Source organism: Eptesicus fuscus, chromosome 10 (assembly GCF_027574615.1).
Source record: "Eptesicus fuscus isolate TK198812 chromosome 10, DD_ASM_mEF_20220401, whole genome shotgun sequence".
NCBI classification, from domain to species: Eukaryota; Metazoa; Chordata; class Mammalia; order Chiroptera; family Vespertilionidae; genus Eptesicus; species Eptesicus fuscus.
In genome coordinates this window covers 42,876,750-42,948,838 of record NC_072482.1, presented here as the reverse complement: position 1 = coordinate 42,948,838, position 72,089 = coordinate 42,876,750, and the positions used below count along the sequence as shown (strand labels likewise).

Here is a 72,089-nt window from a genome sequence, read left to right as displayed (position 1 = left end):
GTCACGAAGACAAGGAATGAAATAAAGAGGAAAGAAGTGATATTTCTGGAATATTAGTCATAAAAAATTTCAGTGTCACTAACAGATAACTACTATTCTTTCCAGTGGCTCCTGTATACATAACAATTATTCCACATTCTTTTTAATGACACTTATTCAATTATAGAGTACTTATGTCCATACTGGGGATAAACTGTACACTGTTTGGAGGTTAACTATTTCAGGACCTGGTACATAATTTTGATTAAGAATTCACTAGTTGGCCCCCAGGGAACCCCACCACCTACAGAAAACTGCTTTATTTTCCAAGTTCATATTTGCAACCAAATTCTTTTTATGCAAGTTTTATTTCTAGATTTGAAATCTTATATTTTAAAATAGGTTTTGTATATATTCTTTGAGGTATGTGCGAAAAATAGAAGAGTGACATTTTCATGCTGAAATTCAGTAAAGGTTTACCATCTATCCCTTGATATTGGTTCTTAAGCAGAATCCTGCCCCTCTCTCATGTTCTGTAATGTTAGTTTATCAGTCTTAAAAGTCACTTGAAAAATCAGAAAAATTTTCTAATGTCATTTACATATAACTAATAATGTTTTTTCTAAACACAGGGCTTCTGTGACTCAAGAATTGGGCTTTTTCTTGAAGAAAAAAAATACATACTTTCAGCTTTCCACCAGTTTGTAAGCAAATTTTTTGGACTGTCCATTAGGTGAAGATATCATAAGACATTGAGCATAGAAAGAAAAAGGATATGCTTGGCCCCCATGGGACAAAGGTAAAGAAGTAATATATTTACACAACATAAACCAAAAATATCTACTAAGCAATAACTAACAAAAATAAATCCTCTCATAAAAAGTAATAAATCAGCAAATGCCAAATCCTCTCAGAAGACGGCAGCCTAAAGAAGCATTTGTTTTTGTTTAGATCATGATTCTCTAGGAATGAATGATTTAACTGAAATTTATATGCCTTCCATGTACTATTAAAAATAGTTTTGAAAAGCTAAAGAGTAATCTAATAATCTGCTTTAATATTTAGGATTCATAAGAATGAGTAAACAAAGTAATAAGAAAGTACAAGAATTAATTCTAGCCCTGGCCAGGTGGTTTAGTGGTTGGAGTGTCATCCTGTACACCAAAAAGGTTGCAGGTTTGATTCCTAGTCAGGGCACATACCTAAGATCTGGGTTTCATCCTTGGTTGGGTTGTGTATAGGAGGCAACAGATCGATGTTTCTCTTTCACATCGATGTTTCTCTCTCTTCCTCTCTTCCTCTCTCTCTCTCTCTCTCTCTCTCTCTCTCTCTCTCTCTCTCTCTCCTCTTTCTCTTTCTATAAAGTCAATGAAAACATATCCTCAGGGCGAGGATTAAAAAATTAATTAATTAATTAATCTATATATATAAAAGCCTAAGCAACTGAATGACCAAACCACCAGTAGAGTGGTTGCTATGACACGCACTGACCACCAGGGGGCATACAGTCAATGCAGGAGCTGCCCCCTCATGGTCAGTGCACTCCCACAGGAGGAGTGCCACTCAGCTGATCAACGGATGCCAGATGCAAGGCTCACAGCTGGCAAGTGCAGCTACAGTGGCGTGAGCCTCTCCCAATGATCCTGAGCCTGTGGCAGGCACAGGGCCGGGATGAGTGGGAGTGGCAGGCAGCGTTGAATTGCCGGTTTCGGCCCGATCCCCACAGGCTGCCTGGCCTGTGGGGATCAGGCCAAAACTGGCAGCCTGGAATCCCCCGAGGGGTCCCAGATTGCAAGAGGGAGCAGGCCAAGCTGAGGGACCCCACTGGTGCATGAATCCGTGCACCGAGCCCCTAGTTAATTCTATAAATACCTAGATTTAAAAAGGAAAAAAAACACATTAATAAGAACCATTCCTTTTCTGGGTATTTACCTTTAAAATGTTTTTTTTAAGCCCTTTTTATTTAGCAAAAGTGGAAGAAAAACTCCTGGAAAACTTCAGTTTCTGTATGTTTATTGCTCCTGAGTGAGAAGAGAAGAGCTAGTCCCTGATCCCACTACTCTTGAATAATCCTTCAGAGAAAATAGTTTTTAAATAAATGATATACAAAGGAAGACCAAGGGAAGTATGTACCAATCACAGAAAAACAGATCCTTTTATTTTAGTAGGGAAATATTTTAGTAGGAAACTTTAAGCAGTGATTCTTCAGCACAGCATTAATCTCATTAGCCAACATTGATAAGCATTACAATTATAGATTTCAACCAACATGGAAAATATAGATTGCACTTAGGTAAAAAATATATATATATTTCACCAAATTAATGAGAGAAACCTAAGCCTAAGTCATATAGTAGTCAGGATATGCCTAAAAGAGGAAGTGGTGATCAAATAAAGTTAGGAAGCAGATGTACTCTTGGTCTAAAATCCCTTTCAAAATCTAATAGCACCAAATTGACAGAAAATCAGTTTGTTTGGATTCCAGTGGTCTTGATTCTGCAAGTAATAATTTGCACTCTAAATTTGAAATGATTGGAAGTAACTTGAGAAAGATGTTACATTCCTGGACCCAGAGTCCACATGAACTATCTACCGCTCCCCAGCTATGACCTTGGGCAAGATCCTTTAACTCCCTGTGTCTTGTCTCTGACACTATATGTACTGGAAGATTCTCCATCCCACCTGCCACTTCTCACGGCTGATCTTTCTGCTCTCAAGGATCTGACAGGCTAACGGCCTAACGTTGCCGGCTGACTGTGATAGGGTGAGTTTGGAAGATGGGTGGCCACACAAGAGTGCTCTGGAGGGAAAACCATGCTAGATGAGGTTTGTGAACGTCTTTAGAAGAGACAGCTCACCCGTTTCCAGAGTCATAAATTGTCACACAAAGCCAATGATCTCATTTTAGTGATATTTGTTATTGAAAGAAATATGGATAACAACTTGTCTTAAAATCATTTCATGATGTTGTGGTAAATAATATCAAACCAGCCCAGAGCACTGGCATTTTACACTGCCTTTGAATATTAACAAACAAACAAACAAAAAAGACCTCTTGATCCTCTTTAAACAAAAAGAGGTGGAAATGCAAAATCATCCTACCTATTTGAAAATAAGAAATATATCATCATTTTTGTCATAAAACTCAGCGCCGTGTTTGCAAGGTTATTTTTATTTTTCATGTACCCAATAGTGCTCAACATTTTAATTGCCACTTCCTCAATAAAATTATTGGAAATCTTCCATCTTGCCATTAGCACTTGCAAAATAACTGTTAACAATATGTTATCCAGACACAGAAACTTTATAATTAATGTTGGAAGAGTCTTCAAAGTCTAGTGACTAAAATATATCCTATAAAAATTACTGGACTTCATTCAATGCTGTTCTGCTGTTTTAAAGTTCAATAAATGTGTTGAGGGGGAGATATTTGGCAACCTACGTTGGGCAGTCTGGCAGCAAGACCTGAGATGCTGAAGGGTTTGATTTCTGCTGTGTGGTAAGTGTACCAAAGGCCTCCAGAGTTTCGGTGCAACCCCCGAAAGGCTGAAGGAGGTCTGACCAAATGCAACTCCCAGTGGGAATCTGCCTAACAGTCATCCGGGGCTATATTCCCACCTTGTCAGTTGATGAGGCGCTGGGACAGGTTCCATTTAAGCAATAAAACACAACAGGCCATGTATATATCTGGGTGATTATAGCATAACTCAGATTGTGTTATAAGTCATGAGGCTGAAGGCCAAGTGTCTTAACTCCAGGAGAAGTGCAATATTGGCCCTGAATCACACTGCCTGAAGTGTCTTATTGCTGTCAAGAAATGGAATTTCTACAGTACATTAAGAAAAGGAAAACACTTAGCACAGTGGATTTAAAATAGCCATGGCTATGACATCACTGACAGCTAATCAAAACTCTAATTGCAACCAGAGTTCTGAGGCTATTGTATAAAAGGTCTTAACAGACACAGCCATGGATACAAGGAAGAACAATGCTTGTGCCATGAGAAGAACTTCAGTAGCACAAGACCCTTTTGAAGCTAGAAGAGGGTGGGCTGGCAGATTCCAGACAATCTCATTAGCAGTGGTTCGGTGACTTTGCAGTTAACGCACCTTGAGCAAGTAAGCCAAGAAAAAGCAGTGCAGACACTCCTTGAATATTCTTTCTCCTTCAGTTATAATCTTATTTTCATACAGTTAATTATTTCTTTAAATGATTAAGAGATGAGACAGCATAAATGGGGAAAAAATTACCCAGTTCAGATGCCCTGGGAGAGATGAAAGATTATAATGAACTGAGACGAGTTTGGGATCATATGTTGCTCATGATCTGTGAAAGGAATTTCCAGTGATATTAAGTTGAAGTTGTCCAAAAGGATTGAAGTCAGTATGTGGTCATAAGAACCCAGTTCAGATTTTACATCTGAATCTGCCTAACACCACAAAACGGAACGTGCATTTCAAGGCCCAGTTAACGGCCTCAATAAATTTAGCTCTGCCGAAGCACACACTGAAAGGTATGTTCAGAAGGTGCCACAGGAAGGCATATTACATCCTTAATGGAAGTAAAAAGAGGGCTTGTTTGTCTCAGGAGGCAGAGGATTTAGGCTAATGATTTTCTGGGTCACCATGGATAAGTATTTAATTTTTGTGGGCTTTTGTTACCCCACCCGACACCCTCCAGCAAGCTCTTCTGGGCTCTGGTTATTGGCATTGCTTACTCAGACTCAAAATGAAGTTACTCTTCCATTTCCTGAAAGTTCACTGACAAAGCCATAAAAAGGTACAATCTAATTAAGAAATGCTGCCCAGCCAGCATGGCTCAGTTGTTGAGCATCAACCTATGAACCAGGAGGTCACGGTTTGATTCCCCGACAGGGCACATGCCTGGGTTTTAGGCTCGATCCCAGGTGTGAGATGTGCAGGAGGCAGCAGGTCAATGATTCTCTTTCATCATTGATGTTTCTATCTCTCTCTCCCTCTCCCTTCCTCTATGAAATCAATAAAAAAAAATTTTAAAAAGAAATATTGCCTTTCGTATATTGGACATACAGGTATATTGGGAAATAAAAATCACCTAAGAACTTTACCATCAGTTTCAGTAAAGATAAACTTAGAGATAAGCAGTTACTACTGCACTTCTACTAGTGGTACTGGAACAACAAATTATTTATATTTTTGTGAGAAAAAAAACAAAGGGTGTTTGTCCCATCAGAGTCCACTTAAGTTCTGGAACAAAAGCTCCACAAAAGCATAGCTCTCTCTTTTTTTCTCAATTTATTAAAAATCTGTATGTTATATCTATCAGCCATGATTATATTAATTTACAGATATTAACAAGATATTTATAATAGCTTTATATACATACATTTCTAATAATATTTATTTATATCAGGGTGGATTCCTTTGGAACAATAAAAATGTTAAATTAGTAACCAACTGACTAAAGTTAGATATAAGTAAAATTATAATTCCTTAAAAATATTATACTCTTATTCTTATGAATTAAAGCAAACAATTATTTTATAATGTCAAAATTGCATATATCAGGATTTTAAAATTTAGCTTTTTTTTTTAACCAATCTATTAAAGATGGTTAAAAGTCCTGCTGGTTTTAGTGGTATCTAAAGTTTAATATATATTTTAGTTTAAGTTGAAATAAACCATGCTCCCAAATTCTGTTTTAACTAATAATCCTATAGTACACCTTTCCTAAATTAGATTCTTCAGAATTATAATAACATTTCTCTTTGATAAGACAAAGAACTAGAGTAAAAAATATAGTCAAATAATGACTTAGGATCTAAAATATCGCTAAAGCCTCAAAGCTAGTCACTGAATAGTTTAATAAGAAATTTCCCATTAACACCACCATTAAGAGAGTATTGTGTCCTGTAAAAATGACGTATTATGCAGAGATACAAGCACTAGACTCTAATGACTAGCTAGTAACACATTCATCAGAGCCACTATAAAATTATATTCTCTTTTGTTGTACGTCACTGCAATGAATAAGTACAAAGCCACTTTGAAATTACATATTTCATACTTCCTGTAACATAGTTTCACCTTTGAAATGACCTACCTAGAACATACCATGGACTAACATAATGAGGCCAATTCCCAATTATTTGAACTAATGAATGGCCTGAATAAGTTAGGTCAACAAATAAACCCAGCTCTCTTATTTTAAACCAGAGATTTTCAACCTTTTAATCTCATGGAACACATAAACTAATTAATAAAATTCTTCAACACACACACACACACACACACACACACACACACACACACACACCAGATCTGATAAAAAAGACTGTCTAACCTATGAGGGAAGGTGGGAGGTGAAGGGGCAAGAGATCAACCAAAGGACTTGTATGCATGCATATGAGCATAACCACTGGACACAGATCGGGGGAGGGGGAGGGAATGTCCTGGGGGTTGAGGGCATCCAGGGATAGGTCAATGGGGGGAAAAGGAGACTTATGTAATACATTAAACAATAAATAACTTAAAGTTTTTTTAAAAAAATAGATATAATTTTGATTGGTTTACAAAAAACAATAATAGTAGTAATTACATATGCTTTTTGCTCCAAAGTTACTTTTTTAAAAATCAGGTGCCTGTACTTATATATAAAGGTTTCTGGTACCAATAATTAACCAATCAGTCACAACCTTATTATGTAATGACCATTACGATGCAACTCTATTATATGAACTATTATTTATGGTTCAAGACAGGGCATTCACACCCAATGGCTATAGTTGTGTTGGCTGTTGGCATTTTTTTTATTTGACAATCTAAGGGAAAAGAGGTCAGTGCCTGTGACTAGATAGTCAAGTATTGCATGTTTTAAAAATTATTGTGGCACACCAGTTGAAAATCGCTGTTTTAGACGTTGCTTATAACATACTGTTAGAAGTGTTGCTGGAATGTTGAAGATATTTGGCTAAAGGATTCAAAATATACATATTCTGTTCTGATAATCACCCCTCTTCAGAAGTTCCTCAGAGGGAACACACACACACACACACACACACACACACACGTAAAAGGAAAGCAAAATGCAAAGTAGCTGGGTTTTTTGTTTGTTTCTTTCTTATTGGCTTAGCCCTGCCCAATCATCTCCAGTTCAAAATGAAGGTAAAAGTAGGTTGGTCTGTGTATGCAGTTATCCCCAACCTCTAACCCATATTAGACTCTTACCATCTCCCGGCCAGTTATATGGTACAGAAGTCAAAGCAATGACCAATAAGCACAGGCATGATCTGAGGGGAGCAGCCAGTCAGCAGCTGGCCTTTTCATTGCACCTGCAGCATGACGGGGGATCACAGAAGAGAGGCCATTTGTGCGTATGCATGGACACAGTAACCTTGATCATCAGACCACCAAACAATCGTCCCAGGCTCTCAACAATCAGGTTGGCAATTCTTCCTTATTGGGGAAGAGTGAGGAAGGGGCTGAGCAGAGAGGAGTTGGAAACATGAGTCTACACTCCATGAAGCAGGGTGAGAGGATGAGAGAAATCACTTGCTCCACACAAAGAGCCCATCTTCTGTGTAATCACCAAAATGATGTAACTTAACTCTTTCTCCTATGGAAGAGCTAATCAAACTTTTAAAAAAGAAGAAAGGGGAAAACTGGCTAAAAAGATAGGGTTCAAGTACCAAAGAAGAGAAGAGAAGAAGGGCCTAAAAGAGGCACAAAGAGATGAACCAACAGTCCCCACCCTGCCAAAATTCACATCTACCTAGAACCTGTGAATGGGACCTTAGCCTAAAGTAGAGTCTTTGCAAATATAATCAAGTTAAGATGAGGGCATATTATACTAGGGTAGGCTCTATGTCCAATATAATTGGTATTCTTATAAAAAGGAAATTTGGACACAGACACAGAGAGAAAATAGCCATGTGAAGACAAAGGCACAGATGACTGACTGTTAATGGTGACACAAGCAAAGGAAAGACAAGGATTGCCAGCAACCACCAGAGACTAGGAAGAGGCAAGGAAGGACCCTCCCCTAGAACCTTCAGGGAGATCACGGGCCTGCTGACACCTTGGGTTTGGACTGCTGGCCTCCAAAACTGTAAGAATCAATGTCTTTTGCTTGAAGCCACCCAGGTTGTGGTAATTTGTTATGGCAGCCTTAGGAAACTAATATAGACACCAAAGCCACATCATTAAAACTTGTATGTTTGTTATGTTGTTCTTGCTTTACATGACAATTTATTTCATTCACATACCAAAAAAATTAGCCTCTACACAGGAAAATAATATATACCCACTTCCAGAAAAACATTCACTTGAAGTTTTCCTCCACTTGTTGGAATTGATAAGCACAAACCCTCCCCACTTTCTCTCCACTCCTCTTGTAATTAATCATCATGCATTTGAAAATTTTTAAATCATGGAGTAGAACATTTCTCTGTGCTGAGGCCTACATGCAGATAAAAATCTACAACACAGCCTCATTAGGACTATTATCTCTAAAATGACCAAATAAACTAACTGATCCAAGCCACAGGAGGCTGTGAGAATGATTACACAGATAATGTGGACAAATTGCCGCACTTATTTTAGGCAGTGATTTCTTTTCACCGTAATAAATTATATATTCAGAAATTGTGTGATATTTAGAATGTATCTCTAAGTTGTAGTATGCCATTTTTATGTGTTTGAAAAGTTTTTTCCTGTACCTCATGCTACTGATTAAGAATTTCTTCTCTAAATTACTTTAATTTGCATCAAGGGATACATAAATGGAAATAGCACTAACCTTTTGCCTTATAAATGCACTCAGAAATCATGATGATCAGAACTATCCTGCTGTGAGTTGTATCACAGAAATATCAGCAAAGGTGGATTTATCATGTAATGGGCCTAATGGGACCCAACTTTTGATTTCACTTACATGCTGCCAAGTATAGGACTTGAGTGGAAGTTTTGGTCCAAAGCCCAGCTCTCAGTGTTCTTATCTCAGTCCCAGTGTCTGCATCCTGAATAAATATGATAACAGTGACGATAATGACAGCTAACATTCGTTAAACACTTACTCTATTTTAGGCACTATGCTAAGAATTTTACCTACATTACCTCATTTAACCATCACAAAAAATTATATGATACAGCTGCTATTATCATTCCTGTTTTACAAATGAGGAAACCCATTTAGAGATGAAAAACAATTATACTAGTCAAGATACAGCCCAGCAGGGAAGAGATGGCACCCTCAAAAGGGATAAATAGAGTTTAATGAAGGCCCTATTTACAAAGTTGTGGGCAAGGCTAAGGGGAACCTAATGATAAGGGGCTAATCCATCAGGAAGTCCTACTATCCCAGGCTGGAACACTGCAAGACCAGCCAACAGTTTTTGCTAGGAGAACACAGCCACTGCCAAATTGTGACTGGTAGGCAGGTGTCTAGAAGAATAAATACCCTGATCTCTCTCTCTGATCTCCTGAAGCATCTCCTATTGGCAGACCCAACTGGAAATCAGAGGGCAAGGGAAGTTGGTGGTGTAGTCCCTAGAACCCACCACCAGGATACTGAATAGGGTGGAGAAGAGTGGAGGACAGATATGGAGGGAAGTCCATGCAGCAAAGTAACTTATCCAGGACATACAACTACTCATTGTTGAGTGAAGGCTTAATGCAAATTTGGGCAGAGCTCACACATTCAACCACTATACTGTCTACTGAGAGAAAAGACAGTTCTGATAGAGAAACCCATGGGCATTGCAAGGGAGAAATTTCCTCTCCCCTGTCCTGAAATCTGTATACAGCCTCCCTGCTCCAGCTGAATTCCTAGTCTTTGCAGAAAGCTGCTCTGAGGCAGACAGAGTGGTTTCTGCATAAAGGAGGGTGCACACAGCCTTCCCCCACTAGAATGTAAGCTCTATTAGCATAGAGATTTTGATCAGCTTGTTCACCCCACCCTGTATTTCCATAAATTCCCTTACTGGGTTCCAAGAACTGTCTTTGGGACCAAGAGATCCTGAGCTGCCCATCTTAAAAAAGAAACCTCCTAGCAACAGAATACAATCAACGAAATATCCTGACCACCCTGCTTATCTTTCTTGCTTCCACTCCCTTGTTTCTTTCACTGTTGTAAGTGTGAAATGGTTCTAGTCTTTGATTAACTGTTGAAAATTTGTTACAATGGTAATCTAATGAGTGCAATGTGTCGTATGCTATGCTAAGAGTTCTATGTTGATTATCTTACTTGATTCTTTTCATCATATTCCTCTGAGATCAATGCTATTATTTTAATTTTACTGGTATGTAAACTGAGATGCAGACCCAGGTATAGCTGATCCCAAACACCAAACTTACACTGCATACTTTACCACATATCGCCTTCCTAATTCTGATTCTATCACTGTTCAAAAGTAACAACTCAGTTGGTGAGGCCCAGACCTGGATGGTACTGGGCTCCCATGCCCACCTTTGATGGCTCATCACTACCACTGAGGTCTGCTGCAGCTCATGACCTGGTCCCAGCTCTGGGGTAAGTCAGGACACCATTAGTCCTATGACCCTGCCAACCCTCAGTACCTTCTCTATTATGTCTCCCACTTAAGCTACTTCAAACCCAAACAGCAGCCTTGAGGAGGGAGCCTCCCTTCCAAGCTGTTTCTTCTGTAGGATGCTTCCTCAGGTTCACTTTAGAGTCCTTTTTACATCCTTATAGTTATTCCCCTTTGTACTTTAATAATTCTCTATATTAAAAATCCACTGTCCAATTACACTGCAGTGTAGGCAGAAGATTATGTTCTACAGCTGGGGTAGGAAACTTCCAGCCCACAGTCCATATAAGGCCCTGCCAAGACATTAGGGGTGAGTTCATTAAATGCTTGACCAAATATAGCAGGCTAATTTTTAAGTTGATAATTTTGTATGGCCTGCAAATGATGTTATAAATATCCAAATGGCCCTTGGCATAAAAAAGTTCCCCACCCCTGTTCTACAGTAAAGCCTGGATAACATATTCACTCAGGCCATTAAAAATGCAATGGTAGAAGGGGCATGAGCATCAGTAAGAATTGATGGTCTCTCTGTAGTCTGGGGCTGACTGTAAGGGAGAAAATCACAGAAATGAGGTCATTAATATTCTTGGGAAGTGATGGGGCCCCAAAGTACTAAAGGCTAGGTGGGGTATTCAACCACCAGAAGCCCAGATGCAATTACCACTAATAACATGCAAGACTGGTTGGGTAGCTAAGGGGTCTTGAACTCTCTTCACAGGGAGTTATAGAGAGGGTTAATATAACATGGCACCTGTAGGGGTCAAATAGACCAAAAAATGTGCTGCTTAATTTCTACAATCAGAAAAATGTTACCATCCCTTGTTAAGTTTTCAGATCTAGAATCCCTTGACTTGATAGGGTCCCTAGAAGGAAGAACACTGCAACACTATGATAAATACATATTGTAATGATTTCCCCAGTTATTCTCCCATGGGATCTATGGCCACATACTTGGGTGACTGGGTACACTGGAGAAAGGGGAATATCCAGAAATATCAAGGATACTGGATTCAGAGTCTGAATTGACATTGAATCCCAGAGACCTGAAGGATCACCATGGTCCCCTTGTTAGAGTCAGGGCTTACAGATGCCAGATAATAAATGCAGTTTATTTAGTTATTGCTAAAATATGACTGACAAGTTCCATGGCCCCGCCAAAGGTCATTCCCTCAATTCCCTACCTTATAATTGGAATTAGCATGTTAGGCAGTTCAAATAACCCCCACACTGGATCCTCAGTTTATGGAGTAAGAGCTATTATAGTGGGAAAACCAAATGGATCTTTAGACTGCAGTATTTCATGAGTGATTTCTTCTAGAACACATTGGACTGTTTCATGAGTCTGTATGTAGGCAGATATCCAATTTATTCTTTTGTGCTGCAACAGTCCTGCTCCAGACCACCCAGGAAAAACCAGTCTTTATGGTCACTGCTCTGCAACCAGATTGAAATGTGGGCCTTCAGTATATTCTGAGTAGAATTCTATCATTTCCACGGAAGATCAGGACAGTTATCAACAGAAGAATTATTGGCCAACTTGTAGGACCTAGGGTGCTCCTTTAGAGCTTGGGGTGCTATTGAAGCCTAACATCTGGCTCACTTGTCATGGAGTGCCTAGTCTGTCAAAGGTCACTTCAGGTGATGCAGCTCTTTACTCCAAGCTTCACACATTGTTTTGCCCACAGAACTATGTCTGCCAAGTGCCAGAGAGGAGAGGCTCTAACACAGCAGTATAGTCAGTTGTAGCCCAACCTGATCAAAAACTATCTTAGGTTAGATCTTGTATTACTTCTCAAGCCACACAATTCTAATTTCACCCTCTGGAAGAAACAACTCTTGCAATCAAAGCTACAATCAGGATCTGAGTGTACCACTTATAGAAAGCCAAGCACTATGGAACAATAAATATAAGTGATTGAACCTTTAAACATCTGTACACAACAAACAATATGTCAGTTACTCTTTTGTACCTGTTTCCACTGTCTCATTTATTTCTCCCATGTTAAAAATGCAAAAATATGAGACACCAATTGTAGAGAGCACCTGGGAAGGCACATGAGCATTTCTTTAATTATTGTCAGCTGAATCCAGTGGCATTGGCAGAGCCACATCCTGGAAACACACCTTGCCAGAGGAAGGTGTGTTGTCAGCCTGACCTTCAGCTCAGGCGCCAGGGGGTGGGTTTCATTATCTAAATCCAGCCAAGCACCAGGAACAAGCATGATTATCCAGGCCTACCTAGAAGTGACGATTACAAAGAACCCACAAGAATGCACATAATCTCCTTTGTCTTGGGCTTTAGTAAAACTTTCTGGGTTTTTGCTGTATAAAATAAATGCGCTGTATTGGCTCTGGGTCACTGTTCTCCATCAGAGGACAGCTGTCCCACCTGGCCCCAGCTTTTTCCTTCTATCTGTGTCTGTCTCTTTCTTTCATTTCCGCAATCCCTAGCAGCCGCTACTCAGGAACCGGACCGCTCTCTAGCCGCGTGGTTCCCATAGTCTTTATTACTCAATGTTGTTGGCATGGACACACTCATGAAGAATATTGCAAAGTATTTTAGTTCTAGAGGACTCAAGGATAATTTATACCAACACACATAAAAAGCTCCCACTAATATATACTTTTAATGTTGCCTATGTATATATCACTTCTTTAAATTTAATAAAAGGAATAGCATTTATTTCCCCAAGTGAGATGATACTACTCATTACCTATGCATAATTTTAAGAAATCTTTACAACCAATAAATCTAGATGTATGTTTAACCAGTGCAGAAAGGAATCAACTGCACATTAGGACCAAACAATATCACCATCACATAGTTGGATCCTTCATCATTGTTCAGAGGTGTGAAGAAAGTGAGAATACTATAAGCTTTTGAATACTAACCTGGATTCTCATCCAGGCTTCACTTCTTAATAGTAATGTGACTTTGGGCAAATTACTTTCATTTTATTAAGCCTCAGTTTCATTGCCAGTAAAATGAGACAATCTGTTTAACTGAGTTTCAGCTTCTTTCTTCATATCATGCAGCATCTCATTTTAAGATGTGATCTTTGCCCTTGAATATATGGATCTAAAAGAAAAAATACAGAAAGCCAGACAATTAAATATAATCTAGGCACCTTCCAGTTGCTCATAGAAGTCTTTGCCCAGGTTTCCAGGAAAATATCACAGGTATAAGAATTAGACACAGCAAAAGTCAATCCAGCGTCTGGTGCAGAAGAGACACTGGATTTGTATGGACTAACAAAATCATGACCACTTAAGTTCACTTGGATCAAAGCCAGTCACCCTCCTGGTCCCAGATGAGTGTTCATATTAGGCAGGCTCCTCCTTTTATGTGCTTTTTTATATGCAAATAAAGACCATCAAGCCAATTCCATATGTTTCTGTCACAATATTCTGCCCTCCAGACATCTCAGCATAGTTGATCCCAAATTGAATCTTTAGTGCTTATTAACTACTTGACCTCAGCTTCTCATCTATAACATTAGGTTTATGATACATATCTCACCAAATATAACATAGTCATTCAAACACATCCCACAAATAATTATCAAACTCGTACTTGTCTCCTCAGCACTATGGTTGCAGTGATAAATAAGAAATAGTAATTATTCTTAAGGAGTGCTCAGTGAACATTCAGAGCAGAGTATCTGCCACAATATACTGCTCTATAAAGAGTAGTTGATGGGATTAGAATTATGACAATCAGAAAGATGTTCATCTATATGTAATCACAAGGGAAACAATTCCTTGCCATCTTGAAAACCTATTGTCTACAAGATTCTGTGTCTATGATCCCCATAGTCTTTATTACTCAATGTTGTTGGCATGGACACACTCATGAAGAATATTGCAAAGTATTTTAGTTCTAGAGGACTCAAGGATAATTTATACCAACACACATAAAAAGCTCCCACTAATATATACTTTTAATGTTGCCTATGTATATATCACTTCTTTAAATTTAATAAAAGGAATAGCATTTATTTCCCCAAGTGAGATGATACTACTCATTACCTATGCATAGTTTTAAGTTTATCAACCTAAGCTGCATTTTATAGTATTTCTTTTGGCTGAGTTTCTGTTTTTCTCATTTCACCATAGAGTAAGTTATCAGATCTAATTTTGAAATATGAAAGCTATTATCCAAAATGCACCAATATTTCCAGGTGGATTTTATGGAAGTGTAGAACTATTTCTCAGAAGCATAAAACAGTTGTTGAAAAATGCTTTTAAGTGCCAACAAGTTAGAAGTCTTATGAGTTGAGCAGGGTCAAGCTCAGGGGAGTAGAACCTGAGGTCCATTTCCCCTACTCCCATAGTCATAATGGGCCTCATATTCAGACCTTTGACAGTATACAGTAAAAAGGGAATATAATACATTTTATTTTGAGGGTTAAAAGTTTTATTTTATTCCATGTAAACATTTAAAATATACCACATTATTTTAAGTTTATTTGGTATTTCTTCATTGTTTAATATGCTGAAAGCCTCAAACTTAGCCCGGGCTCTCAAAGAAAACCGGGAGGAGAAGAAACAACTTCAGGCAGCCTTTATTGTCTAGTACATGTGATCTGAGCAAACATCAGTGATCAAACAACTTCTCTAGTGAGCAGACCTTTGGGAAACTCACATGACTGAAAGTCATAAGACTGATTTATGGCAAAATCCCAATTTAATGTTTTATTATTAGAAGTGCAGCCTCTAGCTTATGCACAGGTTATTAGTGCATTCAAACAAAGGACAGGGGAATGTTAGAAAAGCCCACTTAGTGAATCTCATCATTAGCAGAATACATTTTGCTGATTTTATATCTTTCATTTATTTAACCAGCATTTATTGAGCATCTAAAATGTTCTGGGTTATATGCCAGTGCTGTTCAGAAAAAAAGAAAAGAAAAGAAAACAATTGCTTCAAGTTATGGAGCATAGTATAATTTATACTATGTCAAATATTTTGCAAAAACGGTCTCATTTAATTATTACAAAATAGGAAAGATTATAAGGCTCATTTTAACAAATAAGAAAATTGAGACCCACAGAAATAAAATAACTTACACAATTACACAGTAGTAATAGAAGTAAATATCAACTCCTGATCTATTTTTTTCTGCAAAACTCTAGTTCTTTCTATTACATCATGCTGTTTTTAATTTAATACATCAGTCAGCAAAATCCAGTGTTCAAAATCTAGCCTACAGCCTGCTTTTTAAATAAAGTTTTATTGGAATACAGCCCTGCTCATTCATTTATGTATTGTCTGTGACTGCATTCTCACTATGACAGCAGAGTTGAGCAGTTGCAACAGATACCATAAGAATATGGCCTACAAAGCCAAAAAATATTTACCACCTGGCCTTTTCATAGAATATGTTCACTGAACCCTGATTTAAGACGTGACCTTTGCTCTTGGAAATTTCAATCTAAAAATGGAAGAGAGACAAGAAAACAAATAATTAAAAATATAATTTAAAAGCCTTCCTGTTACACATGGCTATCTTAGCCTGGGTCTCAGGAAAACAAAACCTGAGGCAGTTTATGTGCTCATATTTTATTATGTCCAATCCCAGGGAAGCAAGAGTGAGAAGAAAAGTGAAATAAGGCAGGGAAAAAGAGGAAGAAAATGCAAAGTACTAGTGCATTACCAAGATTGACCAGTTTCTGAAGAAAATATAGCTGGTTAGCAGTCATGTGGGATGTCTGCAGAGAGGCTGTTTGAACAACTGCTTCTCAGAACAGCCCTCCCCACTCAGGGGAAGCTGAGGCTATCCGAGTTATTAGAGGATGAAGTAAAGCAGCAGCAGCCAGGCCTTTGTAACTGCAGAACTGGTGTGAGCCAAGCCATCACTGTGGCTGCTCAGACTGGGAAGCAAGGCAACACCTGAGATCCAGGGGATAGAAAATGTTGAGCAAATAGGAACTGAGGTATAAACTGATCTAGTATAGTCTACCTCTTGCACCCCTTAGATCTGTTCTTACCCTTTTACAAAAGCTAAATCTCATACTAGAGCAATATGTCCTCATTTCCTGCCTGAGAGAATAGTTACAAGTTTCATGCTTGAAAATAATGGCCAGTTGAAATCTCTTGAAAGGATTTCAATAGGATTATCAAGTATATAATCACTGATGCTACAATAGTAGCTCTTGGAGCCATAGTTAATAGTTATCTTCCTCCTCTACCTCATTCTAGACTTCCCATCACCCTTGGTTCATATTGTACTGACTTAGAATTAGGCAGATATCATTCCTAAGGGATCTGTGCCCTAAACTGTATTGTCATGGTTCAAGAAATTGCACACTTACACTTATCACTGGCCAAAAAAGTACCAATACATAATCAGGTGACTTTCTTGGGTATCAGACATTATTATTCTATATGCTCAATTTTGTAATTCCAGCCCAGGCTCCTCATGGTAATTGTGGTTCATTATTCCAAGCTTTGTTGGTTCACTGTTATGCCTGATATAAAATAGCCAATTGGTAATCACAACTTCCAGTTCAGTAAATTTTTGTCACCTGGAGGAAGTACCCCACCATCTATGACCAAGGAACTATAACTCAACAAAGCCTAAGGTTGCAAGAAGGGGAACTAGAAATTCCATAAATGAATGACTGGGAGTGATGGCAAATAGGATCAATCTTATTTCCAACTTATGTTAGTTTGGATCATCCAAGAAATATTCCCATCCAAAATGGGATTACTTATATGTTATTTATTGGGGGAAATGTCTGTGATGGATAGAGGAAAAAGGAACAGGAACAGACAGTGAAATAGCACAATGCAGGTCTGATATCTATGTAAGGAAATAGGGAAGGCATAATGCTATCCTTGTTACATAATGAAAATTGCTTCTAATTCTTCCTACTGTGGGAGATCAAAGGAAAGAATTCCCCAAGTTAATAGCTGCATACTACATGTCAGAGTCATATTGATGCCATAGCAGGTAAGAGTGAAGCTACTCATGCCTCCTCCTCCACCAACACACCTGCACCTTAAATTTACAGACCACATTCATCAACTGTGATCCATCTGCTTTGTGCAGAAGTCTGATTAGTAAACTGAATGGAGATATGCTAGAGACCACATTGCATTTTTTAAAAATTGTTTGATAGTGGTGCTGATTTCTCCAATACCTCTTAGGATATTGTATTATTTCTGATATGCATATCCATGCCAAAGAGAATGGGGTGGAGGAGGTAGTTATGGGGTTTTCAATTCGTCCTTCTCTATGAGAATTCTATGGGCTGCTAAGTATATATCTGAAGTATAACTACAGGATGAATCTGTGAACCCAGAGGATTCATGATGAAAACAAAAACCTGGGCTAAAAGTCTTATGTTATCTGACTTTCATAAATCCCCACTCTAACCAGAGGACTAGCATGGTATTGCAGATCTCCTAGTATCAGTATCAGCTCAGCATTGATATCTTACAGTGCTCAAAAAGTCCGAGTATTCCATGGAGCACAATTACCTTGAACAGAGGGCCATTAAGGAAAAGATCTGTATTTATTTATGTACTTGAAGTAGCATTTCAGATTCATTTTCAAGAAGACTGGCCTCTTTTTCAATAGACTCTAGCTTTGTGAACTATCCTATATCTAGAAACAGGGTTAGGTACCATGATTTTTCTATTGTTGAAATTGATAGCTGCCTTCTGCTTGCTGGGTGCCCATTGTTTTTATTATACAAATCAAGCAACCCCCAAGTCTACTTCCCCTCTATCTTAGCCTTAAGAAATCTATAACCTATTAGCCATCACCAGTCAAGACACTAGTCGCTACTCTTGTCTTGCTGTCCATTACAATAAGTATGCCCCCTTACTTCTGATGACTAATACTGACATCAACCTCTGTTATTATGAAATCCTACAATCCCCACTGATATTGAGGATCCAAGTTCCACAGCATAATCTCTCATTGTCCACTATGGCCTTCAGAGGACAGCCACAGCCTTACTGCTGTAGAGAAGGGATTATTTTGTGTTGCTTCTCAGGAAACAGTCAAGAGTCCCAAATAATAAATCCATTCTAAGATTTTCACCATGTTAAGCCTTCTGACCTTTTCTTCAATCCTCTGCCAAGAAAGCTCCAATATCAATACCTCATTTACTACAGGCCATTGCCATGCCCAAGCTTTAAGGAACCACCTCACTGAATTATGAAGACCAGCTACAGACATACTTGCCAGAACACTGAATCCTGAGTCATGTGAGAACCCCACCATGACAGTGAATTCTCTCTTACCCATCTACATGCTTCACCTTTCCCTAGTTAGTCCCCTCAATATCCTAGTGTATTCCTGTGTTCTTTTGGTATGTATGTATGTTGGTTCTACAATTCTTTTGGTAACCGCCTCTTCCTGAAGCAGTCTTGTACTTCCCTACTCAGGCTGTGCTGCAATCTGACCCAAGTTACTGTCTGAAGGCAATGTAATATGGTGGGGAATATATCTGATGATAAGCATTATATTTTGAGGTACCTCCTTTAGGTGAGGTCATTGCACACTCTCCATGTAAGGGGAGGCTCCTGGTCTCTAGCAAGGAGTAAAAACTTGCTTCTGAAGGTCAGGGGATTTGGAGAAACTGGGGGTTAATGGTTCTTAGGTTCATTCACACAAATGTTCTTATCCCAGTTCTCAGGATTCCAACTCTCCCCATCAGAGCTCTGATTTAGAGATATGAGAACTATCTAGGCTGCACATTCAGTTTTCTTTGCAGACTTGCCACCATTACATTCAGATCAAAGGCCTGAATTTTAGCCTAGTCAGTCCTACAGCTGCAGGAGATGAAAGTTTCTCTAAAGCTGCCATAAGGTCCCCTGGCTCTCACAGCATGACATAGGTTAAAAGTTGTCTTTAGCCTATAATTTTTTTTTTGCAAGGCTTCTGATGATGTCAAAAGCAGCCACCCAACATCACAATCCTTATAATTACTATTGTTCCCATAATGTTAAAGTACAGGAGACACAATGTTCTAATGCTATGTTATCCACCTGCACTTCAGCCCAATTAACAGGAGGTGAAAGCTTTAATGATTGTAATACCACAGCATACCAGGAGTTGTGACCACAACACTTCTCATACCAGTTGCTTTATCCTGTGTTTTCTACAGCTTTTTTACTCAAAACTGGTCCTTGGGCCAGCAGCATTGGCATCACTGGGGAGCAGAATCTGCATTTAATTTAATACCTCAGGTAATTCTTATGAATACCTGTGAGGAGTTTTGCTGCTCTGGAAGAAAACAGATCCTGAAGCTGAGCTGCTACTTTGTTGGAGAGTACAATCCCAATGAAACAACAAAAAAGGGCAAAGGAAACAGGCAGAGAACAAATGAAAGCAAACACAAGAAGGTGTACTGCCAATTCATTACAACTTCAGAACCTCCAGAGGCACTAATCTCTCTTTGTTTACAATCAAAGAAGGCATAATTGTAACCCTTCCAATGGAATTAGCTGTTACATGGCAACCAAACCAAGCTCTGAGACCAGTTTCTGTCCCCAAAACAAAGTTAGAAGACATAGTAAATCTTTGCCTAATCCAATTTGTAAGCCCTAGTTTGACCTGCTGGTTTACCTAACTTTTCAACCTTAAAAAGCCTAGGTTTTGGACTTAGCATTCTGAGTCCTGTCCTCTTTTTTCTGAATTCTTGTGAATCCTTTCCTCCTCTGCCTGGCTATCTCACCTGCTGCCCTATCTGACCAAATATAACTGCTGGTCCTTGATGAATGACTGATTCTGATTGTTTTATCCTTACCAGGAATCCCTCCAACTGTCATTGACCCCCTCAATTACAAAGGGGTTGACTCTACCTTCCTCAAAAAATAGTTTTTAAAATACAAAAGAAGTAATGAGGACAGATGACAAAATTCTAACAAGCAAAGCAATAGTTAGAATTTACTATCACAAAAAAAAAATTATCTTTCTATTATTAATTTCTAGTTTAATTCTGTTTGGTCTGAGAACATACTTTGTCTAATTTCAACTTTGTTAAATTTGTTGAAGGTTTGATCTATGGTCCAGAACATAGAAAATCTTGGTGAATATTCTTAGTGTAATTGACTATATGTATTTTGCTCATGTTGATGGAGTGTTTTATAAAAGTCAATTAGGTCAAGCTAGTCTTCAGTGTTGTTCAGATCTTCTATATTTTTACTAATTTTCTATCAACTTGTTATATTAATTACTGGAAAAGAACTGTCAAATATTCTACTATAATTGTAAATTTATTGATTTCTACTTTCAGTTATATCAGTTTTTGTTTTATAGATTTTAAAACTATTATATACCTAAACATCTATCATGATTATATACTCTTAATGAATTGACCCTTTTAAAATTATTCTCTTTATCACTGGTAATATTACTTGTTATCAAAGCTACTTTGATATTAATATAGCTATTTCGGCTTCCTTTCTATTAGAGCTTGTGTGGTGTATTATTTTTCATTCTTTCACTTTGCACCAACCTATGTTTTTTATTTAAAGTAAGTTTTTTGTAAACTGCATAGAATTAGTCTTGCTTTTTTCCAGTCTGAGAATCCCTATCTTTTAATTGGTATGATTACATGGCTTATATTTAGTATAACCTTTGATATGGTTGGATTAAAATTTAACATCTTAGTACCTATTTTTTATTTGTTCTTTTTGGTTTTTATTTCTTTTTTTCTCTATTCCTTTATATTGAGCATTTTAATGATTCCCTTTTCTTTCAACTATTAACATATTAACTGCACCCCTTTGATGGTTTTATATGCTTTAATAGTTTCCATAGGGTTTTAAATTCAGATGTTTAGCTAAACAGAGTCCACTCTCAACTAGTGTTAAGTTTTACATGTGCTCCCATACCTTGTGTTATTTTTGTCAGACATTTCACTTTTATGTATTTACTTTTATACATTTTGCACAGTACATTGCCACTGCTCTAGCTTTAGACCACCATTTATCTCTTACAGGAAAATTAATTATATTTTTTATCATTTATTTAATTTCTAACACTCTTCTTAATTTACATCCAAATTTCTGTCCAGTGTCACATTCCTTCTGCCTGAACAGCATTCCTTGGGACTTATCACAGCACAGATATTCTGACAATAAATAGAAAAGTCATTATTTCCCTTTTTTATATGAAAGATTTATTTGTTTGTATAGAATTCTGATAGGGTGTTTCTTTTCCCCATTCAACATTTTTAAAATGTGTCTATTTTTGCCTTCTAGTTTGCATTGTGTCTGATAAGAAATCTGCTGTTATTCTTAAATTTGTTCCTCTGTAGGTTGTCTTTTGTTTCTCTAGCTTCCTGAAAGATTTCCTCATTGTCCTTTGTTTCCAGTAGTTTGAATATATTAAATTTATATTTGAATATTTTGTGTATTTGTGTATTTGCTTTTATCCTGCTTCATTTTCTTTGAGCTTCTTGGATCTGTCAATTAGAATCTTTGATTAAATTTAGAAAATTCTTGGCCATCATTTCTTAAATATTTCTTCTGCCCCATATATTCTCTTCTCTTCTGGGATTCCAATTACACATATGTTAGACTTTCAATTTTGCCCTATAGGTCTTGAATGCTCTGTTCTGTTTCTCCCTCCCCTTCTCTTTCTCTTCCTCTTCCCTTTGGGTTATTAAATTACAGAATACTATCAAATCAAAAAGTAAAAACATGGTTTTTATATGGATTGCCAAATATCTTACCAAAAATATAATAATGAACAATGTCAACAACAAAATATTAGTGAACTGGCTTTGCTGAAACTTCATCAATATTGATTATCATTCATTTTAATACATTTATTTAACAGATATAAACAGTTACATCATTATTAAATTTTTGTTTTATTACTATTGAGCCAAATTCTAAATCTCTTTTATTCACTAATGGCATTTCCTTTTATATAAATGGTCTTTTGCACATCTATTCATTGAAGTGGGTCTTAATGTTTGTCTTAACAATGTTATATACTCTATATAATTTAAATAGTAACCTTTTGTCATACTTGTTAAAAATTATGTTCATTTGGTTAAATATTATTATTCTTTACTTTCTATTTTAGAAAATATTTTTAAGGAAGTCTTTCATTTTATAGGATCAAATTTATTGACATTTATTTTTAAATGTATTCTATTGCTTTCAGTTTAGTAAGTTACTTTTCTAGAAATTTGATATTCAATGTTATTTGCTGCTTATTTTTCCTGTATGCGCTTGAATTATTTAGTCATTAATTCACCATATATTTGATACTGTGCAGCAGACACCATTGAGCACCATTTTGGGGAGATACCACAGGAAAAAAGATAAGCATGGTCCCTTCCCGCAGGGGCAGATAACTGATCATTGTAAATGCCTGCAGAACATTAAATTGTAATGTCCTATAGGCATTATCTCATCATGCCCTGTTTTAATAAAATCATCTTTCTCCCTAACATTGACTTTACTTTTGAGTCTGATATCAGTTAAAAGTATCATTACTCACAATGAAACTATCCGACTCCTCCCTGTTATTTATCCTGCTTATACAACCAATCCTGCCAAGTCTTCCTGTTTATTTAAAAACATATCTTACAAGCATGCCCCTCCCTCTTGGATCCTGTTCTTATCTATTCTGGAGCTGATTGCAGTGCATACTAGTCTGCAGTAGATTCCTACCTTTTTTTTTTTCTATTCTTTTCCCCATTCAAGATATCTTTCTCAGTGTTGTCTGTCTTATTTCCCTAAGATTGGAGATCTTGTTATATCTTTGTTCTGCTTAGAAATACACAAATAAACAAACAACATACTTGAATGGTTCCCAATTGCCCACAAAGACTAAACTTTTAAAGAAAACATTTAAGGTCCTTCTAAAATGTGGATTCAATTTCCCTTTCCAACCATGTGTCCCAGCCTCCCTGAGCTACTTCCCCAGTATGCCGTGAACTCTCACTCCACTGTGGCCCTCCGGAGCTATGTCCCTGTGTGAAGTGATTTGTTAGGGGGATGGGGCAGTATCCTACATCAGGACCTAGCTCCGATGGCATTTTCCCTGTGAAGCCTTTCCCACCTCTCCTAACAACCCTGCTCCAAAACCAGACAAAATGATAGCTCCCTCTTTCACTCTCCTAGGATACTTTGTTGATGTCACCAACAATGGGTTTAAAACAACTTGAGAGTAAGGGTTATATTGATTCATCTGTGTACACCTGGCATCTAGCTCACTGCTTGGCACATTAGTAAGTGCTTAATAAATAGAGGTGAAATTGATTTAATCCATTTTAATATGCTTGGCTTCTATGTTGCAGCTATCTGGAGGCAGAAAAAAATTTTAAAGAAAGATTGTTCTAACTTCTATACACAGGCACACTGGAGTCGCAAGACCTGAAGCTGACAAAGAAAACAATCTTACAAGCGCAGTCCTCATAAGCAGGTAATTGTGGATGACAGCACATATAATCATAGCTCTTCATTGTGAAGCTTGTTCATCATAAAATATTAAATCATAATTTAAATTATCTGCTCAAGGATTAGAAAAATAAGCTATGTTTTGTTAAATATATATTTTAAAATATCAGGATTTTAAAATTGTACTTATATTGCTTAGGATTGGGTTTAACAAATAAATGAAATACCAAAATAGTCTTGGCTTTGAATATGGAATCTTGTTTTTCCCCCACATACCCATTCTGACATGGCATCCTGCGGTGGCACATGGAGTCCACAGTGAAAAGGACCGAGGCTCCATCTGTCCTGTTGCTGTGATTTCAGGGCCTCCATTTCCAAGGCAGCAAAGCACATCAGTGTAGGAGCCCTAGCAATCATGAGCACATTCTAAGCCTTTCCCTTTCAGGCATCCCAGAAGGTGTTGTATCACTCCGCCTTACATTTTATTGTCTAGAACTTAATGATCACACTTAGTTGCAAGAAGGATGGGAAATGTAGTTTCTATTCTAGGCATCATGAGTCCAATTAAAGATTGTGGGTCCTAATAACTAAGAAGAAGAAATGAAAGTTGCAAGACAACCAGAGACTTTTTTTTTAAATATATTTTATTGATTTTTTACAGAGAGGAAGGGAGAAGGATAGAGAGTTAGAAACATTGATGAGAGAGAAACATCGATCAGCTGCCTCCTGCACACTCCCTACTGGGGATGTGCCTGCAACCAAGGTACATGCCCTTGACCGGAATCGAACCCGGACCCCTCAGTCCACAGGCCGATGCTCTATCCACTGAGCCAAACCAGTTAGGGCCAGAGACTTTTTTTATAATTCTTTATTGTTGAAAGTATTATATATGTTCCCTTTTCTCCCCCAATGACCCCTTTCAGCCTGCCCCTGCCCTCCAACCAGAGACTTCTTAACCAATATTTTAAGCTTCTATTTTCTGAAGCAATGTGCAGTTTCATAATCTCATCTATACTAATGAAAGGGTAATATGCAAATTGGTCAGGACACCCTCACAGTAATGACCAAACAACAGGCTGCATAGGCGATAAGGTCGGCAGGGGGGTTAGTGAGGGACAACCAAATGACTGAACAGCAGGCTGCGTGGGGTGACCAGGCCAGCAGGGGCGGGGGGAGTTGGGGGTGACCAGGCTGGCAAGGGGGGCAGTAAGGGGCAACCAGGCCAGCAAGGGGGGGGGGGCAGTTGGGGGCAACCAGTTTGGCAAACGGGGCAGTAAGGGGCAACCAGGCCAGTGGGGGGGGGGCAGTTGGGGGTGACCAGGCTGGCAGGGGGGGCAGTTAGGGGTGATCAGGCCAGCAGTGGGGGGAGGGGCAGTTAGTGGTGACCAGGCTGGCAGAGGGGGCAGTTGGGGGCGACCAGATTGGCAAAGGGTGCAGTAAGAGGCAACCAGGCTGGTGCGGGGGGGGGGGGGGGAGTTGGGGGCAACCAGGCCGGCAGGGGGGAGCAGTCAAGGGCAATCAGGTCAGCGGGCAAAGGCAGTTAGGGGTCATCAGGCTGGCAGGGGGGGAAGTTAGGGGTGATCAGGCAGGCAGGCAGGTTAGCAATGAAGAGCCAGGGTCCAGAATTGTGAGAGGGATGTCCGAGGGATCCTGGATTGGAGAGGGTGCAGGCTAGGCTGAGGGGAACACCGCCCCACCCCCCACCCCCCCGGTGCACGAATTTTGTGCACTGGGCCTCTAGTTCTCTAATAATGGCCCATAAAGGAAGCATTGCCATATTTGAAAGATTTGTGCCTCTACCACATCAGCATTCAACTGTCGAAGTAGAAAACAACTTTGAGAACATCCTCCAGTGACAGTCCGTAAACTGCTTATTATTAATCCATAAAGAGGTAAGATAAAAAATGGAGAATAAATACTTGAAACTTACAGTAATTTGACATTTCTGTGACATTAAACCTATGATTAGTAAATTCATCTTATTACTGTGTGTAGTCCAGCTCACTTGTCATCTCATTCACTTGTAGGTCACATACGGCACAAGCTAAGAATATGTCATAGTCCTTTACAGAGAGTTCAAGAAGCATGGGTCTACATCAATTTAAGGGAAGCACTGGGACCAGAACTTGGGTTCCTGACTTCTGATCCAGCATCAACTGCCTTGGTCCTTCACTGCCTAAGATGCTGGCATTGATGCTACCAACCCACATCTCTGACCACCTGAGGGGGCTCCAGAACCATTCCTAACCAGAGCTCTAAACCCACTGTGGGTACTTCTGAAATCTGATTGGCCACTCTGGGCCTAGACTCCAATGTTCACGGGATGGGTCCTGTACACCTGGGTTCCATGGGCCATTTCACCTCCCGCATTTGCCTCTCTTATTCTCAACATCATTCTGGATCCTGCTCCAAACTGCATAAACTATAACCCTAACTCTCACTCAGCTTTGAAAATTTCCATTGTCTAGCCTGGCTGGTGTGGCTCAGTGGTTGAACACAGACCTAGCAACCAAGAGGTCGCCAGTTTGATTCCTGGTCAGGGCACATGCCCGGATTGCAGGCTTGATCTCTTGTAGGGGGCATGCAGGAGGCAGCCAATCCATTATTCTCTCTCATCAGTGATGTTTCTATCTCTCTCTTCCTCTCGCTGTAAAAATGTCCATTGCCTAAATGGCACCACTGCAATGCTCTCCTTCCTCAAAACACACACACACACACACACACACACACACACACACACACACACACACACACAGATGGGGAAAGCAGTTTAGACCCAACCCATTCCCATTTGAATCAATAGTCATCCTTTACTGGTCAGACCAAGTTGTTGAATGATCAATTCAGAGTTATTGTTGAATTTTGTGATTGTTCACACCAGTAGTTTTCATAGTGATTTGATAGGGAAGCTCAATTATCAAATTCCCATGTGATTCCCATTTCAGATGCTGAAGCAATTACCCAGGACTCAACATTTAAGATGTGAATGGCTGAGCTTTCCTTTAAATACATTTTTACTGCCTTTTCTATTTCTTCAGGTGTATACCCAATCCCTGTCTGTCCTTCTACTGGTGAAAAGGCTCTTTACAAATTCTCTTTCACCTGGTGAAAGACATATGCCTCATGGTTTGCTGCAATTGGTAATTTAGCAAATTGATTTTCAGAGAACTAACCTGAAGTACCACCTCCTACTGTAGTTAAATTATGTTTCCATTTACATAGTAAATGATCTTAGCAGCTAGAAGCAAACTCTTTTTTTTTGGGGGGGGGAGGATGGCGGAGGGAACAGTCACTACCAAAATTACCAGTTTTATATATACTTAAGGTACCAAATAACATACAAAAAAGCAATCACCTCCATACCACCTCTACCAAAGTGTGGTTTCCTGTTGGATTCTTTACTTGTGCTGCAACAAAGAGTCACAGCAGTGTGTGCCTGGATGCCCAGGTGGGAGGCAGATAATGCAGAAAGCAGAGAGGAGAGAGTATAAAATAAGGCCTCTCTTCACCTTTACCTTGATGAAGCATGTACCCATTTTAAAACACTTTCAAATATACTGTCTCATCAAACCACATAATCAGCTAATGTATTTGCCAAGGTCCATACTACTCTACTTTTCTGTTGAGGAAATGAAGGCTCATAAAAGGTAAAGAACTTCCTCCAAGGTCACACAGACAGTAAGTGTACCAGAAGCAAATTGTCAACTCTTACTCCTTCATTTGGCCCTGACTTCTCCTTAGATTTTTAAAAATATTTCTGCCTAAAGAAATATCGGCCAAATATTTTTACCTAAGTGTCCTTTAGATATTATCACTGATTTGACTCTAACCATGCTTTCCCTGCCCTATTAATATAGTTAATTTGTTTTTGAATTTTCACACAGTTCATTCAGTTATAAATTCTTTTCTGTTGTTGTTAATCCTCACTCAAGGATATTTTTCCATTGATTTTTAGAGAGAGTGAAAGGAAGAGTGAGAGAGCGAGAGAAACATCAATATGACAGAGACAATAGATTGGTTGCCTCCTGCATGGGCCCTGAGATCTTCAACCCAGGTACGTGACCTTGACCCTCCTGTGCACGGGCCAATGACATACCCACCGGCCAGGACTCAGCTTTAAATTCTTTAAGGTGAAGGCCAGGTCTTCCCTGTGGACAGTATAGTTTATAGCATATGTCTCCTGGCATTCAATGTAACCCCATTGAGTTCCTCTCTTTGGCTAGAGCCTTCCTTGGGTTCTTTGAATATGGCCAAGGAACATTAACCAATTGTGCAGTTTCTAGGATTCTGGCAAGACTTCTAAGACCTTCTCACACACAAGTTCAGGAATGAGAATAATATGTCACGCTATTTTAAACAATAAATGTAACTGTTCTAAGAACAGACAACACAAAGGTTTTTCTAGTCTCTTTGAAGACTAGAAATACAGATCAATGAGCAGTGTCCATCATCTTTCCTAGCAACTTAAGATTTTGAGTGCTTTACTCTTAACTATACTTCTCATCTGGAAAATTTGAGTGTACTGGTGTTGAAACAACTATCCTAAATGGTATTACAATATACTGTTCAGTGAGAAGGTAAAATGCAAAAGCGTGTTGGGAAAAGAACTTAACAAGAAGGCTGCAACCACTTTAGAAGTGTAAAACTCCTTCCACAGGGATATTGGGACACTAAAACTTCCATCAAAGCACATGAAAATGACATCAGTGGTCTGTTATTCCCTCATAAATGAGCCAGACCTGGGCAAAGATATTCAAGCAACATCAGCCTCTGTCAAACACATAACAAAGTTTGACATCTGTTAAATCATTAAAGATACAAATAAAATGTTAACAAAGACAGAGAAGGAAAGGAGAGTGCTGATAGCAGGTATTAAGACTAAAAGTAAAAGGCCAGATAAGACATGATTAATTCCTGGATTTTATATCACTATAGCTTGTTGGCTAAAGCTTCCCAAGTTCCAAGTCACTGAAAATGACTTGTAATGGAAATCTGTGATACATGCATTTAGGGTTTTAACACTGGATGGCTGTTTCCACAATAAGTGGATATCCTTTGGCTCTTCACATCCTCATCTTTCTCCAGACACCATGTTTCCATCCCAGGAACTGTAATTCTCCCTGACCTCCAAGAGAACTTTGTTTTTGACCCAACTCCATAAGAGCAAAAACCAAATATCAAAATATCAGCCTACAATACTCATCTTAGTTTGCAAACCTGATTAAACAATAGATTCTATTTTCTCTGTCCTTTGATTCTGGGGCATACTAGCTTTGGAAATTCCCTTATACAGAAGAGAGGTGTTTCCCTTCAAAATTTGTGACAGAGGAAAAGCTAGGTAACCATCAAATAGTTTTATTTTTATTTCCTGGGGAAAACAAGAAAAGAAATACTATATTTCCAATTCCTCTGCAGGTATGTGGAGCATTGGGATTGATTTCTGGTCAATAATAGAATATGAACAGAAGTCTCAGGTGTCACTTCCAGGCTGAGGTCATTTAGAATGAGTGTGTTCTCCCCAGACACTCTCTCTTCCCTTTCTATAGCAAACTTGGAGGCAAGGCCTCCAACATGCAAGACCCAAGCATGTGTGCAGTTAAACAGGAAGTTAAAGTGACATGGAGATCATATCAGTAATCAAGGCAACAAGCAAGTCTAGCAACTTGGTGGCATCCAGCAATCGCAGCAGAAGCTCCAGAAGTACCAGTCTGCCAGGGATGAAGTGCAGGAATCCTGTGCCAGCTGGTCCAGCCTGAGGCCTGGATGGGCCACAACATAAAGGGCTGCTTGGAGGAGCTCCAGGTTAAGTGAACGGAGAGGACTGAGCTAGAGGCAGAGCTGTAGGCCCAATGACCCAACTTACTAGTATAGCGGAAATAAGGAAATGCCTTTTTATGAGAATTTACTGTATCCTTCTCCCACCAGGACTATACTAGAAGACAGCCTATTGTTTCTGCCTGCGGCCTTATTCAGAAATCCATTAAAGCCAGGAGAGGAATTCAGATGCATAAACCTTAACAGAGTATAACTGTCTTCTCATTTCTTTCCATCTCCCTTTTCCTGAGAGAGATTCAGGGAGCTGTCAAACATGGCCAAGCAAACCATGCCATAAGAACCAGCAGGCCTCTCTGAACCTCCTACCCAGGACCAGGGGAGCTCCATTGCTGGCTGCACAGAACACTGTTCAATACCCACCATTGACCTTCATTAGGTGGGGAAAATTCCACTAGAAAAAGCCATCATAAAGCCTGCTTTCCTCCTGCCACATTTGATGCATTTGGTACGGAAAGAAGCTGGGTATTTGCTCAGGGTCATTTGGCCTATACCCCACACACAACAAGCACAAGTATAACTGTGTGCATCCTGGCTGACATGGAGACAAGACAGCAGGACTTGACACAGCAGGCCTATGTGCACCAGTCCCACAAAATGGCAGAGTGTTAGCCTGCCCTCTTTTTATACCAAATTAGTGGATGCTATAAATAACAGGTCAAATTTGATTCACTCAAAAATGCTGGAGTAGAGTGGTGCAAAACACACTATGTCTTTCTGTAACACCAATGTAGACACCATTCCTGCATTCGTGGGGCTTGTGATCTAACAGAGAAGATAAGAAATCATTTCTAGCCTGGCTGGCATGGCTCAGTAGCTGAGCATCAATCTATGAACCAGGAAGTCTCCATTCCATCCTAGTTAATCCCCAGTGCAAGGCATGCAGGAGGCAGCCAATCAATGATTCTCATCATTGATGTTTCTAGCTCTCCCTCTCCCTTCCTCTCTGAAATCAATACAAATATATTTTTAAAAAATAGTTTCTAATCATTTTAATGTAAAGTAGGATGTGTCACAGGCCTAAAAGAGGGAGAAATAAAATGCCATGAGGGCTAACTCAGAGGAGGATGAGATTACACTCAGCTGGAAAGTGGATTGAGGGTCATAAAATATTGGTGCTCTGTGGCAGGCACCATTGGGATCATCTCATCTAAATACTTTAGGTAGAATCTAAAGATGTTAGGTGGTTGCACAAGATTATGGAGTCAGAAATAGAACCAACAAAGCCCTGAGTTTCTTCTGACTCCAAGTCTTTGCCTATCCTGCTGTGCCATGCTGCTTCTTGGCAGCTTAGTCATGGGAAGCCTCAACCTGAGACAAATCATCTGCTGTTCTAAATTCTGCCAATTAATGCATAAACATCATGAAGTTTATGACCTTGGGAAGCTTACAATCTAGTAGAACAGGTCAAACATGTACATATACATCTCCATATTTCTCTAAGATATAACTAACCTTGGGAAATATAGAGACTTAGCTACACTAGATTGATATTTAATCCATTATCAACCCACAACATTTAGTAGGAGGAGAAGGGTGAGAGTTTAGTGGGAAATGAATAAGTGAAACGTGGAAGAAGAAAGAGGGACAAAAGAAGACTTCTAGGAGGCCAACTGCCTTAGGCGGTGAAACCAGGACAAGAACTTGTCGCTATAAAACCTAGAACCACTACTGGGCTCTTTGCAAGTACTTAGTTTAAAAGCTCTACACAATAAGTGGCTGGGCAAGGAAAGTGTCACCTTGTATTTAGCTCCTGCCTCAAATCCTCAGTATTTATGAGAATATTGATTTTCTGTAGTGACCTACAAAACTGCAGTGTTCCTGACACTCTCAAAATAATAGACAGAGATATATCTACTGCCTCTTAGAACTCATTCATGCCTTGATTCATCTCAATATCAAGGTGTCACCTTCGCTGGTGACTAGGGATGGGGCTGCTGTACAGAACACCCATGGAGACCTGCAGTCTTGGGCACTGACCTACTGGTTCACAACAAGGCCCATCTTACCAATATCCTCTTCTGTCTCCAGAAATTTTGCTACTTTGGGCAAGTAGGGAAGATAAGTGAGCTTAGAGATCTTGTTCATCTAATTGTACTGATAGGTCTTCAAGTCCAAACTTTGACATTCTCATTTGCTCTGAGGCCCAAAAGTACAAGTGCCCTTGAATGCTGCACGGCTGTGGAAAAGAAGGAAGAAATCTAACATTTGTGTTATGTTAATAACAATAAAAACAACAATAATAGCCTAAGGCTTAGAAAAAGTTTCTTAGCTTCAGGCTCTGGAATATCCTCTCTTTAAGCCTATGGGATAGATTGTCTCCATTTTATAAAGAAAACTAAGTGTCAGAGACAGAGATTAAGTGCCTTGCCAAGGGCTATAGCATAATCCTACCTAATAATAGAGTGATATGCAAATTGACCGTACCTTCGCTACACCCACAAGCCACGCCCACCAACCATGCCCACCAACCATGCCCACCAGGAAACCCTTGCAGGGACGTTGGGGTGTGGCGGAGCCCAAGGCCGGGAAAGCCTGGGGCGGAGGCTTTCCCGGCCTTGGGCACCAGCGGGGAGCCTGCACGGATCACAGGCAACCATGGGGGTCGGCTCCTAGCAGGGAGGCTGGGTGCAGCTGAGCCAAGGCCGCCGCCTGAGGCCAAGCCCTGACCCTGAAAGAAGGCAGAAGGCTGTGGCCACAGCCAAGGCCTGGGTCCCCGGTGCTGGCAGAAAACTGGTGCAGGCAGCCAGGTGAATGAAGGTCTATTGCACGAATCTTCGTGCAAACGGGCTGCTAGTGATAAGTATAAAAGCCAGCAGTAAATTCAGGTCTCTGATTCCAAAATTCTTTCTGAACACTAAACTGCCTCTATGAGAGAAGCAGCTCTAGTCTAACTATAACAAAGTAAAAATATCCCAAGAAGAATATGTGAGTGTATTGAGACTTGGCAGAGAGGGGGGCAATTGGTCTCGCAAATACAGCAGCATGTAAAACACACCATTGCTGCTGCTGCTGCTGCTGCTATCATCATTATCACTACTAACATCATTATCATCATCGTCATCACCTTAGGGAATGTATTGTTTACTGCATGAAACTGATATGATCTCTCTCTGTACTAGATGAGGATCATATTTCACCTTTTACTCTTGCTGCTAGGAAGCTCAGAGACAAATTTAAAGTTTCTCTTCAACAACTGTCTAATACTCCACGTGCATTTCAGAGTTCATTTTTTTTCTTCCCATATCGACTCTGGATTGTGATTTCTTTTTTTACCCCATCCTTACCTTTTACTCACCATTTCATACGTATTTATTGTATGTATTCTCATGAGACTGCACAAAACTTTGGTGGAATAAAGTAAGGTATACATGATATTCATTTTAAAATAACTTACCTGGGTAGAGCTTTCATCTGTAGCATCACACGGATTCTTTAGCCCTTTGAATTCTGTTGCTAAAAAAAAAATCTGAAGAAAAATCAAGACACCATCTGGCTGCCTTTAGAAAGGCAGAGGTAATTCAGGTCTTTGATCTATTGCACATGAACTGGGAGAGGGAGAGAGGACCAAATCTCCCTGACACAGACAATCATTTGCTTTATTAAACAAGTGTCTTGTATTACACACAAGGAGTAGTGCATTATGTGGATGCACCAGAAAAAAAAATATGATGAAAAGTAGATACTGAGCATACTGAATACTTTAGGTTTTGAAATATTAACATCACAGCTGTTTCTAATAATTTTTTTCTAACTCAACCTTATTTCCACAACATGTACTAATGTAACTGTAACTGCCCCAAAATGTTTTTCATTTTTTAAAATAAAGTTTTCTTAGAAATAACTTTGCGACTGAGAGCCTAACCATCTTAGATCATGACCCCATATACAGGTTATTTTGCATTCATTTTTTTTTTTTTGTCTACTATGATTCAAGATGGGAACAGATTGAAACAGATGACCTACTGATAAACTTGTGAAAGGTACCTTTCTAATCAACAACAAACCAAAACAAAGAGAACCTCACTGATGAGCAAAGTCAAGAAAGTTATTAGGCAAAGTGTCCTGGGATTTTAAATGGAGCAATGGGGGAGAAACTTATTCAGAGACCATTATTTGGGGTGATGATTATGGTAATTGGGAAAACTGAAGTATTTTTTTGTTTGAGGGTTAGTTTACTTCGGGGTTAAGGGGCACTTGATTGCAAAGAAAACACATATTACTATTCCTTTCAGGTTTCTCCTTCTAATTACCTTTTATTTCTAATTGTCGCTCTCCATCCATGTGGATGCCTCCTCTTCCAGAGGGTTTTATAATAAGTTTTATAAAGTGTTGGGAGACTTCTTCCTTTATAGACTCTCTCTGCAGAGGCTTGGCAGAGAGGCCGATGTCTTCCCTGGGGCTGGTACTGCATGACTCAGGGTTGCCTCCATGGTGTCCACAGATCTCCACAATCTACCAGGCTTTCCTTTCAGCCTGGGTTCCTATGATACTCAGCTCCTGCTCTGGCCCCGGGTTCTGGAGTCTCCCTTAGTTGCTGCCCCCGCGGCCAGGTGGAGGGATCGGCACCAAACCCAATAGAGGGTGCGGAGCCAGCCCAGCCTAGGGGAGTACCGGCGAGGCCGCCCCGCCTTAAGCCGCGCTGGGGCCGGCCGCTCACGGTCCCCAAGGGTGCCCCGTGTCTCCACCCAGGGCCTGGCCTTTCTGAGCGTCCGCGGCTTGGCGGGCTGAGCGGAACCTAAACGCCCACGAGTTCCCTTCATTAGGGAGGTTTTCGCAGGCCAAGGCCTGAATTACCCCCCAACTTCCGCCCCCAAACCTGACCGGTCAGTGGTCTCTATCAGCCCCCTACGTCCCCTACCGGAATGTAACTGCCACCACCCCCGGCGGGCGAGCTGGGCGGGCAAGGATTATCATCCCCGTTGCAATGCGGAGGTGGTTAGGGCCAGGACGTGGGCAGGATCACGAAACAAACCCGTAGGAAACTGCGTCTTGAGCGAGCTCCGTTCGCCTCCGCAGTCCCCGAATCCTAAACCGAGCGGGAGGAGCGCCAGCGCAGGCTGGGGCCAGAGGCCCGGGCGCATTCGTACTTACGCCCTCGCCCTCGGGGAAGGAAACGGGGGACGACGGCCCGGCAGCTGAGGGTGCAGCCGAGCTCCTGGGACCCGGCCGCCAGACCTCAGCAGCGTTCGGCCAGTTCCCCGTGCTGCCCGCAGAAAAGCGGGGCCTGCGCCCCCGGGAACGATAGCTCCCCGCCTGGGCTTTAGGTGTTACTCACTTTAACCTATTTATTTTTTTTTAAAGGAAACTTTTAATGAAAATACAGATAAGACGATAACAGCCTTATCTCCCCGCAACTCCATTCCCTCCCCGCTCTCAGGTGGCCACCGAGATCGACCTCCCGAGGAGCATCTGCACATCGGCGCACGCGCACGCGCACGCACACTGCACACACGTCGCGCTCGCGGTGTCTAAGGTCACGGTCGCCTCCCGGGATGCGGCCCAGGCCGTCGTGTGCGCGGCGGTGCAGTATTTATGAGTCTGGGTTGTTTCTGGTGGTTTTTATCACCGAGGAGCCAAGCGCCGAGCGGTGCGAGTGGCGCGCAGTGGCCGGGCTGCGCGTCCTTCTCGGCCGGCCAGCGGAGGCGCAGGCGCGGCGCGGGCGCCCACTCTAATCAGTAACGCCCAGCGGGGTCCGCACGGCAGGGGGCTGAGAGGCCTTTTCTGGACAGACGCCCTGGGAGGTGATGTATTTCGTCTTCGCACTTACTGTGCACTTAGCACCAAAAGGGCCGTTCTTTGCACTTACCAACAAAAACTCCAGGCTCAGCGGCCCCTAAACCCCGTGGCTGCTGAGCTTGAGTCGGGCCGCACCTGGTCGCGGGCCACCACCGCTGCGGCTGGGGACCGGTCCAGAGGTCCGCCACCCCCCGCCCCGCCCCGCCCTGCGTGACCCACAGGTCCAGTAGGCGCCGCGCGGGCCAATCGCTCCGGGGAAGCGGGTTCCGATAGGGGGCGGGTGACAGGGGAAGCGGCTGTGCCGGCGGGCTCCGGGCTCCGGGCTCTGGGCGGCAACAGCGCCGCCGCAGAAAGCTTCCCAGGGCGCCTTTCTTGATTTCCCGTAAAAAGGGTTTAATTCTTAATAGCTGAGACGAATCTCCCTTTCAAGTGACTTGAGCAATCAACCCCCGCTGCACAATCCTCCCTCCGCCCCCCCCCCCCAAGTTTGCCCCCCTTTGATTTCATTCACACATCCCACTGGAGAATGCTTGACTATGGATTAGGGGGTCGCTTAGGCGTGGCCATGCCTTTCTCCCCAAGCATGACCCTTCCTTGGATGACTCTGAACCTGGGGCTTAGTCCGATCCCCGGTCCGATCCCCTCGGCCAACCCCCTACCACTCGGGTCTGGCGAGCCCAGCCGCTGCTGCAAGTCCCCGGCTGCCTCCGGCGCGCGACTCTGAGCGCGCGGCTTCCTGAAGCCGCGGCAACGCTGATTTATGCTCCAGCCGCTCTCGAGAACCCCAACGCTTTGGCTAGGTTAATTTTTGTCAATTGTTCCTCGTCACACTAAGATAGTTTGCAGCTTGAGGCGGGTTTTATTTATCACCCTGAACATTTGAAATACAGTCAGACATAAAAATAACTGACTCTGGGACTCTGGCGCAATATTGGAGCCGTCGGGGAATAATTTGGCTAACTGACTTGGACGTTTCACCTTCTAAACAGAAATGCAACTCTCAGTCAAATTGTAAATCAGATTGTCTTCGAGAATGAAAAAAAAAAAAAGAAAGAAAGAAAAGGCACCAAACCCAACGGAAACAAAATGAAAGAAAACGCAGATATTGACCAAAACAAATTGAGCTTCAGAAACCCAGCCTGGATTTTAATTTCAGGCGTGGAACAACATAGAGAATGAAAATTCCTAAACCTAAATGTTTTACCAGTCGGATCCGCCCCAGGGATTCTAGGGTGCCCTTGGAAACTGGACTGATTTATTTATTTCTTTTTACTGTTATTGCTGTTTTTGTTATTAAATAATAATGAATAATAAATGCTATTTTAGGGCTCCCCCTTGAAAAGCTCTAGTTATAAATGTTAATGAGAGGGGGAGCAGAAAGGTCAGGGTGGGAGCTCTGGACGCGATCTAAAACAAGGAAAAGAAGGAAATCAGAAATTTCCCTGGCACTTGCCTTGTTCCCAGATTTCTGTGAATAGATAATAATAAAAGAACAGGATAGTCTTATCTGCGCCTCGGGGATTCCTCTCCACCATCTATCCAGAGGCCCCCAATAATGAAAGCTCAGTTTCTTACAGACCCACATAGACCCAATGGTCAAAAGCTTGGCCAGGACTCGCCCTCAGTCAGGCAGGAACTGGAGAAAAGAAAACCCACACAGGGGACCACTCAGCAACTGATCACAAGTGGAACTCAAAGCACAACTAAATAAAACATGTCTGGGAAGGGTGCATCTGTTATTAGTTCGCATACCCCCTCCTCCCAAAGTAAATTACATCCCAGTACAACAAAGCTGAGATAAGCCTTGTGCACTTTTCTGCGCTACCACAAGTGGAAATCTGAGGTTGGTTTTCTTGATATGAACCTACAGCGACCTTACCTGTAGGCACCTGTCCCACTCAGGGCATTGAAACAAGTACATATTTGTTTAAACTCCTTTTTGACCAGGACCATGCACATAACTTGCTTCTAACATTTCTCCAAATAAACTGGAACAAGAGAGCTGTGACTCTTAAAATCCACAAATTAAAATTAAATTTAAAGACACCACAGGGGGCTTCAGGTAGAAAATTGGAGGGATTACTTTTAAATAACTTGGAGGTTTAAGGGAAGATACTCTGGTATTTGATACTACTTGGTGTCCATTGATAATAATGAATATGTAATATTAAATTATGATTGCATTCAAAACATGGTTTCAGGGTACTAAATGAAATAAAATTAAATCTAATATTTTGATGGGGGAAAGAGTAAAAAAAAAGCAGTGGGAAATTTTTGTTACGAACAAATTGAACTGGTGAGGTTTTGACATCTGCCTAGTCCAAATCTTCCTTTGGTGGTTTTTATATGGGCCCCAAGCTGGCTTTGCTCAAGTTGACATCTCTGCTTCTTCTCGGGAACTCAATAAATGCAGCACTTTCTGCTGACGGGCAACTTCTGTGTTGTGAGTAATCCTTTGCCAATAGATGGTCTGTTGTCCTTTCCAGTATAACCAGCTGGGAAATTAAAAATATTTGCTTCTCCACATATTTATTTTTATCTGTTGTTGTTTTTTTTCTTCACTTCTGACACATAGAGATGAGTGCTTTCTCTTAGAATCCCAAACCACAAATATCTCCCAAAAAAACGTATATTTCAAAAATTAAATCTACAGATGTAATACATACTGTGAACCCTATAAAATGCGTTTACAATGCTGACTTAAAGAAAGAAATTTATAACTTTCATATGTACCTTCCTTGTGCAATAGGCAACTGCCATATGTTTCCGACTTCCATAATTCAGTTTTTCTTGGACATCTGTAGCAGGTAGTGAGTGCTTCTTAAAGTACATTTTATGTAATTTGAGAAGGAACCCGCACCAAAGACTAAAGGTTAACATAAAAAGCACAGGTCTTTCTAGAAATGCTAGTTATTCTAAATTTACATCACCAATTATGCATAGATTGAGATAGCTTCCCCGCCCCCCACTTTCTTCAGGCGACTGAATTTGGAAATGCAGTAATTCAAAAATGCAGTATTGTTATGCTGAAGATTCTTTACAAGCAACATATCCAAAATGTCTAAATGTTTTGGTAGAGTAGTTATTATTATTATCATTCTTTGGTCTTTTGCTTGAAGATTCTCATTTGGCTCTTCTTGAAAATTAGGTTGGAAGTATATTCCAGTAAGATTATTTTGAGACAAAGTTTAGGATTTTCATATAGAAAAAGAGGAAAAACCCCTAAGCCTTTCAACTTTTCACTTATCTTGTTTATGACACTTTTCTTAAAGGATGGGAAAGTTTTCACAATAAGAAGTGAAAAGAAAACCAAACCAAAAGTCATGTAGAAAAGTTATAGTTTGTTGTCAATAATTTTGCCCATGTGTTTACATTCAGGGTTGATTCCCAATGCTAATATATTTTTCAATAGCTCACTTCTTTTTGTGCAGTTACAGTTCTAGCTTTAAATTAATCTGTTAAAAGTCCTTTCATTCTGCTGAAACTAAAATGCCTCATCTGTCAGTACAAAAATATGAATAAATTCCAGCCACATTCTTCATTGTTTATACTTTCAGCAGATTATATAAATGTGCACAGAATTTCCACTGTTTAAGAACTGTTGGTATCTACAGATGTGAAATAGGAGAACAGGGCCCAATTTACAGCCAATTAGAGGGTGTAATGATTTTCATAAAAAGCTAAACACCATACCTAGTGATTCTTAAGCAGAGTCTAAATAGGGGCACTTAGTTGCATTTTCAATGCATTTTATTAAACCACTAGACTCAAGATAATATTTGAATATAGGGGAAAACAGCATTAGATATTGAAGTCAAAGAATATGAAGCTGCATATTTTAATATCAATGTAAACATCATATTATATAGCACAAACTATTCAGCTGCTCATTAACTAGTTTGAGAATATTATTTAATTTCCCCATTAATTGTCAGTGTGATTTATGTCCAAATCGATTTATGCAACATTGGTATCAGCAATGTCCACCTACTCATCTTTGGGTATTCATTTACATCTGCTGTTAATTTCATTACCTCCTTCAAGGCATCATTTAGTTGGATCAGGTATTAGTGATAGCCACAAGTGTGGACTTCTTGGACATTTTTTATTACTAACCTCTACGCATAGGGTTGTGGGAGGAATGTAGGTAAGTGAATGAGGAATTGAAGGCTGCGGATTTTCACGCACAGGGTGAAAAATAACTGTGATATTGTCTGGACTCTGGAGGCAGCGCAGATACTGCTGGAAATTGGACATGAGCGGGGAAAATCATTCGCTCAGCCTAGTGGGGTTTCTTTTGGACAGATCACAGGTTCCTTCCTTACTTCCTCACCGCCCCCAGACTTGGCCAGTTAGAGGCTCCTTCCCTCTCTCCCTTCCTTTCTCTTCCTCCAGTTGGAGAATTTAAAGGTTGGAGGGAGAAAAGAAGGAAGGCAGGCTCACCTTCAAAGTGCACTCTCCTTTAGCTCTCCCCAAACCTCGCACCTCCCCAAAGCCCCAGTGTGAAATGAAGCATTGATTGAAAAACCAACACTAGAAGAGAATCTCTCTCGGCCGGAACCGAGTTTGGGCGCTAGGGCGCTCTGAAGGGCTCTTGCGTGGGCCACCAGAAGAGTGGCAGGACTCGGTTGCAGCGGATAGGAATCTGGAAGAGACTGGTTGTTGGAAGTGGATAATAAGTGGATAATCAACAGTCACCAACACCTGGGAGGTGCTCTCTGTGTGTGCAAATGCTCAACAGAAGCCAGCAGCATCCAGGAACTGCGGTTCGGGATCGCTTTCTCCACCGGGCCTGGGCTTGCAGCTGCAGCCCGCAACCCGGCAGGGAGGAGGCCCGCGAGAGCGCAGGCGTCCAGCCCCGGCCTCCCGATTTACTCCCGCAGCTTTTGTAAATTTATCCAGGTTATAATTTATTATTTTTATTGACCCAGATCAGAGGGAGCGGTGAGAAGAAGAGTATGTGCGAACCGAAGGAAGACAACGGGCAAGGGAAGGGGAAGGAAGGGAGGAGAGGGGAACCTAAGCTGGCATGGGTAGCGCTGCCCGGAGACTCAGCGCGGCGTGGGCTATCCACGGCCCCTCAATAGGATAGAGCTCCTTCCCAGATTAAATTCCAAATAACGCTGCCACACAAGTACCCCTCTCAGTGCTTGGACAGGGTCCTTGCTCACCTCCACTCTTCCATCTATTCTGTATTTCTCCCGGGGTTAACCTTTTAGCTAATAGGAAACGGCTTTTTGTGCGCGGGAAGGAAGTCCCAATCTTGCCTGTTTGGAAATTCCGGGACAACTTGATGCGCCTCAAGTTCGGGGGGCCAAAAACAGTCTCTCGTGTATGCCAGGTCTTGAATCTGGGAAATCAGACCTAAAGGTTAAAAACGTTCAAGGCGATTGTCAGGTATATAAGAAAAAAAAAAACTATCTGGAGAATGAAATCCTGACGCCGATGATTTTTAAATTTAGAAATAAACAATTGCTTATAAAGAAAATACAAGTAGCCTATGTAAGATAATATTAAGCAGGAAGCTCGCTCTCTCTTTCTCAGTCTCTAGGGCTAGGCTGAGAAAGCACAGGGGGAGGTGACAGAGAATGCACTTAAAAAAAATCTTTCGAAACTGCCCAATTTTAAACTGCACCAAGAAAGATAAGGAAGAGGAACCGGGTATGCTTAAAAAAAAAAAAAAACAAACACACAAAAAACTCCCCCCGCCCTCCCCCGCCGCCCCAGTTAGTTATCTGGCTGGACATGGATTCCGCTAGGTACCATTCTCCCAGATTGGACAGGCGAGGCTTTTCTGCCAGTCCCTTTCCCCCAAGTAGCTGAGACGGACACACTCTGCTAATGGTCTTTCCTGGGTGACTTTTATTTGAAATGGAGCTGGGCTCGTCTTGCCAGAGGCCTGACAGTTTAATTTAGTTTTAATCATTTCCTTAAAGTAGCTCATATTGAGAAAAGACTTTTTTCTCTCCAAGTGACGGGAGGCACACGCTCGCTGGTACTGACGCCCCCACCCAAGATTACACGCGCGCAGGTGCACACGCGCGCGCCCACACACGTGGACACATAGATGGACACGTGCGAGCGCACGCACGCGCCGGGCTTTTCTCCTGCCAGTTCGCGCCCCGTCTCTGCCTCCTTTGCTCTCTTTACTCGCCATGGCTCGGCCCTTGCGCGGGTGCCACGCTTTTGGGAAAACGCCTTGTTAGGTATACCTCCGCCCGCTTGCCCTCCCAGACCTTCCTTCCCTCCCGCTCCCGGGAGAGGTTTGACGCCCCCTCTGCGGGAGCGAAGAGAGGGTTGCGGTGAGGTCTGAGACCCGCCGCTTCACGGAATGGGGGGCAGCTGGTCCTGCTGGGTCCCGGACCCTGAGCTTAATTCAATGCCAACCCGAACGCGGCGAGCGACGGGGCGTCTACGTCCCTCGGTTTCGCCAAGTTCAGCCGGGACGGGACCTAGACTAAGGGAAACCACGCCTTCGCCCTGCCCCCGCGCCCAGTGCACACCTGGATTATTTGTAAGGAACACATTCTGTGTGACATCTGTGAGGGTGGGTGTCTGTGAGGCGTGGCTTTCCAGCTGGTCGTCTATGTGGACACAGTTTCCCGGGCGTTCGCGCGTTCCGGGGTCTGCGCCCCTTGCCGCCTCGGATTAAGGCGAAAGAAGTGGCCGAGGCGTAGAGCAGGTCTTGGGCCTGTGTGTTCCTGAGAGCCTCCTGCGGGCTCCTGCAGTCCCTTCTTTATCCTCTGAGCCGCGGGGAATACAAATGGACAAGAACCTATCCACCAAGCTGGCTTCGCCCCTGGAAACCGCGTTGGTCCCTGGCGGACTCGGGTTTCCTCTTTCCCCTACCGTGGGGCCCAGTAGGCCTGAGGGCCCCGGCGACTCCACCCCTGGACCTCAGCGCCTCCAACTCTCCGAGGCCCCGAAGGAAGTTCGGGAGAGCCCCGGGTCCCCGAGAGCTTGGGCCTAGAGCGGGGCCCTGCGTCCTCGCTGGCTGCTGCTGCGGGCCGCAGCCTCCTCGGCCACGTACAGCTCCTGGAGAGTCCTCTTGGCAGAGTCGGCTGCAGTCTTCCTCCCCGGCTTCCTAACCCGCTCCCATCCCGGGCCCGAGCCCTCCCGGCGTCTTCCCTCGGCCAGGCGTCAGAAAGCCAGGCTAACTTTTAATTCCCGCCTGGGGCGCCGCCGGGCTTTGAGACAGTCGGTTGTCCTTTGCAAGGATTTTTTTTTTTTTTTTTTAACTGATGCAAAACAACTCCTCCCAGTTGAATCCTCTTCTCAGACCTTTAACGGGGCCTCTGCCTGAAGATGGTTACAGAGTCGTTGCTGACCCCAGGCCATCGGGCCCCACCAGGCGTTGAGTAGGTGATGCTCCTGGGCACCGCCTGCTCAGGTTCCCGCTCTCCCGGTTGCCTCCCCCGGTTGCGTTCCCTGAGCTTCCAAAGAAAGATCAAAGTGGCAAAAAGACTCCCTGAGTCACTCTACTGAAAGCTTAGAGAGAAGTCAGAGATAATAGGGCAGCACACGTTTGTGGAGGTTAAATTGAGCGAGGGAGAGGGAAAACAACCCTTTGTCTATGTGATATCAAATGTTTAAGAGTATTATGCATCATGAATTTTATTCCACAAGAGATTTACCCTACTTACATCAAACCATTTTCTTTGTGAATCCTGACAAAAAGTCGTGTTGAAATTACAGAACAACTTTACAGATATATGTTCAGCATTATTTGTTTTAAAAACACTCCTCTTTCATAAAAATTTTGTTTTAAAGAAACAAGTTTGCCCTTTAAAAGCCTGGGGGGGGGGGGGAGGATGGCAAATTGTCTAAAGCAGGACAAAAATGAAGTCAGGTTAAATCACAGACGCATTTAAAAACACGGCAATGGGAAATCTTATTGCATCTTAAAACTCATTCCACTTTGCAAAGTTCTTAGGGGTTTGAAAACTAAGTCCTTATCATTAGAGACATACAGAATTTAAATCTCACGACCTACATTTTTAATTATCACGCTTATAAGAAAAGGGAGACTCCAAGAAAGGGCTTACTTTTACCCACTAGTTCATATGAGGGGCTGAGCTTATTTTGTTCTCATAAATATATAGGATTTAAATACATCTCCCACTCCCTCCCCAAGAAATATCCACCAAGTAAAACATAAACAAACAAAAAAAAAAATAAGCAAGACTAGTGCCATGCCTGGAGCAGTGGGTGCAGGAATGTTTAAATGAGAAAAGATAAGCCTGGTGGATGTGAATTCTCCCTACTCCCCGAAATGTTCAGAGTTGCAGCAATACGAAGTGATAAGGAAGTGTGAGGTTTCTTCAAATATCCCTGATAGTTTAACTTGGTGATCATCTCGGTTTAAAGTCAGAAACCTCAGCGGCTCCAGGTCCCGGTGAGGCAAGCTGGAGACTGGGGCTTGGACTGGGCTGGCAGCAAGTAGACTGACCGGATCCAGCTCCCAGGGGTTGGCACGTCCGAGCCAGACGGCGGCGCTTTTCACTCGAGGTTTTTTGCAACCTTGTAAGGAAGTGGGCGCGGGCTGCACGGAGTCGGCGCCTCCTGATTGGCCGGCCTTCTCGGTGATTGACAGGGCGCCGTACTCCACCCCCGCCGCTTTATTGACACTAATGAGCAAGTTCTTCCCACCGCTCTCCCGACTGGAAGTGCTGACAGATCAAGGCAACAAATTTCAATTACAATCCCTAATTTGTGTCCGCAGAGTGTTTTTTACCCCGGTTAGTCCTCTTTGGCGCATCATTTGAGGCAGATCTCGGAAAAGCAGGAAGAGGTGGAAGGGGTGGGAGCGAAGGAGTGCATCAGTGAGAGCGCGCACGAGAGACCGAGGAGAGGAAACTTGGCGGGCGCGCCGCTGGTTCCTCGGATCCCAACACCAGCGAGAAAGAGGAAACGCCAAATTTGTTTTTGCCCGCGGCGGGGAAGGGGGCAGTTCTCGGCCTGCGGGAGGCCTCAACAGTTGTTCAGATTTTGGTGGGGGAAGGAGAGCGAGTGAGCGTGTGTGTCCGCGTGAGTGTATATGAGCGAGGGGCGAGCGGGCGCCGGGCGGCGGGGATGGCCGAGAAGCGGAGGGGCTCGCCGTGCAGCATGTTAAGCCTTAAGGCGCACGCCTTCTCGGTGGAGGCGCTGATCGGCGCGGAGAAACAGCAACAGCTGCAGAAGAAGCGGCGGAAGCTGGGCGCGGAAGAGGCAGCCGCGGCGGTAGAGGACGGAGGCTGCAGCCGCGGTGGCGAAAAGGGCTCCCCCGAGGGAGACGAAGGCAATGCTCTCTCGCCGCCGGCTGGGGCGGCATCCGGACCCGCCCGCAGCTGCGCTGACCTGGAGCTGAACTGCAGCTCCCGCGGAGCCGCGGGTGAGTCGGCCCCTTCCCACCCAACTTCGCGGCGCGTCCCCTCCGGGTCCCGCCCGCCCCCACGGCCGCGGGGAACCCGACATCTGCGAGTCGTGGGCGTGCGCGAGTGCGGTGTTCGTGCGCGCCGGAGGCCACTCGGCCACTAACGCACTCGCCGTGGTGGGTGTCGGGGCGCAAAGCCCGCCGCCGCCCGGGTCGATCTCGCCGCGCAATTCGTGCAGCCCTCCCGACGGCGAAACCCCGCGTCCAGCCTCGCTGCCGAGGCTGCCGCCGCCCGCGAGGCGGTCCGCGCCCTCGGCGGCGGCTGTTGGCGACGCTCCGCCGTGGAGACCCGCGCTTTGGGCATCTGCCTCACTGGGGGTTCCAGCCCACGGGTGCTCTTGTTTTCTTTCCTGGCTTTTAAAAGCTGGGAGGTGGAGGGAGCGACGGTCTAATCCCCCCAAAACCGGAACGAATGCCCTAAACCGTTTGGGCAAACCAGGAAGAGGGCGGTGTAGCTGCAAACGTGGTTTCCCGAGGGGTAGCTGGACCTTTCCCGTCCCCTACTCTCTGGATTCCCGCTGCCAAGGATGACAACGACCGTGGGCTTGCTTTTCGCGCTCTTCTCCTGTCCTCAGCTAGCCGTTTGCCTAAAAAGCTCTGGGCGGCCGGGGAATTTGGCGAGAGCGGAGCAAGAAATGTTTCGAAATGTTTCTGGAGGGTGCCTCAGCCCCAGCCCAAAGCCAGGCGCTTTCGGACGCCCATTGCAAAGCAAGGCCCTGGCGCTTACCTCCAGGGTCCCCGGCACTAGGCGCTTTTGCGGTGTGCGCGCGGGGGGCGCCGGGTGTGTCGGGGTTTGCACTGGGGATCTGAACTCCGGAGTCCATCTCAGGCTCCCCTGGGCACGCATCCCAGACCCCGGTGGCCGCGCGAAACTTATTTTGGGGGGCCTTGGCGGGGCGGAGGTGGCGTGGACTCGGCCCGCACGCCTCTCGGGGACTTGGAGGTCAAGAGGGGTCCCACAGGAGCGTCCAGCGTCCCCTTGGCGGGCAGTGCGGGTGTTTGACGGTAGACCTGCTTGTTAGCAGGACCCGACGACGGGAAGGTTTCCCCTTTTTCTCCTGGTCCTTGACCTCTCCCCAGCCTCCCTCCCGAGGCCCACCTCCCCATCGAGATGCCTGTCTGGGCCCTCACCGGTTACCCCTCTCTACTCTTTGCTGCCCAGGAGGCTGTGAGGACGGCTTCCTGCAGGGCTCTCCCCCACTGGCGTCCCCGGGAGGCTCTCGAAAGGGCTCCCCGGCTCCCGCCCCGGCCAGGCCTGGGACCCCGCTGCCATCACTGCAGGCCCCGCGGGTGGATCTGCAGGGAGCTGAGCTCTGGAAGCGCTTTCACGAGATCGGCACAGAGATGATCATCACCAAGGCGGGCAGGTAAAGGGCGAGCAGTCGCGAATGGCCCCTCACCGCACCCCCTGGGTGGGTTAGGAAGGGGTGGGGGGTGTCTCTGCTAAGCATTTCCGCATAGAGAGGACAAGGCCCTGGGTAGTGGTTCACTTCTGAGACTGGCTTTCCCTACCTACCCAGTCAGTGAGGGGCACCGTCCGGCCGCCCTCTGGTTGGATGGATGCTCAGGAGGAAATCACGGTCGCCGCCAACATGCAGGCGGTTCTGTGTGCAGGGGAGTTACAGATTCGTGATCGTATTTACATCTGTCCACACATTTGATTTAGGCTCTAGTTATCGCCTCTGGTACTGTGGGACAGATCACCCCCCCTCCTCGTCTTTTAGCAAACGCAGTTTACCCTTTAGCAAACTAATTTGCTTTTTCAGATTTGAAATTTACCCATGGGTTCTTTATCAAGAGATTCCCTTGCAATGTGAGAACGTGGTGTGTTGTGCTATTTTGATATTAGACTAGGATGAAAAATTACTGGAATCTCTGGTTATATATTGCTTAATCCTTGAGAAAATGGTTACCTTGATTTTTAAAAGCCACTTTTGTAGATCCGCAGTTACGCAGCTAACATTTTTTCCTCAATGAAACCCAACACGTTAGTCTAAATTTGCTGAAGAACTCTAAAAAAATTTTTGTAAGAAGTTATATCCGTTTTTTGTTGAAAGTGAAATTTGCACAATCCTCAGTAAAATAAGTGGATTTTTGGGCCAGATCATAGTAATTTGAAGGAGGCACAGAGATATTTGCATTTTAAAGTTTCAGTTCATTTAGTGCAGTGAAATCTATGAATAATATCTTCCTTAAAAGGAAGGTAAAAAGCACACACCACTCTTTCAGGGAGTACACATGGCAAAAACCTGGATAGCATAAAAGTATCCAAACTTATTAGAAATTACAAAAACATATTTTATTGAATCCATATGCTACCTTCTACATTTTCACAGAGCTATTAGTAATGATCCAAATTCCGTTTTCAACAACACAAAGCAACAGTTGTCTTATAAAGGATGTAGTTAAAGACCTTTACTCTTTATCTTACAGGTGCACTGAAATAACACTCAAACAACCAGCATATTAAACTGCTCTCATGCCTAGTTAGGAATAATGGACTTTCTTTTTTTGTGCAAGTGGTCTTTAATGGCATTGTTATAGGAAAAAAAATTGGTAAATAAGAGTACTAAATTTCGTGTTATAACATAAATTAGCAAAAATTAGATTAACTGGAAGGATCCTATACATACATCATTAGATGAAAGTGTTTTGTTTTTTTTTAAAAAGAACTGCTCTATTCGTTTTTTAATATATAATAATGTGCTGTTGTATGCCTTGCTACTGTGCCATTTTAAAAAGATAGGTGCATTTAGTTTAGCATCTCCTATGATGCATCTGTGGGAAGCCAAGAGAAATTCAGATTTTCATTTTTCTTAATTAGCAATGTTTTGAGTAAGTGTGGTTAAAGGAGAAAGTATTTTCAGGTTATGGTAGGGGAAGGAATGATTTGGTAAATATACATTGTGCTTAGTTTCTGCTTTCAATAAAGAAGTTTTACTATACCTTTCAAATTTGGAGCAACTTTTGCACTTCACCTTTACCATGCTGCAGACAGGAAGTCCTGTCTCAATAAAGAACATATTGTTTGGTTATAGCATGGCACATTGGCTCCTTGTGGTTTTTTATAACCCTTTTAAAATTTCACATTATAATATGTTTTATCACTTTCAGAAATTCAAAATTTCTATTTCTACCATTTGGGACATATTATTATCTGTATTATTCAAGTAAATTTGCTTATTGACTTTTTTTAAAGTGCTTTCTTTAATGCCTTGACTCCTTCAATGTATAAAACTATTTTGCTTTTAGCTGTACTGACATTTTAGTAAACACAGAAGCAAGTATAAGGTACAACCAATTACATTTAAAAGCCTCAGTTTTGCTATGTCCCCTGTTCTGATTCTTTGAATTAAATTACCAAAGTGAATGGTATAAATTTGTTCATGTGAAAAATACAGATTCTGGAGATTTCTTTTGCTTATTCGTTCTCCATGTGTTATCACAAGCAAAACCCAAACCAAAATCCCTTTTCCTCCCCCCCCCCCCTTATAAATAGGCGCATGTTTCCAGCAATGAGAGTGAAGATCTCAGGATTAGATCCTCACCAGCAATATTACATTGCCATGGATATTGTGCCAGTGGACAACAAGAGATACAGGTATAGTGATTGGATGGCTAGAGGAGAATAGGAAAACACTAAGATTTAACAGGCTGTGTCGGTTTGATTTGTGACTATGATGTTTGTTTCCAAAAGCCTGTAGAATTCCCAGAACCATAATCCAGTACCTTTCAGATTCAATAGCCCAGAGGATGCCTTCTTTTATAGTAAATGTGGAAACTTAATTTTTCTTTTGCTTTTTATAGATACAGAAATGTCTTTTAAGTACTGAGGACTTTTAATAGGAGCTAGTTTAGCGATGTTAAACCAAATGTGTTTTTTATATTGATTCACATTTTGATTAGAAGTTTGAGAGGAAATGTTAAATTTATACATATATGCAATATTTAATAAACTGTTTTGTTTTCTTTGTGATTTTTATCTTTAAATAAATTCACTTTATCTGATTACATTAAAAATTGTACCTGTTTGGAGGCTCTTCATCTTTGAGAAAATGATTGAAGATTTTTATAATTTAGAAAAAAATAAAAGCTCATAATGCATTACGATATTAAGACATCTTTAAACTGGTAATGAATTAATTACCTTAGTGTTGTTTTTTTGCTTGGTAGTTAAAAAATCTATAGTATTTGGATTTTGAAAGAGAATATATTTATACAGACATCAAGTAAAGTTGGAAAAGATATACATTCTTCAGTATCAAACCAACCTTTGCTCTTTTTCTCCTGCAAGTAAGCAAATCAATAATTTTTAATGATTATGCTTTTTATTTTTCTGTTAAAAATGCTAACATAAAAAAAGGATATTTTGAGTGAGAGATCAGAAATTATTGCTCTAAATTTTGTGGGGTTTTTTTGTTTCTGTCTTTTTTTCTTTTATATAAATACCTAGAGCATTCAATAAGTTATTAAACGAAATCAGATTTGGTTTTTATCTTTTAAAATTTAGGAGTTGCTTTTTGGAAACAGGTTTATGGTGTTAAAGTATACAGATTTAATTAGTACAGGCACATATGGAATACTAAAAAATGGGTAATAAAAGGGACAGTTTAATTATTTGTGTTTGTGTATATGTTATATTGCTTCTTTTAATTAACTCATTAGGGCGTTTTGCTAAAATTATCTACTGAATGACAAGCTAGAAGGCATTGAAGTTTATTTTTTAAATATACTTGGTTTAAAATTCATATTCTATGTGGGTTTTGTGCTGAGAAAGATAATGTAGCTCTTAATAAGCTTAGAAATTATTTCCTTTCTCAACTAAGTTTGTCTCATATTTCTTTCTTCAGATCTCTTCCATATATTTTGGATGGTTTGTTTTACATAACTGATTCTTATTATTTTTACATAAAATGCAAGCACAATTTCAAGTGTTAGTATTAAGACACCAAATTTTAAATGATCAAATTGTAAAACATAAATTTGCTTTCACTTATATTGCTTCCCAAGAAATTTGTTTTTAGCATTTGTATTTAGAATGCTGCACAAAGAATATGTAGCATGTAACATTTCTTCTCTTAGTGGGTGTGGATTTTTGAACTACTCAATGTGCATACTTTTTCAAGGTTTTGATAGAGAATATTACTCTATTTATTTTGGTAATAACTTTATGTATAGTGCAGGTTTTTAAATTTTTTTGTTTGTTATTGTTTTTGCATTTCCAAGATTTGCATTTGATTTTCCAACTTTTTCAGCACTAATAGAAAAAAGTTTTCTGGCTTATTCTCTGCTACCAGAGAGTGGTATTTGATCAAGTTAAACACAATTGTGACTTACTAGAATGTAAAATTAATATTCACAAAAGCCTGTGTATTTAGGAACTTATTTATTGAAATTACACTATACCAAATAAAGGAAGTTTTTTAAAAAATTGTTCTTAATTATGTGACTGTGTTTTTTTCCAAGAAAAGGAATTAAAGAATAGAAGACATATTGAGCTCAAAATAGAGTGAAATATGTGACTGTAATTGAAACAGGGTCTCACCAGAGATGTTATGAAAATGTTTCATGCTATTAAAAAAAAATCGCGTACTACACAGGTAGATTTCTCTGAGACTATTTGTAAATTGTATGTTATATTTTAAAACACAAATGGAAGAAAAACAACAAAGTATGCACAGTAATTTTATTTTCTATACCTTTCTAAGTTAGTCATTGATATACTAGTTTCTAGTTTTTGAATTAGTGTGTTTTAAGTTAACACAAATAATAATCTGAATGTAGGATTACTTGAAACATTGGGATTTAAATGTATTATTTTTAGAGTCACTATTTTTGATACATATAAACAAACAGAATAGAATGTTTTATCTCTTAATTAGGAGAGTAATATTAATTAGATATCCCATAATTTTCAAAGTTTGATGCATATTTTATTTTTAAAATATATTTTATTGATTTTTTACAGGGAGGAAGGGAGAGGGATAGAGAGTTAGAAACATCGATGAGAGACAAACATTGATCAGCTGCCTCCTGCACACCCCCTACTGGGGATGTGCCCGATACCAAGGTACATGCCCTTGACTGGAATCGAACCTGGGACCCTTGAGTCTGCAGGCCGACGCTCTATCCACTGAGCCAAACCAGTTAGGGCTGATGCATATTTTAATTAGTGGTATTTAATAATTATTTGCAGCATTTTCTTACAACAATAAAAAAAGAAATATGTAGGAGATAAAACCCTACATTTTATGATTATACAAACTAAAAATTAAACTGAATACTTTATCCTTAATTTGTAGTGTGATAGAGTTAGAAAAAATAATTCTAAATGATAATAGATAGAACTTTTTGCTATGAAAATAAAAGTTACTGAAACTTCTGACAATTTCTTTTTGCCTTTCTGCCATCTATCTTATCAACTTGTACATAAGCCTAAAAAAGGGAAATGATAAAGAAGCAGGACACTTTTAGGTATAACTCTTAAGTATTTTTGAAATTTACTTAAAGGTGAGCTTGACAACTTAATAGTTTTTCACATCAGTTGACTATCCAGATGAAAAATATCTAACATGAATAAGTATAATTCATAAGTATTAGGATACTTGCATTTATGGTGGTGGCAGTATGCATATTCTCTCTAAACTCTTAATACACCACCTTGAGTGGTCAGTAGGCCACTGCTGCCTCATGGAGTTTTTTAAAGTTGTCAAAATCTCATTTTAAATGCCTTGGATGTAAAGAGCAGATTATTGTATTTTAGACTTAAAATTTTGTCTAATTCTGCTGAGTTAGAAATTCCAAGAAAGCAATAGTTTATATACTATGCCTTGTCATTGCTTTTTAGGTATGTTTATCACAGCTCTAAATGGATGGTGGCTGGAAACGCTGACTCCCCTGTGCCACCCCGGGTGTATATTCATCCAGACTCGCCTGCCTCGGGGGAGACTTGGATGAGACAAGTGATCAGCTTCGATAAGCTAAAGCTCACCAACAATGAACTGGATGACCAAGGCCATGTGAGTAGATGGCCTCTAAAATTCGCCACCATTGGATGGCACACCCATACACGTACTGTGCTGGACTGAAGGAAATGAACTTTTCTAAGATCATAGTATTACTCTTCTTGTGGATCAGCATATGCATAAGGTGGTATTTGCATCAGAGACTATGCCTGTAGCTAGAGTATACTACGAAGCATTAAATATATTAAAACAAGATACTACATCTGTATTAGAATGAAAAACCCCAGGCAGACTATTTAGCCAAAACATTTGTTTGAAATCCCATGAGGTACTAATTATTATACTCTGAATATGAATACAGTTGGTTTAACTGGAATAATGATTTATTGTGTCCTCCCTGCATCCAGTTCTTTTCCCAGTTGAGGCTCATTGCTTCTCAATAATGTTCCATCTGCAAACTCCCAATTGTTTTGTAATGACATCTAATGTGTCAAAATAATAATTCCTTTTAGTCTTAAAACTGCTGAAATATGATATGTAAGTCAAAGCCAGCCATTCCAATAATATAGTCATTTTAGCACCTTATTAATTTTTATGTGATATTGTTTATAAGCAAGATTTCTACATTATTATTTTAATAAATAAGTAACTCTGGATATATGCTGATTTCCATTGAAAGATAGCTCTTTCTATTAGGTTTTTATTATTTGAGAGGGGATTGATTGATGCAGGATTAAAATGCCTTTTGATTAGTATTTCATACATAAAATGATGAACCAACTAGTTCATTTCTCAAAGAAGTGACATAAAGATAGCATATTTATGAGCAAATCTCTTAAAGCACAAGTGCAAACTGTCATAAACTAGTAATACTGTGATGACAGGATATGATTTGCAAGTTGCTAGACAATAACTTAAGCAGTGGACCTTAATGAAAGCATTCAAGTACAAATTTCATTGTGGTACAAAGGCAGTATCTAGCTTTTAAGACACATCTGTCTCATTTTGTTGGTGCTTTTGTTTATTGGTTGCCTTTTATGATTTAAAACAGAATTAGAAAGGTAGCATGGTTGATTCATTTCTGAATCCAACTTCATGCCCTATATTTTAGTGCATTAATTAATTTCTCTTCTTTTTATTCTTTATTTACACAGTCGAGATATGCCAATTATTTTTCACTTGACTTCAGTCTCACTGAGGGAGCTGACTGATATGTTGCCAGCATGTCCATTGAAGGATCTTATTTTTTTTTTGGAATAGGAAATTAAAAAATAAATGCCATTATGTGTTACTTGTTTTTAAAAGTTTAAATATACTCTACATTTCTGAGTTTATCAGTTTAAGAATATATCTTTTAAAGAGATAATTGGATCTAAAAGCGACATACTGTCATAGATAAGGTACAAACTCCTTTTAATAATTTAATAATTTAAATCATTTTAAAATTCTGATGCTTTCAAATCAGATTAGTGGCTTTATATCTAATATCCACCATCTATAATACTAGATATAGATCTAGTAATTTATATATATTTTTAAAAATTTTGTAACTTTACTAGACTTTAAAACAATATTCTCCAGAGAAACAGAACCAATAGGATTATATAAATGTATATATAGAGATTTATTTTAAGGAATTGACTTATGCCATTTTGGGGGCTGGTAGTTTTGAAATCTGCAGGGTAGATTGGCAGACTAGAGACCCAGGAAAGAACTGATGTTGTAGTTCTTGTCTTAAGGCAATCTGGAGGTAGAATTCCCTCTTCCTCAGAGACTCCAGTCTTTTTCTCTTAATAGCCTTCAACTGATTGGATAAGGCCCACCTACAATATTGAGGGCAATCTGCTTTACTCAAAGTCTACTGATTTAAATGTTAAATTCATCTAAAAAATACCTTCATGGCAACATCCAGACTGGTGTTTGACCAAATATATAGGTACCATGGCCTAGCCAAGTTGAAACATAAAATTAATTATCACACAGTATTTGTTTAAAACACAAAACATTACAAATTGAAACTCAGTTGTTTATAACTAAATGATTATTATATTTCACTATTAGGAAAAACAAAAACATAGCAGAAAATAGGCAAAATAGTCAGATAAGTGTGTCATCTACCAGTGAAATTTTTCTTGTAAAGTTGTGGTAGATATCATACTTTAATAAAAGGAGACAATTAATATGTGTGGGGAACAAGGAAAGAAAGATATATATTTATGCATTTTGGGAGCAAGGAAATTGCCTTGGCAAATGGTAAAAATGTATTGGATCAGTTGATACTAGAAGAGAATGTAGGAGGGAAAATGCTCTTTTTGTAAAAAACATATTTTTGAAGGCTTTGTAAAATCTATATATATAAAAGCCTAAGTGTGTCCATCTGACTGACCATCCAACTGGTAGCTATGATGCACATTGACCACCAGGGGGTAGATGCTCAATGCAGGAGCTACCTTGACGCGCACTGGCCATTTAAAAAGAAACGGCACCACAGACTTGGCACCAACAAACCAACACTCAGCTTCCCCCAAGTGGGACACAGGTCCTGCCACCACCCTGGAGCGACAGCCCACCAAATCGCAGCTGACATTGCCAAGACCCCATGGCTCAAAATGCGGCCCACAGCCCAGCCCAGCCCGGAAATTGTCACTATGGGCATGGCATAATGTCATGTAGCAATGCCCGGCTTCCTCTCCCTAGTGACTAGCCTCCTTGGAGTTTCTTCAGCCCAGGAACACGACTTGCTTTATAGCCTGGTGCAAACATTTTACACTTTAACCAAATGTCTGTGAAGCGTTTTCATGTGCCTCATCTCATTTGATCCTCACAGAAGTTCTGGAATAGGTAGGTAGGAGATTCGATAGAATTCTATTTTCTTTTCATTAGCCAGAAAATGGAGATTTAGAAAGCTTAGAAACTTGACCTGACTAAAAGAAGTAAGAAATGGTGGAACTTGAAAATCACTGCAGGTTTTCTCACTGCTCAGAATATAGTCAAACACTGCTGCAATTAAATATTTTACTCTGTTCCCCCTGAGTGATCTACATGCTTTATGTTGATATTTACTGCTGTGTTGCTGACAATTACCTGAAAGTGAAGTTGGGGTGCTTCACTGGGCTGGAAAATGTTTAGCTAAATCAGAAAGCAGGTCTAATTAAGCAAGTTTATTCTGTATCTCTAAAAGGCTAAGTTGACTCACACATGCACGATACATATAAAGCTCTTGCTGGCGCCAATCGCACGTGTGTGTTTTGATCTGTCATTGTCTATAGTGAATTTGGTTGACACTTCTATTATAGAGAAAGGGCAAATAATGATATTAAAATATTTCTTCTAATTAATTTCCTTTCAATGTGCACGAACACCGGGCCACTAGTGTAAGATAAGAAGCCATAGTCTTGGAGCCTCGATGGGGAGAGAAGTCCCACACACAAATAATCATGCTGTCAGTTCCGAGTTCAGATGTGTCCTTATACCCGCCAGGAGAGACTGAGGAGGCTTCCTGAAGAGAGTGTCTGTTGTGTTTATTTACTCAGTTTGATGGCCCCAAATGAGTTTAGGTTAGAGATTAGGAATTTGTTTCTTATTCTACTGTTGATGCGATTCAGGTCTGGGAAGACAGTAGCAACATTATGGTAGGACTTTCTAATTCAGAAGTCCCTGTCCTCCTGCAGAGAACTCTCAGGGAGTCCCCTCTCTGCCCTTGTATGGTTGTAAGGAAGTGATACTAAACTCTAACTAATCTAGCTGATGACTCAAATGAGAAGCTGATTTTCTAATTAGCTGCTTTTTTTTTTTCTAAATTGCTTTCTGTCCTCCCAGTTCCCAATTTTATTCTACTAAAGATGTACAAGTGTTCAACATAGTGACCTGAGAACTCCATGTAGACCTGAAACTTTTAGGAAACCCATAGTTTTGTAGGCATCAACTTCTCCCAGGGCTGTGACTGGATCTAGGTTTACCTGAGACCTGAGATTAGGTGTCATTGTGGTTCCCCCCAAAGTGACTTTTCATCTATCCAATTGTTTAGAGAGGAACATTGGTAAGAATCTAGAGTGGAAATGTCTCACTGCTCCACAGCTAGTCTTTGAATGTTGTGAAGACTTTATAATCCCTACTTGCTCTTCAGGGACTCTGTAGCCAGCTTTATGTTGGATTGTATACAAACCAAGACTGGTCTACCCCGGTGCAGATGTTTAGCATGCTTGGGTGGGGTTATTTCCTTCTTATCCTGTGCACGATTCCCTATTCTCCTGGAATTTGCTGTCTAGAGGGAAACATTTAGATGAGCATTTTCCTGAAGAATTAGAAGACATTTAACAGGTGTGTCTTAAACCTTATGAGAAGACATTTAACAGGTATACCTTCCTGCTTTGGCAGGAAGTATGGCCAGGTAGCCACAGCCAGAGTACCTGTGAAAGGGTCTGTTTTCCAGCTGCTGAGGATTCAATGATATAGAGGAACGCTACCTCTAAGTTTGCCCTCACCATCTTCTCATTCCTGCTTGAGAATGCAGTGGGAAAGCAAGGTATTCCAGGGGAGATTTCTAAGATCTTGATGGAAAGAACTTGTAATAGCTTAGAGGTCCAACGTGTTCATGTTCGTGGGCAAGTCACTTTGGCTCTCGGAGGCTTAGTTTTCTCATGGGTTATGTTGGAACCAGAGAATTTTGAGTGAATCAAATGAGCTGGTAAACTTGAAAGTATATGTTTCTAAGGAGTGATTTATATACAGCTTCATGCCTGAAACAAAACCAAGGTTGCCATGCTGTGGAGCTGGCAACTTGGGGTTACTGCATTGACCCCAGTATTTAAAGTGAGCCATTACTTGGTATCACCAAAAATACAGGGAGCCAGGTTTTTGTTATCTCTCTTCATTGGTACTTTGCTAGACTTGTATCAACACTGAATTTAGGTCATCTAGAAAATTTCCAGAGTCAGCAGGTAGTATTTTCCGATTGAGCTGTTTTATAAGGTACAGCTTGGCATGTCTGTCAAACCACAGGCACTTTCATCCCATCAGATCAGAAATAAGTAATATCATGCTTCTTTTGACTCAAGCCTAGTGTGTTTAAAATGGGAAAAAATGTGTATGAACCTGAGAAGCTGCACTCTGTATTATGGAGATAGGCCCACGTGGTATCTGTACTACTAGGTAATGCCAAAAAGAAAAGAAATCCTCCAGCTAAATAGAACAGAGAGCATGGAACATGCAGATCAGATGTAATTATTTGAGTTTCGGTGATGGGCATTATCATTGTGTTCTCCTTGTTTATGAGGCCAGTGGTTCTCCTTGCTCTACTTGTTCTATTAAATAAGCAAACTATTATTGACTGCTCATCATTATAAGTTTGATAGTTCATTAAAGATCAAATAATGCTATGTTATAAAGAAGAACTGAGGCTTGTTTAACATTCCCTAAAATTTTCCAGGGATATATTAAATTCCTATAGATGATATTGAAAATTATTTTGCTTAATTAATCTTGAGATTTTTATTGGCAGTTGTCCTTTAATGTGCAAACATAGCCATAGATCAGCTATTTCTGTACACTGCTTCAGTATACCTCACCTAAGTCATTTTGATGACTTAGGATAAGGATATAGACAAATAAATAAAGTTAAAATGTACATAGCTATGTGGATAAATCTTCTTGAGAGAACAAAGACTTCAAAAAACAGGAACCTCCTTTTCATTGGCTGGTAAACAGAAACTCAAATCAGTTTTCATTTCCTTCATTTCAAGTCAGTTCACTGTAGTCTTCTGAAATTAGTTATGCACTTAATAGTTTTTTAATGTGAAATAGCTTTCTCCAGTTTTTCTTCTGCTCTGGAAGTTGCTGATCATTAGAATTAAATCTTGCTTCTGTGTTTTTCAGATTTTTACTTGACTCATAGTCAGACATGCATTTTATAGTATGACCGCGTGCATGAAGAAAACAATGTCTTGCAAAACAATACTTACCCGTACTACAAGCAGCACGCTCTATTTTCTGCTTTATTTTATAATTTCATTTATTTTAAAAATTTCTGGTAGAAAATTGGTTTTGTGAGCCACGAATGGGTTACTGAAAACTGTCTTTTGTGAGACTTGGAAAGAGACTTTCCCAGAGGTTGCAGGGTGTCCCCAGGTGATGTTGAGGGCTGCCATCCCTTCTTCTCCTTTCCTCATACTTGTGCTGCCTCCCCCTCAGGCATGTCTGTCATCCAGACATTTCCTCCCCTAATAGAAAGGAAATTTTAGGGTAAAAATACAAAACAAACAAACAAAACCCAAAAACTAACCACTGTTAGTTTTCAATCTCACTTTAAGTTGTTGTTTTTTTTAAAATATATTTTATTGATTTTTTACAGAGAGGAAGAGAGAGGGATAGAGAGTTAGAAACATCGATCAGCTGCCTCTTGCACACCCCCTACTGACAGGAATCGAACCTGGGACCCTTGAGTCCGCTCTATCCACTGAGCCAAACCGGTTGCGGCCAATCTTACTTTAAGTTTTATTGGTTCCTACCAGAGTGTAAAGACATCCTCTTGTGGCAGCAATACCCTGTCCCAGTAGAGGGCTCTTTGTGTTTGGGCTGCCCAAAGCTCCTGAATTTGGCTTATTAAACTGATTGAATCCTGAAAGCCACAAGGTAGGTCAACCACTGTATTTTTCCAAGACTTTTGTTTAAGCATTTCCCCTCCAAACTCTAACACCCCCAAACCTGAATTCAAATTGTATAGCTTAGGGAAGATAGAGGCTTGTTAACTAAACCCATTAATGAATATGGAGTCCCAGCAGCAAATAGAAAATCCTCTTGGGTGAGGCTATTTCTTTACACCACTTCTTCAACCTTGAAAGCAAGCATATAAAGAAGAAGAAGAAAAAAAAAATTCACCCATAAACCCATCATTCAGAGATGATCACTGTTCATATCTTGGTATGGGTCCTTTTTACTGTCTATTTTTATATAGTTTTGATTAGTTTGTAAACAACTTGGGTCCTTTTTTATCATGTAAGATTTAAAAGGAAACATTTTATTATGTGGTTTAAAATGTCCTAAACTGTATTAGTAATAGCTGAATAGAACCATATCCAGTTGTGTTGTCTTTCATTAACCTAACCAATCTACTTACGTGAGTGCTTTATAGTTTTTCTACTGTTGTAAAGAGCACATTGCACATCTTTGTACGTGAAATGCTTTTTTGGATTTTGAATATTTCCTTAGGATAAATTCTCATAAGTGGAATCCCTGGGTAGAAGGCAGTTGGAACATATTATTAGATTCCTCCAGCAGAGTCTGAGAGCACCAGTTTTTCTATCCCCCAGCACCTGGGTTTTGAAAGCCTTGTTGTGACGGAGGCATGGACCCTGGGCTCTCTAAACAAACCAGAAACTTCGTGAACCACACATAAGGCAGACCTTGGGGTATCCTTAAACTTCCCTTTGCCTTTGAATAGACATGTTGCAGTCATTAATAGGGGAAGAATGTTCTCTGAAGAAAACCCTGGTGTGAAATATTTATTTTTTTAGGGGATGGGTGTGGTGGAATTTAAATAATCATTTCAATCTAACTTTAAGTTTTATTGGTTTCAACTCTATGTTCTAATTTGGCTCATTAGAAGTAAAATACTTATGAATTTATTTTTGTATTTTTAAGAACAGAAAATTTGATGTTAAATACCCTGGATTTCACCAAAATAATGATTTTTTTTTTATTTTTATGCACATGTAACAGATAACTTCCTAGCTCTCCTCCAATTTTGATATACGTTAATTAAATTGGCTTTTCTGCATCCTTGGAAATTTTAATTTCCAACTGTGATTTATTTTACATATTAAATATTTGGTCATGGTGTTGAGATTGGGCAGAAGTTCCTGACGAATTTGGCTTTTCTTTCCTTGACATAGATTATTCTTCATTCTATGCACAAATACCAACCACGCGTCCATGTCATCCGTAAAGACTGTGGAGATGACCTTTCTCCCATCAAGCCTGTGCCTTCTGGGGAAGGAGTGAAAGCCTTCTCCTTTCCCGAAACTGTGTTCACCACCGTCACGGCCTATCAGAACCAGCAGGTATTGTTCTTAGAATTGGTATCTTCCTAGACTTTCATTTCAGTTGTAAATAGAAAGCTAGCTCTCCTTTTACTGTACCTAAACATTATGAATTGCCATAAAGCATTTGTCATAGATGATGTCCAGGGTATATTGTAGTAAAAATTCTTTATCCATGATTCCTCAAGTAAGGCTACTCTACTGAGGATTTTTTTTTTTAGACAAGAATGTGTCTCGTGACTGACAGTGTAGGTTTACTTTCCATTTTGCGATATTGAATCATGATGTCATAGTAAAATTAGAAAGTGTGTGTATTGTCTAGGAAATAGACATGTGGAATATGAAAAGTGAATTGTATCATAGAGCATGGGATTTGGTAGTTCACCTTATTTTAAAACTACAACCCATGTATAATGAGAAATATTTCAGGAGCATTTATCCTTTATAGTTATTTGGGGATGTATACAAAAAGGTCAGTTTCTTTCAAGATGCACTTTAATTGTGATAGAAGGTGATGCATATGTTTATAGTCTGAGAGATCAGCAATTGTGGAGTAATCCTTTCCTAAATTTGGGAATAAGTTGATAAATGAAATATTTCTTGTCTGTATGGGTAAGCATACATGTATTTTTAAGGCTGTGTTAAGTAGGTGGAGAATTCAATCAAACCAATTATTTAATCCATGCAATTCTGGTCAGTTTTTATAAGAAATAGGGATGTAGTTGAGGCTGATGTGGCTTGTGGTACATTTTAAAAAAGAATTTCAGTTGTCAGCAGAATTATTTTAGATCTCCATTTCTCTTTCAATTTCTATACATCTCTGTTAAAAGTTTAAGGCTTCATAATCTCTCTGTTGTGGTTTCTGTTGTTTTAAAGCTTCTGAGGAGATGTGGATCCCGTCCTGTGGGACTGCCTTTAAGTCTGAGAGGCTCATCCACTCTCATCCCTGTGCCAGCACCAGTCCCATTGCCAAGGCTCCCCTGCCTTCTCACACTCACATTGTCAGGCCTTTCCGCAGGCTCTTTGGAAACAACAGGAAATTAACCCTTAGAAGGGCTAGAGACAATTAGGAAGATATTCTTAAAATATGTTAGGTGCAGAAAATGAATATTTTTAAAGGAAACATATAATGCATGTGGAGAAAAGAGCAGAGTCATTTAGTACCCAACCCCACTTCATTTTCTTTCTCTGCCACTGTCTCTTTCTCAAACACACAAAAATTAACTGAGTTAAATGTTTTGTGTGTTTTTTCTCCCAGCCTCTGTGATACAATAAATGAGAGACAGTGCGCTCTTGGTACATGTTGGTGACTAACACTACTTAACAAATGCTGACAAATAGATTAAGAGAGTGGAAAAATTAAAAGAAGGGAAAGTGATAATGATAAAATGCAATCATGTTTATTTTTAAACTTCCTAGCTGCTATTTTGAAGAACTTATGGAAAATTGGTAAGCAGCCTAGCCTGGTGGTTAACAGCATCGGCTCTAAAGCCTGGGGTCCCAGCCCAGTTCTACCACCAAGAAACCTTATGATCACAGGATACTTAAGCCTCAGTTTAAAAGAAAACATAAAATTGGGATAATAACTACATATGAGTTGCTATGAGAATTAAACATGATAATATGCATAAAACTCTTCGTACAGCCTACATGGTATGCACTCAATAGATGTGATGTCAGTAATAAAAATAAGGATAATGTTAATTGTGCTATATGTCTTTGTTTAGACATGGTACCAATATACAAATCTGTCGGGCCTCCGAGGGAGGGTGGGGGAGGGTGGGGGTAAAGGGGAAGAGATCAACCAAAGGACTTGTGTGCAAGCATATGCACCTAACCAGTGGTCACGGACAACAGGGGGGTGGGGGCATGTGTGGGGAGGGGGGTGGGATGGGAATGGGGGGATGAGGACAAATATGTGATACCTTAATCAATAAAGAAATTTTAAAAAATACTGTTTTAAATGTATATTTAAATTATTTAATGTTTTTAAAACATTATTTAATGAACACAGAATTGAGCTATAATGAATTATAAAGAATTCCTTCAATGAGAGAGTGGCAGACACAATAAATTAATTAGCAAACCCTTACGTTATATAATTTATAATGTAGTTTTATCGACATACTAAAAGCCTGTCATATGGAACTCATATGTCTCAGGTGTTACATGGCTGATTGGAAGCTGGCTGAGAGCACACACAGAACTATATAGGGCCATTGAAGATGACTTTCCAAAGATGTCTTTCTTCGCCTTAGTGTTATCCAACAGTGTTTGTTTGTCCTCAACCAAGATGGTCCAGTCAGAAGTATGTTCATTAACTTTGTAGATTCTGCTAAACCAAGGAACAGAGGAAACAAAGCATGATGTGCTTCTTAGAAAATAGGCTGTAAATTCCTCTGGATAAAGTGGAGATCTGGACAGAAATAGATGAGATGCCATTTGCTAGTGTTAATTGCAAAATGATATAACAAAAAGTATTTTTAATGGAGATGACTAGACTATTTGTAAACATTTCCCCCCCAAATCTTGGGGTCTGAGTGGGCAAAAAGCTGGTTATGAGTCAACAAGTTATAGAACTGTAGTTAAAATTAAAACATCATTCATTTCTACTACATGCATAAGATGTAATCCCATTAGAACCTTCAAATAGTGGTTACTGCTGGTTAAGTACTCTGGTGAGTTCAGGACTCCATAGATAAAAGAGGAACAAGTACAATTTTCTGATGAGAGTCATAAAGATGGTTCAAGGAGAGACAGAAAAATAGAGAGGCAGAAAAGTTAATGGAATGTATATTACCTAACTCTGAAGAAGAGAAGAATATGCAGGAGCTCAACAACATACAGGCAAATAAATGGCTCTTAAATTGAAGTTGGAGATGAGCTGTTTCCCATCACTACCATTGTAAGAGAAGCAGGATTAAACTATATCACAGAGTTAAAGGGAAGAACTTTAGCTCAGAGAGATTGGAAAACAAAGGGCAAGTTATCTCCTTATCTAGGCATATTAACAGCAAAACAAACTTTATTCACAGTGCTTGAATTAGGGGTGGGGAATGTCTTTTTCATAGCAGATAAACGTCTGGGTGATTTCTGAAATTTTTTTCTAGCTTTGCTGCTAAGATAATAAAATACATGGGAAATGAGAGAGGAACACAATAGAATCATCTGACATTTAATTTTGGAAGTACTTGTAGTTCTGCCCTCATTTCCATTTTTAATAACCTTACTTGGCATTTATAATAAGATTCGATGTGATTTTTTTTTTTTTTTTCACTCTGCAGATTACTCGCTTGAAGATAGATAGGAATCCATTTGCCAAAGGCTTCCGAGACTCTGGGCGTAACAGGTAAGTCTTAGTGAAGAACATTCTGGCTGTGGTAAATATATTTGATTGTTTTTATTGTTACCTTTCCATTACAAAATAGTCAAATTTACTGACATGGTTAGGAAACCATTTCTGATGAGGGTTTAAATTTGTTAATACTATTGGGCCTTGTTTATAACTTACTTTTTGGGTGTAGTGTTGTGGACCTGCCCATTCTTAAGGTGAACTTTGATGTGTGATGACGGGGTGAAAATGGGAGTTCTCAGCGTGTATAGCACATGTTCCTCTGAAGGGGCCTTAAGGAAGGCTGCTCTTACCGGCCCAGGGGCTTCCATATCCAAGTCAGTATCCTCTCTGCATCTGCTCTTGGTTTAAAATTTGCTCAGTGATGTCACAACTATCTATTGATTCTGTCTTTGGAATATGGCAGGTCTCTTGTTCCCTCAGATTTCCAGCTCATATATGAAACTACTCCCCATTGCCAAGAGAGCTGATATTCTTTAGTTTCCAAATTTGTCTTGGCTCTGCTGACAGCCACACACTTGTTTATTTTTTCTGTGTCGTGTTTTATGGTGTTTGTACTAAGTGGGAGAGCTACAATAATGAATTCCACTCTATTACTTTTATCAAAAAGCAGATCACCCTAGTCTGTGTGCCAAGAGCTTTTGAATTTATTGATATGATTTTATTCCAGTACAGTTCAGTGCAACGTTTTCTAAAATAACTGTTGATAGTAGTAGAGAGTAATAACAGACTAACGTTCTCCAGATGCCTTTTCAGGGTAAGGCTTTGAGTTAAATGTTTTTAAAAGCATTTTGTTTTTAAAAAGGTATTTGAGAAATTTTTATTACTTTACTCCAGAAATTATTCTACTGCTCTTTGAAAACTTGGTATTGATAGGTTGTGTCTACACGAAGTCAAAATCCCCAATTATCTTATTTTAAGGACAATTTCATTTAAAATTGTGGAAAGAAGACACTCAGGTAGTAGCCCAGATTTTTAGTTCTTTCAGCTGATTAATTGGGCAAGGCAGGTGTAAAGACCTTTTCTCAGAATACACTCAAGTGCTTGCAGAGACTTGATTTCATCTTTCTATGCAATGGCGTCGTTTAAACACCATGCAATGTGGGGGACTAAAAGGCAACTAAAATACTACTTGGAGAGTAGCCTTTAACTTGGTGCAGGAAGATCAAGAAGACTAATAATAGGGCTTCCCTCTGAAATTCTTCACTGTATGGGAAGATTTGCATGTGTTCCTATGCTCCGATGTGGCTGTATTGAAATTATTCTGTGTTTTTAGATGTCTGTTTCAATGTGGAGAACAACTTTGCTTGGCTTTTGTTATGTTACATTAGCTCCTAATGAACTTTGCTTTCCAGAGGAGTTTCTGAAAGTTGAATAGTTTAGAAAGGGAGATGGCTACTGGTGGGGTGACTGAAGGGAGCCTTTGGGAGGACTCCTTTTCTAGTTTGACCAATATTTTGGTGGAATCTTCTTGTGGTTTTGGTTAGAGCAGAATAGTGTTTATCCAGTTAAGTGTCTTGCATATATTTCAGTTTTGTAATTAATTTTTTTAAAAGCAGAGAATACATTTATTAAAATTCACTGAAACTTCAGGAGGGCAGCACTGAGGAATGGAGAGTACACAACCAGGAACCGTGTCCACGTTCTCCAGTAGGCGAGCTCTAAGCAAGCCCTCACTGCTGTGACCCTACACTGTTGGTTCATTTTTGGAACAGTAAATTTAAAAATATTTTCAAAGGCTTATTTTGGGTAGATAATAATAGTGAATAAACCTACACGTAGAAGTGAGATGATAGGCTGCATATGATAAGTTTTCAGAAAGATTTCTATAAACATCAGCATAATGCAAAGGCATCTGTTTTGTTTGTTTGTTTTTAATTTGGTCAGTGAAAAAAATCAGTGGCTTTGGTGAAAGCCAGCTACTAAGTCTATTGTTTGGTGAGGTCAAAATGCTAGGTTTAAGATGGATATTTTCCTTCCCTTTGGTTGTTTCAGGAGTACAGAAGCATGGCATCCATGGTGCTTACTACTATTTCTTTCTTGACTCTAAAACTTTTAGAGTTTTTAATGGATATACATAAAGTAATGAATTATGTGTTAACACTTTTTAAATTTTGCTAAAACTTTAAAAATTTTATTTTGCTTCAAATGTTTTAACAATAGTTTAGTATAGGGCAAACATGTTGAGCCTATACATAGCTTTCTTGGTAGTGAAATGAATAGTTTCACTTTTCTTCTCAGTAAAATTATTCTTCTGCTTCTCATACTTAAGCTCTTCATTCCCCATTTAAAAATATTTGATTTTAACATTTTCCATTGATAAATGCAAAAGGCACTTATCTGGAGAAGAGAGAATTTGATCAGCTTTAAAGCTTTCTAATTTGTGTACTATTTTCCTTTAAAAAAAGAAAAAAAGAACCTGAGTTATATTTAAAACTTGGAGGGTACATTGGTGCGGAGGGCTTTAGGGAGGAGTGATATTATAAATATCTCTAATATATATATTAGAGAGAAAGCCCATGAGAAAATGTTCAATATATTTCTTTACTCTCCCTGGTTCTGTTGCTGTTGTTATTAATTTTTAATGCAAATTCTATTTTTATTTCCCCCATATATAAAATAAACAAATTAAGCAAGATAAAAAATAAACATGGACTTGTGATTTTTTAAACTTTATAAAACAATTTGCTTTAATTAAAAATTATCCCTTCCTGGCTATTTACGGTTGTACAACCTATTTTATAGGAATCAGTAGCTTCAACCCTTAAAAGCTCTCCTGCAAGACATTTGCTACGTGAAAGAGAATTTATGTGCTGAGAATAGTTTCATTCTTCAGTTAGGCCTTAGGTTTGACCCTATAAAATTTTTTACTCAGGAAGGTACAAAAATTTCTTCTCTTTAAATACTTCAGGAAAAACATAACCATTTTACTAAATAAACTTGGCCATTTGATAGCATAAATTAGGGTGGTGATAAAATGTGGAAATTGTTCAAAGGCATCTTGTATAAATTATCGCCTTGGCTACACTCCTGCAGGAGGTGCCTTTTATCTTTTCTTTAACTAGACAGGAAAAGTCTCCATTACTGGAGAAAATGAAGGCTTTCTTAAAAAAAGTCCAGATTCAGCTAATAAATATTTTATAACTGTTTCCTGCAAAATATCTCAAATCCTTTCTGGAACTTGCAGTGTGAAACAGCAGCCTCAAGAAAAATATCAATAGCTCCAAATTAGATCACTTGTAGATATGTCACCTTCAGAGCCTCTCTTTAAAAATTAGGGGGTCTGTGTTTGGGATGATCAATAGCTCCCCCCACAAGAATTTAGTCTATGGATTTGTATTTGAAGCATAATAAAGTGTACGCTGCTAACGCAAGAAATGCAGTAATGCTCATCTCTATAGTTAATACATTTTTAAGTCTGGTGGCTGCTCATTAATTATCTCTTAGTAAATCTCCTTTGAGACCACTTCATGACCACTTTGATATCTTTAATATTTAAAACTATGATTACTGAAACTCATCTATCTGGTAATAAAAAAGCAGTTTTATACAAAACTGTGTCCTAACATTCAAAAAAGCTTGTTTTTAGAAAGTCATACAAATTTAGTATTAGTATAAGCTAAATATAGAGTAATCAGCTAAACAGCACCTAGCATTCGATAGTAGAGTATTAAATGACAGGCAGGCTACATACAGGCTGCCAAACTCCCCCCTAATTAATACTTCAATGTACATAAAATGTTACTCAGTAGAGTGGTCTTAGATTTGGCTTGTGGTTCAGCCACAGATATGATGTCTGGTTTGGGAAAAATCACTTAATAGCAAACAACTTGAGAGCTAGGACAGGATTCAAAGCTTTTGTATTCTAATCCTCACTTTGTGGGAAGCTGACATCCAGTGAGGTTAGAATAATTGCTTAAGGTCACATGGTGAGTTTTAGTGTTTCAGTCTCAATTCAATTCTCCTGACCCTCAATCCAGGGTCCTTAACACTGCTCTCTGTGGCACACGGATTACAGCTGGAGCCAGAGTCTGCCCTTCTCTCTCAGTGCAGTCCAGGTGAGGTCTGTGCAGGTCCACTCTGTGCCCAGTACTAGCACCTGTGTGGCACTGGTGATGGCTCTTGCAAGTGTTCCCAGAGCAAGATCCTCCTGAACCTGTGACTTCAGAGATGAGTCAGGTTCATGTGTGTCTCCTATGAGGATGGGGCATGTATGCGAGCCTGTGCATGTACCACACCACCCATCCACACACACACAGCTGTCTCCCATGAAGTAGTAATGCTCCTATGGAGTCATGACAGAAATCAGCAAATTAATGAGTCTGTACCCTGATCACTCTAAAGAAGCAAATTCAATGTGCAGAAGGGCAGGTCATGTGAGATGATTTTATCTGCACACATCACTTACCACTCTTATTGTCTGAGGGGAGGGAGTGTCCTTTAGTCGTATTTCATAGTTACTGACTTAGAGATGCAGGGAGGGCAGAGGAGGTAGCACACTGAGTCTAAACTATTAGAGATGGACCTATCTTTAATATCTACACTAAACACAGATTACATATGTATATTAAATAGAACTGTATCTAACAATCACAAGAGATGTCTGAGTATTGTTTGACACCCAGGAAGCAGCCATTTCCTACAGTGGAGCTATATGTTTCATGAAAAGCACAATGTTATTACATTAATAAATTGTTTAGGGCTGAGGTGGTTGAGGGAAAAGTGGTGAGGTCTTGAGAATGGGCTAGTTAAATGAAGGGCCTTATTTCCAGAACCTAGAGGACTTAGTTATATGATATAAGGAGGGGAAGACTCTGAATCACTTAAGGTAGGAGATACATACACATATATCTGTAGTTAGAGTAGTTGCCCTTGTTTTAAAATATGCATATATCATGTAAACAGTCCATAATCAATTTGTTCTGTCTCTTTAAGTGTCCATCCTTTAAGGGTATGTAGGAATTTAAAAATAACGTTTGATGCTAATGCTAGCTCTGTATACCCTACCGCCCTGTGAGACCACCTTCCTGTGATCCTCCTGCATCGTGGGCTGAGAGGCCAGTGCTGCCCCTCAGACCTCCTGTTGCTCGAGTGAGAGCCCACCCTGGCTGCCCCAGATGTGATGGAGATCAAGTCCCTGAGAGAGAAATCAGTTTTCTTTGCATGAGTGTTCCTCTAACGTGGCTGCTGAGGCAACGAATGATGGACAGAAATGTCTCTTAGGAAAGAGGTGGCTTCACAGGGCATGCTCTGTGGCAGAGACTTCCTCACCAGAGAGAGGAAAGTAATGTAACAGGGAAAGGGGGTCGGTTCCAGATCACAGCATAGACTTGGAGTCACATCAGCTAGGATGGCCATTCTTCACCTCAGCTTAGCCCAAGGGGACAGCCTTTTATCCTCCAAGGTCGGCTTAGTTGTCTGACCTTAACAAGACTTCTTGGGTGGTCATCCTCTTGTGCCCTAGTGACGGAATGGTAGCCCATCTCTGAAGCATTTCTTTCTGCCTGTGCCAAGCTTCTCACTCGCCAAAGTCCCCACCACCGCTGTTTTCTGAGCTGCTTGTTCCTGAGGAAGGCTCCAGTGCTCCTAACGCAGCTTCTTTTGTCCATCCCCATCCCGATCCTTCCATTTAGAATGGGTTTGGAAGCCCTTGTGGAGTCGTATGCATTCTGGAGACCTTCACTGCGGACTCTCACCTTTGAAGATATTCCTGGAATTCCCAAGCAAGGTAAATCACAGAGTCTTCCAGTCAAATAAACAGCCAGTTCCTGCCTAGAAGCTCAGGAACTGAAAAATGGGCAAGTCATTATTCACAGTGGCGACCTCATCACCAGCATCCTCCCGTTACAGGATCCAACTCTTTCTGTGTGGTATGGCGATGGACCAGAAAAAATAGCGGTTGTGGTCTTAGGTTAAGTCTTCGATGTCTTAGGCTGTTTATATATTTCACGACCTTCACCTCACCTTAAATCTCTTACTAAAATTAGAGGTGGACTAGGGGGCTCTGGTGCCAGGTACACCGCACGAGAAAGTGCCATTGCTGGTTCTAGTTCAACTTTTCTTGCCAGCTTCTTACTTGTCTTCCTTCACCAGAGTTGCCTCTAGGCAGGGTTTATGATGAGAAAGCCAGGCACACTGGGGAAGACTTCCCTGGGCTCACCCCTGAGTATTTCTCCCAAGCTCAAGGGTAGTGTTTCCTTAGAAGAAGTTGCCTGGATAGGAATGACACTTCCATGTGCTTCCTTCTCTGCCTGGGGTAGGTAGGACTCTCAGCCCACTTCCACACTCAGGCTATTTACTCCTGATCCTGCCCAGATCCCCAGGGAGAACTTAGCATGCTTTGTTTTAGATAATTATCATTGGTTGAATTGGACTTTTAGGTTATTTTGAGAAGCTATATAAAACACTGTTGCTAGTGCAATGACTGTTTTACAACCTGTCCAGTCCATTGGAATTCTTCTCTCCCCCTAAGTTCTGTCAAGTTTGCAAACACCGATCTGCCAGCAAATCCAGAGAGGAGATTCAGCCACCATCACCATTATTGATTGGACGTAGGGTTCGCCACCCTCTCTATTTCACAGGACTATTTGTTTGCTGGCCATCTGTTCTTGTGCTAGCATGTGATTCTCCAACCTGTTTCTGGTTGGAAATGAAAAAATGTGAAGTTCTGCGTAGTACAGTCATTGACACACTCAAACTTTCAGTGGCCAGCTGCAGATGTGTTTGAGGCAAGATGTGCTCTATCCTTTGAATTCCTTCTTTTTCTTGCAAGCAAATATATTGATCCAGAGCAAGCTCTGCTGAAAGAAAAGGTAAAAGCTTGGTAGAAGAGAGCCAATGGTTATACTTTTGGAACAAGATACATAGTAAGATGAAATTTATATTTTATAAAATGGCTTGGGAAAGTCAGTATTTATAATAGTATAGTAAATGAGAAAACTAATTGAGGAAGAAAATGTGAAAATTCTGTGTGGTGGTGTCCTAATATTTCTGCAATAAAAAAAATACATATTTCTCTGGGGAAATAACTTGCCATGAAAATATTGAGAGGATCTGCATTTAAAATATTTCATCAGAGTTCAATTAAATTATAATTCTTTGGGAGCCGAAACCATCTCCTTTTCATCTTTGTAGCACCCCTTGTAACAAGCAGTGTCTAGCTCCTGTTTATAAAATTGAAAAGAAAAGATGGCTGTGGAGTTATTGCTCTTTACATTTCACCTTCTCTTGTAGGAAATACAAGTTCCTCCACCTTACTCCAAGGTTCTGGGAATGGCGTTGCTGCCACCCACCCTCATCTTCTGTCTGGTTCCCCTTGCTCCTCTCCTGCCTTCCATCTGGGGCCCAATACCAGCCAGCTGTGCAGTCTGGCCCCAGCTGACTACTCCGCCTGCACCCGGTCGGGCCTCACCCTCAACCGATACAGCACATCCTTGGCAGAGACCTACAATAGGCTCACCAATCAGACCAGCGAGACCTTCGCCCCGCCCAGGACTCCCTCCTATGTGGGCGTGAGCAGCAGCGCCTCCGTGAACATGTCGATGGGTGGCGCTGATGGGGACACCTTCAGCTGCCCACAGACCAGCCTGTCCATGCAGATTTCGGGGATGTCCCCTCAGCTCCAGTACATCATGCCTTCACCCTCCAGCAACGCCTTTGCTGCTAACCAGACCCATCAGGGTTCCTATAACACTTTCAGGTTACACAGCCCCTGTGCCTTGTATGGATATAACTTCTCCACATCCCCCAAACTTGCTGCCAGTCCTGAGAAAATTGTTTCTTCCCAAGGAAGTTTCTTGGGGTCCTCACCGAGTGGGACCATGACTGATCGGCAGATGTTGCCCCCTGTGGAAGGAGTGCACCTGCTTAGCAGTGGGGGCCAGCAGAGTTTCTTTGACTCTAGGACCCTAGGAAGTTTAACTCTGTCATCATCTCAAGTGTCTGCACATATGGTCTGATGAAGCCTTTAAGTCTAATATACATTCGAATCGATCTAATGTATTTTTTGTCTTTGTTTTCTTTTTTTTTTTAAAGCAATATGGAAAGAAATTATGATTAGCTTGTAAAATGTACATATAATAGAAAATGAATGTTCACTGAGTTTTTTTTTTTTTTTTTTACTTACTCATGGTGAGATTGTAATTATCTATGGTATATATGTATACTGTACATAGCATGTGGAGTTTTGAAGTCTACAAAACCACATCCTCTTTCTGTTTTCCCCCCTACTTCATCCAGTTGCACAGAGTATTGACATAAATGTAGTATGTTTAACCAGAGTTCTCAGACTCTTTCAAAAACCAAACAGCAAACTTAAAACTTGGCAATGATACGAACCAGACTAAGACTTATAACAGTTTATCAGAAAAATGCTCTATGCCGTTTCATACTTGCGTGTTGATAACCAGCAGTAACCAGCACACAGAATCTTGTGATTTCTCTTATTGTTGGGCACAGTGTGAGACACTAAAATGCAAAAGCCAGTTGAAGTCTTAGTGTTAGTTCTGAAGTATTTATAATCATGAAGAATTAGCTTTTGTTTGCTTATCACAGATAGTATATGACTGTGGTTCTGTAAAAATCCATAACCCATAATAATTATTTCCCTAAGGAAGGTGGAAGAGAGGCTTGTGATTTTTTTTTTTCATTTTCCATTGGGCATATAAGAGGTGTCTGTTCATTTGCAGAAAATAAATTTCCATTATTTTGGATTTTTTTGCTGATTTTATTTAGTAGACCATTAAAGAATGTGATGTAAACATTTTTAAGTTCCAGTTTTCACTGGGGAAGGGATATATAAGTGGAATGGCAAAGATAAAACAAATCCATCTCAAGTTCTTTGATTCCAATAAAAAATGTCTATCTTTTTAAA

At 40.5% G+C, this 72,089-nt stretch overlaps 1 protein-coding gene across 1 annotated transcript; it reads left to right on the top strand.

The window, feature by feature from the left end:
- The first annotated feature begins 44,524 nt into the window (after nt 1-44,524).
- Nucleotides 44,525-71,196, top strand: TBX18 (T-box transcription factor 18). Its single transcript, XM_008145369.3, has 8 exons — nt 44,525-44,822; nt 46,027-46,231; nt 48,364-48,465; nt 51,712-51,883; nt 59,719-59,886; nt 63,150-63,214; nt 68,851-68,945; nt 70,451-71,196. The coding sequence occupies exons 1-8, from the start codon at nt 44,525-44,527 to the stop codon at nt 71,173-71,175; spliced, it is 1,830 nt and encodes a 609-aa protein (XP_008143591.2). The 3' UTR covers nt 71,176-71,196.
- Nucleotides 71,197-72,089: the final 893 nt, after the last annotated feature.

Excerpts from the sequence above, each read along its gene's own strand:
- TBX18 (XM_008145369.3), top strand. The coding sequence starts at position 44,525 with ATGGCCGAGAAGCGGAGGGGCTCGCCGTGCAGCATGTTAAGCCTTAAG. Across the intron at positions 46,232-48,363 it reads ATCATCACCAAGGCGGGCAG|GCGCATGTTTCCAGCAATGA; the intron begins GTAAAGGGCGAG and ends CCTTATAAATAG. Across the intron at positions 59,887-63,149 it reads CGGCCTATCAGAACCAGCAG|ATTACTCGCTTGAAGATAGA; the intron begins GTATTGTTCTTA and ends TTCACTCTGCAG.